The 72,089-nt window shown below is 32.9% G+C and overlaps 3 protein-coding genes and 1 pseudogene across 4 annotated transcripts; 1 reads left to right on the plus strand and 3 right to left on the minus strand.

The window, feature by feature from the left end:
* Positions 1–4,080: 4,080 nt before the first annotated feature.
* On the minus strand, positions 4,081–11,825 carry LOC141519059 (olfactory receptor 4C11-like). Of its 2 annotated transcripts, none has more exons than XM_074231531.1 (2): positions 11,490–11,825; positions 4,081–5,057 (listed from the first exon to the last, which is right to left on the minus strand). In XM_074231531.1, exon 2 carries the CDS (start codon positions 5,050–5,052, stop codon positions 4,132–4,134), a length of 921 nt encoding a protein of 306 aa, XP_074087632.1. In that variant the 5' UTR covers positions 5,053–5,057; positions 11,490–11,825; the 3' UTR covers positions 4,081–4,131. The 2 variants fall into 2 exon arrangements, with proteins under 2 accessions (XP_074087632.1, XP_074087631.1); XM_074231530.1 differs by having other exon boundaries at positions 11,273–11,825.
* A 9,591-nt stretch (positions 11,826–21,416) lies between these two features.
* Positions 21,417–26,430, plus strand: LOC141519060 (pleckstrin homology domain-containing family A member 3 pseudogene; annotated as a pseudogene).
* Positions 26,431–35,382: 8,952 nt separating this feature from the next.
* Positions 35,383–36,330, minus strand: LOC141519655 (olfactory receptor 4C15-like). Its single transcript, XM_074231832.1, has one exon. It carries the CDS (start codon positions 36,325–36,327, stop codon positions 35,383–35,385), a length of 945 nt encoding a protein of 314 aa, XP_074087933.1. The 5' UTR covers positions 36,328–36,330.
* A 21,249-nt stretch (positions 36,331–57,579) lies between these two features.
* LOC141519656 (olfactory receptor 4C15-like) lies at positions 57,580–58,527 on the minus strand. Its single transcript, XM_074231833.1, has one exon. The coding sequence runs from the start codon at positions 58,525–58,527 to the stop codon at positions 57,580–57,582; it is 948 nt and encodes a 315-aa protein (XP_074087934.1).
* Between the last annotated feature and the right edge of the window lie 13,562 nt (positions 58,528–72,089).

A 72,089-nucleotide genomic window follows, 5' to 3' on the forward strand; every position in this document is an offset into this window, starting at 1 on the left:
GTGATGTTCAGCCTTGAAGGACTTGCTCATTCCAAAGTGCAACAATTGGGAACAATTTTGAGCTGTCTGCAAAGGAGAGTACCACCTGTATCCAGACAAGGAGCTGTGGAGTTTGAACAAAGTGCAATGACTATTCCCTTTAATTTAGAAAAAAAAACAGATATTTTATTGTCTGATCTTGTTACCTCTTAGACTTCTCTTCTCTTATTTAAGGATATGATTTCTCTCTCATCACACCCAATTTGGATCAAGGTACAACATGGAAACACAGTAAAGACTGACAGAGTGCTTTCTGTGGGGGGGAGGTAAGCAAGATTGGGGGGGGAATTGTAAAACTCAAATAATATCTTTAATAAGAATAAATTTAAAGCCTTAAAAAGATATTTTTTCTCCTTAAACTCATTAACTGACATTACATTGTCTTGTGTTTCATCTGATTAATTTTATTTCATTCTTTTATTTCTGATGATGTCTTTTTTTCCGTACTCAGATTCAGTAATGTGACATTCAAAAGAGACTTTTATAGAACTGACCTACTTTGGCACAGTGGATAAAGTCTGGGACTTGTTGTAAGGAAGGACCTGATTCTGAATCTTGTCTCAGATTGCTAACTAGTTACGAGACTGGAGTAAAATTTAAAACAGAAGAAAGAAACTGAACTTTCTGCCTTAGTTTCATCAGCAGTAAAATGAGAATAATAGTGATTATTATGATAGCCCTTTCTTGAATCAAGTGTATTAACATATAAAATAATTTATAAATCTTATAATTTCTAGCTGTTAATATTATCTAAATAATATTATTATTACTATTATTAGTCACTAAAACAGGTATTCAAGTGGAGTCTAATTATGAGAATATAAAGTACAGACCTATGTGCCAATCTGATGATCTCATGTCTACAATTGAATTTTGCTTCATTTCAATTGGATTTCAAATCAGAAGATGTCTTCTCCCTTCCAGGAAATTAGTAAGATCAGTAGCAAAATTAACCTGAACAATACTTGAATTTTATGGCTTTTTATGGTCTGGACTGATTGAAACCTTTCTGGAAAATGAAGATCTTTTAACATCAGTCATGGTTTTGAGAATGAACTACGTAAGAAAGTTGTACAGAAAAACTAACCGTATCCCTTGTCTCATCAAATGCCATTCTTCAAAAACTTTCCTTCTGGGAAATAGATAGGTTATCCCAAAGCTTTTTTAGCTTGGGAATTTTTATAAAACTTTTGGAACTGGGACTTAAGGTGGTTAATAAAGTTATTATTAATTATCAGAATTCCAATTTCATGGACTTGAATGGGGCAGCAGTGTGCTGATAAATAATTAACTAGCTCTCTGCGAGAAAAGATACTTATACACAACAGATTTTTACGTTTAATTTGCAGTAGTAATATTTCTTCCATGGCTTTCTTAAGTCCAGATAATCTTAAAAAAAGAATGAATTGAGATGTGATTTATAGCATTTGGAAATTTATGCAGTTTAATTGCTCATGCAGAAAATTTAATAATATATTATTGTTCGCTTGAGCTAAATTCATTATATAACTGATGGAAATAGGATAGACACGAAGCCACAGTCTTCCCAAAACATGAGACTTTAAGACAATACTTTTGACTGTAGAGAATTTTAGATTTCAGTGTTAAAGTGGTCTTAAAGATCAGCTGATGGCAGTAACCGCATTCAATTCCTCCTAATAATCAAATGACACCATGAAACAATATGTGCAATTTTAAATAGAAATGTTTATTGAATTTCAGATTTTTGATATGTACTGTGATTGCATATCACCACATTGCTCCCTATATTCCCAACCCCATAACTGGCAAAAACATGAAGAAACATCACCAAGCATACCTGGCATCACATCAACATCCAAATATAATGCACTTAATTGGTTATTTCATCAATGGGGTGGCTTAGCTAGACCTAGGATGACTCTTCATTCTTCCAAGGCAAGCAAGGGCTATAATTCCATCTGCAGGTGCATTTTAGGTGACTTGAAAAGGCCTGAAAAGTGAGTTCCTTACTGAGTCGAGCCTAAATTCCACAAAATCAAACCTTCTTACCAAGACAGAGACTTAGAGGATAAACAATGAAGAATTTTCAATCAAATTTGGGAGGATTGACAGGCAAAGCTTGGCAGTATCAGAGTAGGAAAAACAAAAGGTTTAAGTTGTTCTTCCAACATATACTGACCTTGCGACTCTCCCTCTTTTCTCATGTAGAATTTAGGAAATTTTGATTTGATATTCGTGAAGTTCCCATCCAAGTCTAAAATATTGATGGCACTTTTATTATCCCCTCTAGTTCTTGTAACGACATTCTCCTCTGTATATGGAATGGTTTTTAGAATTATCACAATATCAAATGCTAGTTGGTCAGTTCATAAGTAACATATACACCAAACCTTATCCTCCACTCTTATACAACAAACATTTTAAATTTTGTGCTTATGCTATTTTTATTTATTTTATAGTTTGTTTTAGTAGGCAATATGGGGAAGAGAAAGGAATGACGTTTCATTGTTTTTTTTAAATGATATCACGTAAACTTTTGTTCTCCCAGAAGTACATTTTATTACATGGTACACAAACCATTTTTTCCTTAAATCTTCACATTGACGTAAATTCACATTGTATGTGGTATCATCCCTTTGGCTAATCTCATCATCTGACTGACAACTAGAATCAATTTTCCAGGTCCAATGTTGCATTTTCAAAGTTAGACAGAAGCAAATTAGAGATTAAACCAATGAAGCCAACGAGATACCAAACCAGTACAACAGCAGCTCACGAATGCAAAATAAAATAATTACATTGCATTCTAAGAATGGACATCCTACCATCTGTCCATGGAGAAAGCATTAATGCCTTCTCTGACCCACTCCCCAGGGCAAGCCCTTGCAGAACATCATTTTGCTTTCTAGATCCAAGAAATAGTTTGCTATCGCCTTTATCCAACTTAGCTGCTTTTGGCAAGACTTTGCCACCTGCCAGTAATAGCTACAACCAAAGGTATCAGAGAATGGGGCAACCAGAGCTTAGCCCCAAATAGCCATCCCAGTCTTATATTCTTTCAACACTCTAGAAATAATCAAACCTGGCAATTTGTTAGCAGCACCAACAAGGTTCTTATTGCCACTGTGCTATCTTTCATAGAAGAAATTAGAAAAAAGAAAAGAAAAATCAGTTCAACAAAATGAACCCTAATCTCAAACATGGTTGCCATTACATACACTATTCCTCACCCCCAAACCCCAACTGGGGAGGTGAGAATCCACAGATAGGAAAAGATCAGAGATTTAGGACTGGAAAGACAGGGAGATGCCAAGTAACCCAATCTCTCATTTTGGACCAGCAGAGAAGTTAAGTCACTTGCCCAAGGTCACACAGGCAACAACAACATAATGGGGGAAACCACCTTTCTTGAGAAGAGAGGTTAAACTCTATTTACATTATAAATAATAATTCTTAAAAGAGAAAAATGTTCTATCAGTAATCAGGCAACTCAAGGAATACCCAGAGACAGTGAGAAGAAAAGAGCATCACCCAACCCCACTGTAACAGAAAACTGATATGTTCCACCTTAACTTTCAAAAACAGTTAGAGAGAGAGAGAGAGGAGAGAGAGAGAGAGAGAGAGAGAGAATCAAAGACAGACAGACTTGATTTAACAAATTTTGTCCCTGAGTAAAATCATCTCATATAGCTTTTCCGTCTCTCCCTCATCTGTTCCTTGTTCAGACTCTAATATTACATTGCTGAGAGGAGAGAGAGAGAGAGAGAGAAGAGAGAGGAGGAGAGAGAGAGAGAGAGAGAGAGAGAGGACATAAACAGAGAAAGAGACAAAGAAAGAGGGAAATCCATGGTGGACTTCAATTTCCAACCATACCACATGGTGTCTCATATCCCTGTTAAACTGACACTGGCATTAGGACTATCAAGGTCAATCTCCTAGCTTTTAAGTAGATCTGGATACAAAGTCAGTGACATAAAGTTGTGAATATTGCTATTTGATTTTCAAAATTGTTCTCAGGTATGCCTCCCTCATGGTCGAAAACAAATCCCTTTATCTTCATATGGAGCTGAATTAGGTTTTTCATATACTGTTTGCTAGGTGGTCACTCATCTAAGATCCTATGAATCTCCTCCATAACTTCTTCATGGCATCTTGTACATCCTTGTTCCTCAGAGTATATATTAAAGGGTTGAGTAAGGGGGTGCCAATTGTGTAAAATACAGACACCAACTTGTCCACAGGGAATGTGGTTGGGGGTCGAGTGTATATGAATATGCAGGGTACAAAAAAGATAATGACCACAATGATATGGGAACAACAGGTAGATAAGGCTTTACGCTTCCCTTCTGAGCTGTGATTTCTCAGGGAGTACAGGATAACAATGTAGGATATGATCAGTAATGCAAAGCTCACCATACATATAACTCCACTATTAGAGATAATGAGGAGATTTACCACATATGTGTCTGTGCAGGCTAGTCTCAACAGCGGTTGCAAGTCACAGAAATAATGGTCAATCCAATTGGGACCAAAAAAGGGCAAACTTAAGGCAAGAAAGATTTGGGCAGTGGAGTGGATACATGAACCCACCCAGGCCAAGCATACCAATATGCCACAGACCCTGCGACTTATAATAGTAGAATAGCGCAGTGGTTTACAGATGGCCACATAACGGTCATAGGCCATGAGGATGAGGAGGAAAATCTCCATGCAGCCAAAAAAATGGGCTGCAAATACTTGAGTCATACAATCATTGAAAGAGATGGTCTGATTCCTGGAAACACTGTCTCTGATGAGTCTGGGGGCGGTCGTAGTAGAAAAGCAGGCATCTGCAAAGGACAAATAGGAAAGGAAGTAGTACATAGGGGATCCAAGCGCAGGACTGGTCTTGATGGTCACAGCAATAAGTATGTTTCCCAAAATAGTTGCAAGGTAGAAAACAAAGAAAATAGCAAATACTATTTTCCGCATTTTTGGATCCTGCGTCAGTCCAAGGAGAACAAATTCGGTCACATTGGTCTGTATTTTCATGATTTCTGTGAATAGAGGAAGGATCCAAATGAGAATTACCGATAGGAAAAAGTTCAAAGGGAAGCATCATGAAAACAAATTCAATTGAACAAATACTTTAAGATATTCCTAATTACCAGCTTAGAACCAGGGTTTCGTTGTGGGAAGAATAAAGGCTTTGGGCTAAGAAAGAAACATGTTCACATCATCTGAGTAAAACACTGAAGCTCTTAATTCATTAAGCAATTCTCCAAATGACATGGTATTAGAAAAAAATACTACATTGGGAGTCAGAGGGACTGGGCTTAAGTACTACCTATATCAGTAATTGCTTTTACACGATTAGACCAATCAATTAATTTTCTGTTTCCTAGTTTACTCATATATAAAAAGAGGGGATTTTCTTTGATTCCTTCCTTAAATTCATAAATGTATAATACTATTCTTATGACCTTATTAGCAATTGATAATATGCATTGTTTAAATTAGGTTATATGCTGGTGTTTCACTGCACTGTTGAAAATAACAGGTATTGATTAAAAGAAATGTATGAAAAGGGGCAGCTAGTTGGCATATTGGATAAAGCACTGGCCCTGTGGTCAGTAGTACCTGGGTTCAAATCCAGTTTCAGACACTTAATAATTACCTAGCTGTGTGGCCTTGGGCAAGCCACTTAACCTCATTTGCCTTGTAAAATAAAAAAAAAAAAAACAACTAAAAAATGAAACATTTGAAGACCTTGTGAAAAGCCATCCCTGTCCTCCCAGAGTTTCTAGATAGGAAATGTAACACATTCACAATGTACTAAATACAACACATACACAACATAATACAAATCATTTTAAAAGTCAAACATACTAATAACTGACAGATATTTACTAGAAGTTACATAGGAATTCTTTGTGACAGAAAAGAGGATGGAATGTATTCCAAATGTAAGAATGAACTATGGAAATGCAGGGATAATGGGAGAATATGGAAAGTCAAACAGAAGGAAATAAATCTCAGCATTGATATTAATATAATTAATTGTACTCTTCAAACACAGTTGACTTGGGTTCAGAGAGAAGAAGACAGCCAGAATCTATCACTTTCTATATTGTAAATTCCAGATATTGGTGGTCAAAGTTTTAAGATTGTTCTAACAATCAATGTCATCATATGTTTATGTGAATTTATGTTAACCTTTCACACACACACACATGCGTGGACATGCTACCCAAGTCATAGAGCTAGAATGTGTCAGAAACAAGAATTGAACTCAAGTTTTTCATAACATGAAGTTCAATAGAAGGTCAAGTCTCAGAGTCAGCTAGATCAGGGTTCTAATATTTTTGATATATTTAAACTGTGTAATCAAGGGCAAATCATTAACCTCTCAGTACCCCCAGCAACTCTCTAAAGTGATTTACCAAATACAAAAAATATAAAGTGCTTCTACATAGAAAAGACTTGTTACTGCTGAAATCACAAGTCTGCTTATAAAATAAAACCAACTTGATACGTATAAATATATACATATATTATATATATAACATAAATTCTGCAGTACACCTTTCTTTTCTCAAGGAAAGTTTCTCTCTGAAGTAAGTCTGAAGTTCTGAGTTCTGATCTATCATTTACTATGCATTTGATATTAGTCAAGGTTTTAATCTCTATGTGCTTCAGTTTCATCAAAATTTCAAAGGCACCATTCAATACTCCAAATCTATAATCCCACTTAATTATATTAATCTAAGGCCAGTTAAAATAATTATCTTTAATCATTACTCACTTCATTTCTCTTTTTAAAAGAGTGAATCCAAATTTTCCTAAAAACCGAAAAAAACAGATTGAGTGAAAGGTTTCTTATGGATTAATATTCCAAGGAGGAATGTTAAATTCAAGAGAGGAAGGGAAAAAAGGAAGGAAGGAAGTAACGAAATGATGAAGGGAGGAAGAAGAGAGAGAGAGAGAGAGGAGAGAGAAGAGAGAGAGAGAGAGAGAGAGAGAGAGAGAGAGAGAGAGAGAAAGGGAGAGAGAGAATGAGAGAAAGAGAGAGAGAAAGAAAGGGAGAGAACGAAAGAAAGATGGAAGTTGGTATGGAAGGAAGCAAGGAAGTGAGAAAGAGAAAGCGAGAAAAATGAAGGTAAGTAAAGAAGCAGGGAGAAGGAAGGAAAGAATGGGGGGAGGAAGGGAGGGAGGGAAAAAGAAGAAATGAAGGAAAGAATGGAGAAAAGGAGGCAAGAAAGAAAGAAAGAAAGGAAAAATGGAAAGAAAAAGGCTAGAACAGAAAGGAATAGTAATAGAGAAGAAGGGAGGGAGAAGAGATTCGTTCCAAATAGAAGAATGTGGTTGGGCAGCGAGGTGGCATATGGGGTGGCTAGGTGGCCTAGTGTATAAAGCACCGGCCTTGGAGTCAGGAGTACCTGGGTTCAAATCCGGCCTCAGACCACTTAATATAATTAATTAATATAATTACCTTGACCCCCCTTTGCCTTTGTAAAAAAAAGAGGAATGTGGGTAAAAGGAAAAACAGATTTGGAAGATAGAAGCAGAGAGATCAAATTGTAAAAATAAATGGGGAAAAAAGGATAATAGGTATACTCTGCAAGTGAAAATTTTGTTCAAGTATCTTTTCTTTTAATTTGTACCTTGTTTGTTATCATTGCATGTTTATTTTACACAGTGTTATAAAGATTAAGCAACTACTTCAGGCTCACATGCTTAGTCCTCTCTCCTGACCAAGTTGGAGTTACTTAAGGTTAGGTACCGCTGTATTAGCAGTGAAGGAAACAGAAAATCTATGGATAAAGGGACAGACACTTTGCCTATTCATTTTTCCTACCTTCAAATATCCCAGTCATCATCTCCCACATAATTGTTCAGCTGCTAGAAGGTGTTATATTTATTGTTTGCTATTATCTCTTGATTTTTTGTTAATCAGCAAGAATACAGACTCAAAAGTGGTGGAGGGCCAATTAGGGGACATGACTTTTTAAAGTAAGTCACCCATGTGACCTAAGATGGATCTCTCAATCTCTCTGAGTCCCAGTTTCCCCATTTGCAAATGAGAAAGCTTCACCAGATGATTTCAAACATCTCTTCTAGCTTCAAATTTGTGATCCTATGAATGTAGCTGGGGAACTGTTCTTAGTTACTGCAACAATCAAGTTGCTGGACTATTTGATTTTCCTTTTCCCTTTTCTTTCATTATCTTCTCATTTTTTACCTTTCTCTCTTTCTTCTCCTCACCCATTTTCAGAGTTCCTCTTATACCTTTCTTTGTTCATATATGTACACACATATGCATGCATACATACACACACACACACACACACACATATATATATATATATATATATATATATATATAGAGAGAGAGAGAGAGAGAGAGAGAGAGAGAGAGGAGGGAGAGCAATATATAGACAAGGGTAGAGAGAAAGAAAGAAACAAGAGAAAGACAGAGACAGAGCTAGAAACAAAGAGACAGAGACAGAGACAGATCCTTAGAGATATAGGTTTTCAGAGTTGCATACATACATACAGATAAATTTTTTCTATTCTCCACTTTAGTCCCCTCAATCCTTTCAGTAAATTAAGAATTTATACAGTGTTAAATATTCATTAGGTAAAATATGATGTACCTTGTTCTCTATCTGAAAGGAAAATGAAAATGCTTGTAAACATGTAAATATATATGTGTCTTTTACATGTATGTGTTATATATGTATATGTATTGCATACAGAATTTATATGCATTGGAGTGATTTAATTAGAGAAGGTATGCTCACTTTTATTGCATATACATTTTGGAGGAATTGAGGCATAATTAGACTAAGTAACTTAAATTGTTCCTCAATTGAGTTAGCAGGTTCAAGAATCCCTGAGTATTCTCCCAGATTCATAGTATTTCCTCTATATCACAGCATTTCAGAAAAAAGAGCATTTGTCATTCTCCAATTTCGTTTCAGAGAAAGGCATCATTAGCAAAGGCAGAGGTACTTAGCAAATGCAATATCTGCCCCCCATTAATATTCCCAAAACAAGTTTATTTCTGTTTTAAAGATTCTGTGTTTTTAGTAGATTTTCAATAAATATTTTATGCTTCCCAAACTAATTCAGGAAGGAAAGATTTTATCTATTTGATATCACAGATACCCAGAAAATTAAATGAAATAAAAGACATAAGGGAAAAAAATACACTTACATTTCTCATTTTTAGTTTACTTGTAAGAACAAGAATATTTCTACTCATTTTTCCTTTAAATTGGAAAATAGGAAACCCCCAATACTATAAACAGAACCATATTTTGCTGAAAGGAGGGAGAGGATGAAAAATGTTTACATATATACACATGTGTGTTCATATGTATAGATTTACATGAATATACATATGCATATTGTGTGCATACATCACCCTATCTCATATATATGTATATGTGTATGCATGCCTGTGTGCTTGAACAAAGGAAGATAGACAGAGGAACCACCCTGAAAACAGATAAAAAGAAGAAAGAGAGAAACGGGAAAACATAGGTAAGCCCTGAAAGATAAGGTAAAAGGAAAATCAAATAATCCAGGAGTTTGATTGTTGAAGTAACTAAGTACAATTCTGTAGCTAAGTTGACAAATTTAGGATCACAAATTGAAAGCTGAAAGGAATATTTTGAAACATCTAGTGTATCTTTCTCATTTGCAGATAGGGAAAATAAAGATTAGAGATTAAGGAATCCGTACTATATCAAAAATATTTTATAAAGACTTTTAAAAGTCCATTAGTCCTCCAACCCTCTTTTGAGACTGTAGGCTTGCTGACCAAAAAAGTCATCTCTAAGTAGAATGTGCTTTGATATTTCCTGGATTTAAAAAGAATTAATAAGTGAAACATCTTCCGTCAGCTGGGCAATTGCCTAGAGGAGATGGTGACAGGTATGTTTGGAGGTAGTAAAATAAGAATAGGAAAATTATCCATTTCTTTATATGTATGAATTCACACATGTGCACACATGTATAATATACTTCACAAAATCCATATGTTGTCAAATGTGTGTGCATTTTGCAAGCATGAAGAAGAAAAAAGCAAAGAAGAAGGAAAGTATACATATACAAAGACAGATAAAAACAGCAAAGTTATAGAGTCAGAGGCAGGCAAAGGAAGATTGAGAGAAGCAGAGGAATTCAATCTCTATTCAGGAACATTAAATTATTTGATGTCAGCAAATTGCAGTAATTCAGAAAACTAGTAAAATACGTTCTTTCTTTGATAAGATAATTTTTTCTAAATCATTGCTTCCGCCGTTCTCTCCCTTTTCCAATCTTGCAATGATTTGTCGTTATCTGTGAAATACAGATTCTGGTTTTGCATTCTCGATTTTTATTTTCCTTTACATCCTATGTTCTACTTCTACCTTTATATAGATAAATAAATGCAGGCAGGCAAGGTTTCCCAGTGTGACATTAACCTATGAAATGACAAAATTAGGAAGAAATAGAGAATAAGTGGTATTTAAGCCAAAGATAGAATTTTAAATAGGAAAATGGTGAATACTATAGAAAGGGGGGGAAAGTCTCTAATTAGAGGGCAGAGGAAAAAGAAACTGATGAGGAAAAGTGATTTTAAATATGCTATTAAGGAATATTTTGAGCTTTCTGTATCTCCTTTTTATAATTAGGTACTCTAAGACTGAAGCACAGTAAAACAGAATTGCCCCTAGATAGTTATTTGGAGATTACAACTTTGAACTACGTTTCTGTCTCAAAAGCATCACCAAAGGGTCAAAGGTGACAAGAAAGGGCAACAAAAGGAGAATAATCAATCCATGAAAACACATACATCTCCCTCTAACTCCTTTAGTTTCTGAAGCAAATATAGGGATCTGGGGAAATGATCTTGACTGTGGAGATTGATACACTAAATAATTACTCCACAAAGCCAAAATTTACATTTCTGTGTCAACTATATCTATAAGTCATCTCTTCATCATCATCATATTTTTCTATGGATTCAACAATATAGATGATATGCTTATAAGACATAAGGCAATATAAATGTTACTAACAGCATACTAAGAATTTAACTTTATGTTACCTTTTACTCAATTAAAATCAACAAGATTTTTTTTATCTATTTCTGCATTGGTTGGTAAAATACTGAACAAAGAGAATGAGAGCTCGATAGCATTTAATCCCAGCATTATTTTTCTGCACACCTGCCAGAAATATGATTAAAAAGATAATAAGAATAATGATGATAACTCACACTTTCCTCTTAGTCCTCTTTGTTAGCAGTAAACGTTCGGTGATTTAGGGTCACAGATGGAATTGTGAACCAGATCTGTGAATTCTGGAAGTGTTTGCATAGACTTCTGTTGTCCCAAAAGACAAATGTGCACATATTTATGCTCTCAGGGACAGTATTGACACTACTGCAGTAAGAGTAAGGAGTAGAAAAATATAAAAAAAAATTCAAAACTCACACAGTCACTTTTGCAAAATAAATCATTTCGAGTCTTCCATTTGCCAGGTCTAAGCTGCTTAGTGGAAATATCCCAAGTTCTTCAGAAGTTGCAACTTCTGTCTATTCCAAAAATAGAAACCAAAAAGTTTTCTACAATCTGGGATCACTGCCCAGTCCTTGTCCTCAGGCTCCTTTCCAAAAGAGATGCTAAAATAGATTCTTATTCTTGCTAGGATAGGAACTGAGACTATTTTTCTGATCACATCTTAAAATTTCTACAAGAACCAAAGGTTTTTTGGAACTCAGGTAGTAACAACTCTGGGGCCCCATCCCCCTCTCACCCCAAGCTCCTTATCCACTCCTATCCTTAGAGCTAACTGTCTCTTCCGGTCATTCAAGTATTTATAGTAATTGCATCAAAGTTTATGAACTTGGGGAATGAACTTTCAACCTCCAAGGGACTGAGGGACATCACTTACAGCAAGAAATAATTAATTCAACTTTTGCAACTTCAGATTGTGCCAGAGCTGCCTTTACCTGGGAAAAAAATCATAAAGGAAAGAAATTGGGTCTTCAATGACTCTCTCATCTCTGGTAAGAAGCATTCCCCTTATAAATGTCATTACTAGAAGGACATATACTGAATTCTGAAAGGTTTGCTTTTCAGTAGCCTCAGAGTTTCTTCAGGTGAAGTTAAAAAATTATATGGGCTACTGTGTGTTAGAAAATGAACTAAGGAGTGGTTATGAAAATTAAAAAAAAACTTTCTTCGCAAAACACTTAGGGAGAGAAAAATCTGTCTATTTCCTGTTTTGAAAACTTATTTCCAAATATTTCATATGTAATAAAATATTGATAATTGTGTTTTTCCCCCTCATATTTTCCCCTTACATATTTTAAGGCAAAGGTGACAAATAAATCTCTGAGAAGTGAAGGCAAGTCTTTGCATTGGTTCATTCATAAGGAATGATGTTTTACCTACCTCTAATATTTCTACTTTTGTCCATTTTGGCTAAACCACAAATAGTATGGCAATCAAATATTTGAACATATGAGGGACTAAGATTTTAACCCTTCTGAGGTAACATTTTTTCCAAAATGAAATCATGTATCATGCATTCATAAATTGCCAGTGAAAGAGGAGAGAACTTTAATGTAATGGGAAGAGGACTGTATTTGGAGTCAGAGGACATAGGTTCAAATCCACACTCCACTTTCTAGAGGACCTTGGGCAAGGGGTTTATACAATCAGGTCCTCAGTCTCCTCCCTTGTCACATAAGTGAGAAGACTTTCCCAATCCTTAGGTGCTCCTCAGTTTAAAATCAATTATGCTTTTAAAAATATACATAGTGACTAGAGGCTGTCATTGAAGCTAAGAAGACTTGGTTTCAAGGTTCCCTTCTATCACACTAACAATTTGACCTTGGATAAAGCAATAGTCTTTTTTTTTTTTTTTTTTTTTTGTTTTTAGATGTTTCAAGGCAATGGGGTTAAGTGACTTGCCCAAGAACACACAGGTAGGTATTTTTTTTAAGTGTCTAAGGTCAGATTTGAAACCAGGTACTCTTGACTCCAAGACCACTGCTCTATTCACTGCACCACCTAGCCGCCCCCAATAAAGCAATAGACTTTTTAAAAGCCCTATGACTGGATCACAATTAGTTTTTGATATCCATTCACACTAAGGGTAATAAATGTTTGTTGATTAATGATTAGGAATTTTTACACCAAATTTTGTATTGTTTACATCCATGAAATCATAAATATACATGAAAGCTAAGTAATCCAGTTTTCTTAATAACAATCTCAGTGTATATGTATAATAATCCCTCCAGCTCTTACCCATATATCATGTAAGATCAGATATATACACAAATATACACATGCATATGAAACACATTCTTATTTAATTTCCTTTTTTAGCATATCTCTGAATTTGCCTCAATGATATAGGAATTATTTGATTGTAAAATAGCAATAAAAGTAGAATAGACAGCTACAGGAAACCCTACTTCCTACTGTCAGCTCCACTGCTTGCCTCCATCATTACAAGGCAGAAAATTTTCATTTCTTCAAATAAACTTCTCTTGTCCAGATCCATACTCCATTTCCTGATATTCCTAATGTAACCCAAAGATCCATTCCACCCTGACCATTAGAGGCATGCCTCTTTACTTAAAAATCACCATTCTGTGGCTATTGACATTGCCAGATTTTCCTGCATTCCTCAGTGACTATCCTTGCTGCTTATTTGTGTTCCAGCCCCTAAGTACAAGATGAACTTCTGAATCTCCCATGAAATCAGTCACTTTAATTCATTGAATGTCCTATTTAAAATCTGGACCTCCTGAAAGCAGGAACTTTACTGTTTTCTTATGGAATTTCTACGTCCTTTCCTATCTTGTTCACAAATTAGCAACTAACAAGAAGCAAAGGCTTCTGACTTTGTTTTACGTTTGGAAAGATTGCTTCAAACAAGGGAGCAATGGTTATTTAAATAAATTAGTTTATTATTATTTTTAATAACATTCAATAAAACCATTTAACATTCCTTTTTTAGTTTGAGTTCAAATTCTCTCCCTCGCTCTTCCTTGAATAGACAAGCAATATCAGATGTGCAATCATGCAAAACATTTCTAAGTTAGCCATTTTGAGAAAGAAAAACAGAAAGGAAAGAAAGAGAAACAAAGAAAGAGAGAGAGAGAGAGAGAGAGAGAGAGAGAGAGAGAGAGAGAGAGGAAGGAAGGAAGGAAGGAAGGAAGGAAGGAAGGAAGGAAGGAAGGAAGGAAGGCAGGCAGAAAGAGAAAGAGAGAGAGGGAAAAAGAAAGAAAGAAAGAAAGAACAAAAGGAAGGAAGGAAGGAAGGAAGGAAGGAAGGAAGGAAGGAAGGAAGGAAGGAAGGAAGAAAAAATGTAATCAAGGTCTTCTTGGGCATCAGAAGTGAACTGCATATAGAGACAGACTAACAGATATAAAGAAAGAGACAGAGGGACAGAGACCTAGAGATACAAGGAAGAGAAATTGAGAGAAAGAAAAGCAGAAAGACAGAAACAGAGAGGAGAGAGGGAGAGAGAGAGAGAGAGAGAGAGAGAGAGAGAGAAAGAGAGAAGAAGATTTGAGAAGAGACAGAGAGAGGAGTGGTACACAAATAGTCACTCAACTATACCAAGAAATGAGCAATAATTTGTTTCTTCTCCAAGTTTAAACTTGGGCATTTAAATTATAAAATATATATGCAGAGACAATTCAAGATGGCTGTTTTAGAGAAGGGGAAGAGGGAAATATGGCAATACAGATTAATGTACAGTTAACCACCACTGTGATATCACTTGTATGAGCATTGAAATAGACTAGCATCAAAATAAAAGTACAAAGTTTCACATGAAAATTAGTAATTCCACAAAAAAGATAAAAGAGACACAATGAATATCTTAACTGTGGAATGCAGAAATGCCTCTGACAAGTCCATATTTGGCTACTACAAACATAGACAACGACATTAGGATGAAAATCTCAGCACCATCAAGGCAAAGACCTACAAAGACCTTATAAGCACCATAGTCTCTATGTTCTTTTGGGGTGGGGGTGCAAATTGAAAAATATGCATTCACCAAGAATATAGATTCATGGGACATATTTACACAATTGACCAACCCAGAACTTTTGTGGCAACTATTTCCGTTGTATTTCATTTACTTGCACATTTATAGATTCTGTTTTACATAACATTCACTGCTTTTCCATTCACAGGGGCATATCTTTATTTGAAAATTTGGATTAAGTGCATGTGTCAAGAAAATCTTCAGAAAAAAGGAAAATCCCTCATTTTGGACTTTGGAGCATGATTTCTCTTTATATTCAAATTTATTCAAATTCTGAATTAACACATTTATAGGATGTCATGAAAGTGTGACTTTCCTAGGAGGTCAGAAAGGTTGCAGGATCATACCTACCTACTTTTGGATTGTTCTCAGTGACCCAAATTTATTTCTTCTCTCTTTATTTGTGCTTAATAACTGTTTAGTCCCACTTAGTAACTTCATGTGTTAACAATTAATTGATATTGTGAGTGTTCTATTATTAATACTTTGGTATGTTTTTGATTCAGTCTTTGACATCCTTAAAGTAAATCTCTTAGCAATCAAATTTCTGCATCAAAAAGCTGAAAATTTTATTATTTCTTGTCATAAACAAACATTGCTTTGCAGAATAATTGGACAAGTTCATAACTCCACTAATAGAGAATTAATGCTTATCTTTTTTTTTAGGGTTTTTGTCTTTGATGTTGTTTTGTCTTTTTGCAAGGCAATGGGGTTAAGTGACTTGTCCAAGGCCACACAGCTAAGGAAATTATGAATTGCCTGAGGCCAGATTTGAACTCAAGTATTCCTGACTCCAGGGCCAGTGCTCTATCCATTGCACCATCTAGCCACCCCAATACTTATGTTTTCTGATGTACCTCCAAAATTGATTTTATAGCTTTTATCATAATCTCTAAATTCCTAGATATCTATATGTTTATGTACATATCAATATATGCACTTTTATATGTACATATTGTACATGTATCATAATAGCAATATTTGGACTGTATGTAGAGGTTAGTCATTATTGTCATTATACTACCATTTGATATAAGATGAAAATATGATAGATACAATAACTTTAAAGATTGCAAAGTGTTCTACAAATAGAGTCTAATTTTATTTTCTCAGCAATCCTGTGATATTCATGTTATTGTCTCAATTTTAAAGAGAAAGAAACTGAGGCAGGCATGTCAATTGACATAAAATATTTACATTGCTAAGAAGTGACTAACCACATGATAGTAAAGAAATTATTTAACTTCTATTTCTTTCTTTTTCTTAATCAATAAAGTTTTTAAGGCAACCAAATTCCCAGGGTTGCTGTGAAGATCAAATTAGATAATTGTAATGTTATTTCTAAACAAAGTACCCCCCCCAAGTACTATGGAGTTCTAGCTATCCACCAGTCTAATCTCTCACCCAAAATAGAAGTGTAAATATGTCACCACTACTCAGTTTCCTTTTATATTATTAATAATTATCAAAAAATGTTATTATCATTAAAAACACCAATACTAAGAAGATGTCTTGAAGGTTTTTAAAGGACTGTCTATAGATCTGTTATTCTAACTACTGAACATCTTTTTACTTGTTCTTGTGCTTCATTAAATGAGATATGATTAGAAGGAGGAGAAAAGTGGTAGCTCAGACAAACTGTCACTATCAGACTACATCTGACTCATTGTACTCTGTTCTGCAGAACATAGTTAAGAATGAACACTGTAATTTACCAATGGGAAATAATTTCTAGAACCTACTTTGTGCAAAGTGCACTTACTGAGCTCCTTGCAATAACTGTGAGTCCATATTTAGTTTTCCTTGGCTCCTAGTAAAGACATTACTTGACTGCTACTAAGACAATCATGTGAAGATAAAACTTTGGACTCAATGTCTTTGTCTGATCAAAAGTAGTGGAAAAAGTAAGCCAAAAGAAAAATCATGAGTTCTCTTTCCCTGTACCCCATTTGGTTTCTTCATTCTAATTTCTAGAATTATGATTCTTCTAGCTAGTTTGATTTCATACAGATATAGATGGTATAGTTATAGATATAGAATAGCTATAGATATGAGCCATGACCAAATTTCTTTGAATACAACCTTTGTTCAAATTATCACTATTTAAGGAAATGTTCTCAATTTAAAGCTTATTACTGATTACCCATTCTTTATCAACATTACCATCATCATCGCTTCCCCTTCTTGTCCTCCTCTTTCTTTCCTTCCTTGTCCCCCTTTCCCCTCTCTTCCTAATTTTCCTCCTTCTGCCCTCAAGAAATTCACAATATATTATTACTTGATATTTAATTTACAAATAAACTTTACTGTGGTTAAATACACACATTTTCATGCAAAGGAGAATTCAATTACTTGGTCCTAAATTAGGAGTCAGCTTTGGAGGGATTCTATAAACTGGAAATTCAATATTGTTTTCTCATAGAAATTTATAGCATTGTTTTGAAAATCTGTATTATAATGGATTTACTGTTATTAATTGAACAATATATACAATGCTGATTATTTTCCTACTATTGAATCATCCCTGCAAACCTGGATTAAATCCAACCTGATAAGGGTGTATTAACTTAGTAATAATTTGCTGTAATCTCCTTGATAAAATTTCATTGAACATTTTCGCATCTATATTTATTAAGGTGATTGATGCATAATTTTCTTTTTCTAATTTTGACTCATCCTGGTTTAGGTGTCAGCCGCATATTGGTGTCATAGAAGGAATTGAAAAAACTTCTTCAGCTATATTTTTCAGATAGTCTATATATAATTTCATTTAACTTTGCATAAAATATTTGGAAGAATTAAACTCTTAATCGATAATGCCCTGGAATTTTTTCTTAGGTACATTATTGATTGTTCTTCAGTTTTGTCATATGAAATGATATTATTAAAGAATGCTAATTTGGGTAGTTTATTTTTTTCTAAATATTTATCCATTTTAAATTAGATTGTCAAATTAATTGCCAAATAGTTGAGTAAAAGAGCTGCAAAATTATTTCTTTATTTTCCTCCTTATTAGTGGAGAATTTGCTGTTTTCATTTTTGATACAGTAATTTGGTTTTCTTCTTTCTTTTATTTTAAATCAGATTAATCAAAAGTTTAACTATTTTATTGAATTTTATGTAGCAAATACTTAAGTTTCTTAGTTCAATAGTTTTCTAATTCTCTAATTTATTATTTCCTCTTTTCATTTTCAGAACTTCTAATTTGTCATTTAATAGGAAATTTTTAATTTGTTCTTTTGTATAGAATTTTATTTGCATGTCTAATTCATTGATCTTATCTTTCTCAAATTTATTATTATAAGCATTTTGGAATTTGAAACAAACCCTCATAATTGATTTGGCTTCATTCTACCAAGTTTTATATGATTATTATTGTCTCATTATTGTCCTTGTTCTGTGGATTATTTCAATGATTTATTTTTGATCCACTTATTAATTAATATTGTTATTAAGATTTAAATTATTTTTAGTTGGGGGAGCTATGTGGCACAGTGGATAACACTAGCCCTGGAGTCAGGAGGACCTGAGTTCAAATCTGGCCTCAGACACTTAATAATTACCTAGCTGTGTGGCCTTGGGCAAGCCACTTAACCCCATTGCCTTGCAAAATCCTAAAAATTAAAAGATAATAATTTTAGTTCATCTTTCCATGGTCCCTTATTACATGTACCTTTTCATTGTATCATGATCTGAAAAGGATGAAATTACTATTCAGGCATTTCTTCATTTGATTTATGCCTAATATATGGTCAGTTTTTGTGAAGGTTCCATATACTGAAGAGAAGAAAGTATATTCTTTTTATTCTCATTCAATTCTCTCCTGTGGTCTACTATTATCTAAGTTTTACAAAATTTTCTTTATCTTCTTTATTTCTTTCTTGTGCATTTTATGATCTGATTCATATAATTCTGAGACATGGAAACCAAGGTACCCCATATTTAAAGTTTTGCTGTTTATGTCTTCTTGCAATTCATTTGGACTCTCCCTAAGAATTTGAATGTCATAGCACTTGGTGTATAGAAGTTTAATTTTGATACTAATTTCTTACCTATAGTATCTTTTAGTATCAAATAATTTACTTCCTGATATCTTTTAATTATTTATATTTTTGTTTTTGCTTTGTCTGAGATCAGAATTGCCATTCCTTCTTTTTTACTTCAGCTGAAGTTTAATGTATTTTGCTAAGGTCTTTTATCTTTACATTCGTTCTATCTTTCTGCTTTAAAAGTACTTCTAAAAAGAACATATTGTGGGATTTTGGATTTTAATCCAATCTGCTATCCACTTCCATTTATGGGAGAATTCATTCCATTTAAATTTACAGTTATAATTACTAACACTGTATTTCCCTCCATCTTATCATCCCTCTATTTGTTCTTTTCTCTCTCCTTTCCACTAATTTCTTCCCACAAATGTTTTGCTTATGGCTACTGTCTCTCTCAATCAGTCCTTCAATCTAATAGCCTTCTTCCCTTTCCTCCTCCCTTTCTCCTTTTACTTATTTTTAACTTTTACTATAACATTAACTTTACTTTTTACTTCCCCCTTTCTTTTGTAAGCTCCTTCTTTCCCCTTCCTTTACATCTCTCCACACCATTTCCCTCAAAAGAAGGATAAATTTTCAAACTCAATTGGCATGTTTTCCTTCTTTGGGTCAAATATGTTAAGAGCGGGGCAGCTAGGTGGCGTAGTGGATAAAGCACCAGCTTTGGAGTCAGGAGTACCTGGGTTCAAATCTGGTCTCAGACACTTACTAATTACCTAGCTGTGTGGCCTTGGGCAAGCTACTTAACCCCATTTGCCTTGCAAAAACCTAAAAGATAAAAATAAAAAAAAAAACATGTCAAGAGCAAGATTTATTTAGTTTTCAAATCCTATTTTCTTCTCCTATTTAATTCTTTTAATAATGTATTATATTAATGAACACCTGTAATAATCACTTTGTTAATATTTTATTTAAAATTCAGGCATCTATATTCATTAGGGAATTTAATCTATATTTTCTTTCTACTTTTCCTCTTTCTGATTTAGGCATCAGCATAATATGGGCATTACGAAAGCACTTTGTAGAACACCTCTTTTTTAATATTTATATGATATTGGAATTAATTTTTATTTAAACATTTGGCAAAATTCACTTATGAATTCATCAGATGTTGGAGATATTTTCTTAGGCAGTTCATAGATGGGTTGCTCAATTTTTTTTTCTGAAATTTGGTTAATTATTTTATTTACTTTTCTGTTAATTTGGACAATTTATATTATTTGTAAATGTTCATCCAATTCAAAAAGATTATCAGATTTTTTGTCATACAGTTAGGTAACAAGTCTATAATCATTACTTGAATGTACCTCATCACTGATGTTGAATTTACCCATTTCATTTTTGACACTGGTAATTTGGTTTTATTTATTCTTTTCCAATCCAATTAATCATTGTGTTATGTTTTGTCAGCATTTTATTCATAAAACTAATTCTTAGTCTTATTAGTCCAAAAGTTTCCTAACTTTCAATTTTATTTATCTCTCCTTTATTTTTCATAATTTCTAATTGTGCATTTAATTAGAGATTTTAATACCTTTTTTAAGTGTTTTTAGTTGCTTGCCAGTTCATTGATCTCCTCTTTCTCTATTTTATTCATATAAGGAATTTAGAAATATAAAATATCCCTTAAGAATGGCTTTGGTTGCGTCCAACAAGCTTTAATATGTTGTTTAATTGTTCTCATTTTTTGGGAAGAAAATATGGATTTTTCCAATGATTTGCTTTCTGATCTAAAGAATAATTTATTTAGATTCCAACTAATTTTCTAATTAATTTCCATGGCCCTTTATTGTATATGATTTTTATTTTATATTGATCTGAAAATAATGCATTAAATATTTCTACATTTGTTTGTGAGGTATTTATGTCATGATAAATATCTATTTTTGCGTAGGTGTCATGCACTTCTGGGGATAAAAGGTATATTTCTTTCTACTCCTCATTCCTTTTTCTCTAGATTTTTGTCACATTTAACTTTTCTAAAATTCTATTCACCTTCTAACTTCCTCTTGTTTATTTTGTGTTTAGATTTATCTTATTCTGAGAGAGGAAGGCTGAGGCCCTAATCAATGTTTCTGTCTTTCTACAACTCATTTAACTTAACTTCTAAGAATTTTGATGCTTTACCACTAAAGGTGTATCATGATTTATTATTGAAATTTCTTCATTGCCTATACTTTTTTTTGGAATATGTGGTTCCCTTATTTATATTTTTTTATTTTTCTTTAGAAAGATTTTATTTATTTTGAGTTTTACAATTTCTCCCTTAATCTTGCTTCCCTCCCCCCACCCCACCCCAGCAGGCAGTCTGTTAGTCTTTACATTGTTTCAGTGGTATACATTGATCTAAGTTGAATGTGATAAGAGAGAAATCATATGCTTAAGGAAGAAAAAAAAGTATAAGAGATAGCAAAATTACATAAGATAACTTTTTTAAAATTAAAGTTAATAGCATTTGGTCCTTGTTCAAAGTTCACAATTCTTTGTCTGGATACAGATGGTATTCTCCATCACAGCCCAAAATTTTCTCTGATTGTTGCAGTGATGGAATGAGCAAGTCCATCAAGGTTGATCATCATCCTTATATTGCTGTTAGGGTGTGCATTGTTTTTCTGATTCTCTTCATCTCACTCAGCATCAGTTCATGCAAATCCATCCAGGCTTCCCTGAATTCCCATCCCTCTTGCTTTCTAATAGAACATTAGTGTTCCATTACAAACATATACCACATTCTGTTAAGCCCTTCACCAATTGAAGGACATTTACTTAATAGGGCTGCTATTAATATTTTTGTACAGGTGATGTTTTTATAGTTTTTCATAATCTCATCAGGATATACATCCAGTAGTGTTATTGCTGGATCAAAGGATATGCACATTTTTGTTCCCCTTTGGGCATAATCCCAAAAACTCTCCAGAAAGATTGGATGAGTTCACAGCTCCACCAACAATGTATCAGTGCCCCAGATTTCCTACATCCCTTCCAACAATGATCATTGTCCTTTCTGATCATATTGGCCAGCGTTAGAGGTATGAGGTGGCACCTCAAAGATATATTTTAATTTGCCTTTCTCTAATAAGTAATAATTTAGAGCAATTTTTCATATAACTATGGATCACTTTGATTTCCTCATCTGGAAATTTCCTTTGCATATCTTTTGATCATTTGTCAATAGGAGAATGGCTTGGTTTTTTTTTTTTTTTTTGAAATTTTGACTCAGTTTTCTGTATATTTTAGAAATGAGTCCTTTGTCATAAATATTAGTTGTAAAAACTGTTTCTCGATTTAGTCCATTTCTTTTGATCTTGGTTACAGTGGTTTTCTCTGTGCAAAAGCTTTTTAATTTAGTGTAATGAAAATTATCTATTTTGTTTCAATGATGGTCTCCATTTGTTCTTTGGTCACAAACTGCTTCCCTTTCCATAGATCTGACAGGTAAATTACTCCTTATTCTTCTAGTTTGCTGATAATTATTTTTTTGTGTCTAAATCCTGTATCCATTTGGATCTTATCTGGGTATAGTATGTGAGGTGTTGGTCTAATCTAAGTTTCTTCCATACTAACTTCCATTTTTCCCAACAGTATTTTTTTCAAAGGAGATTTTATCCCAATAGTTGGGCTTTTTAGTTTTATCAACCACCCCATTACTATAATCATTCCTTCTATTACACCTAGTCTATGCCACTGGTCCTCCACTCTATTTCTTAGCCAATACCAGACAGTTTTGATGACTAATGCTTTCTAATATAATTTAGGTCTGGTAAGGCCAAGCCAACTTCTTTTGCACTTTTTTTTACAAGGCAACTGGGGTTAAGTGGCTAGCCCAAGGCCACACCACTAGGTAATTATTAAGTGTCTGACACAGGATTTGAACCCAGGTACTCCTGACTCCAAGGCCGGTGCGTTATCCACTGTACCACCTAGCCGCCCCTATCTTTTGCCCTTTTTTTTTTTTTATTGAATTCCTGGAAATTCTAGACATTGTATTTCACCATATGAATTTACTTACAACTTTTTCTAAGTCATTAAAGTAATTTTTTGGAATTTTTATTGGTAGGGCACTAAATATGTAGTTTAGTTTTGGTAGAATTGTCATTTTATTAGCTCGACCTATCAATGAGCAGTTGATGTTTGCCAGTTATTTAAATCCGATTTTACATGTGTCAGAAGTGTTTTGTAATTGCTTTCAAAAAGTTTTTGAGTCTCCCTTGGCAGTTAGACTCCCAGGTATGTTATATTGTCTGAGGTTCCTTTTTTTAGTGTTTTTGCTAGGCAATAAGGTTGAGTGGCTTGCCCAAGGCCACACAGCTTGTTAATTCTTAAGTGTCTGAGGTCGGATTTGAACTCAGTTACTCCTGAATCCAGGGCTGGTGCTCTATCCGCTGGGCCAGCAAGCTGTCACTCTGAGGTTACTTTGAATTGGATTTCTCTTTCTAGCACTTTTTCTTGTATCTTGGTAGTCATTTATAGAAATGTTGAGGATTTATGAAAGTTTGCTAAAGTTCAAAATTATTTCTAGTAGATTTTTAGATTATTTTTTGGGAGGATTCTCAAGGTAGACCATCATGTCGCCTGCAAGAGTGAGAGTTTTGTGTCTTCCTTCCCAATTCTATTTCCTTTGATTTCTTTTTGCTCTCTTATTGCTGAAGCTAACTTTTCTACTACCATATTGAATAGTAGTGATGATAATGGGCATCCTTGTTTCGCCCCTGATCTTATTGGGAATGCCTCTAGCCTATCCCCATTGCATATAATGCTTTTTGATGGTTTCAGATAGATACTGCTTATTGTTCTAAGGAACAATCCATTTATTCCTACACTCTCTAGTTCTTTTAGTAGGAGTGCATGCTATTTTTTGGCAAAAGCTTTTTCAGAGGCGCTAGGTGGTGCAGTGGATAGAGCATCAGCCCTGAAGTCAGGAGTACCTGCGTTCAAATCCGACCTCAGACACTTAATAATCCCTTAGCTGTCTGGCCTTGGGCAAACCACTTAGCCCCATTGCCTTGCAAAAAATAAAAAAATAAAAAAAGCTTTTGCAGCATCTATTGATATAATCATATGATTTCGTTTTTTTTTTTTTAACATTTCATTTCCTGACCGCCCGTGCCCCGGGTGCCCTGACGAGGATGCGAGGCATGCGGGCCTGAAGGATGCAGGGGGTTCTGTACAGGTGGACCAATTACCTCACAGGTTGGCAGCCTCGCTGGCTTGTTTTAGACAATGGGATTTTATCCTATTATAACTCACAGGATGATGTGTGCAAAGGGAGCAAAGGAAGCATAATGATGGACGTCTATGAAATTAAAGTCCACCCGGCTGACCATACACGCATGGGATTATTCATTCCAGGGGAGCAGCACTTCTACTTGGAACCTGTGAATGCCGCTGAGAGGAAGAGGTGGCTAGTTGCTCTGGGCAGTGCGAAAGCTTGTTTGAAGGACACTCGCGCAAAAAAGGATAAAGAAATAAGTGAAACCAATGAATCTCTGAAAACCAAAATGACTGAACTTCGCCTCTACTGTGACCTCTTAAAGCAGCAAGTTCATACCATACAAGAATTCGTCCATCATGATGATATTCATCCCCCAGTATAGAGAATATGAACGAAGCTTCATCTCTGCTTAGTGCCACATGTAACGCATTCATCAGAATGTGTGAAGATAGAAAATGCCAAGTTTAAACCAGAGATGTTTCAATTGTCTCATCCAGATACTTTAGTGTCTCCTGTATCACCTTCACCTGTTCAAGTGATGAACCGTTCCATCAGTCACCTTGGTTCTTACAGCTCAGATAGGAGTAGTCACACTGTGAAAGAACCAGGACCATCACTTCACAGAATCTCCCAACGGGGCAGAAGAACCTACTCAGATACAGATAACAACGATATTCCCCCTGAAGACCCAGATAGACCTGTTCACTGTTCTAGAAATATTCTCAATAAGGATTTGGCATCAGCAACTATTTCTGAAGAAAGCAGAACTGTGTCCAAAAAAACGATCTGAATTGGAAGACGTTCTTCCATCCTTCTCTTTCTGAGGAACCTGAAGTGTACAACTTTCTAAGTATTGCTATGCAAAAGCTGCTGTGATTATATTGTTCTTATAGGGAGCAGTTTTTTCCCTTTACTTAGAAGGATTTCTCTGCACTTTATAGAATAATGCTTTAAAAAACTCAACAACAACAAAAAACCTTTGAAGTGTATTTTATCTTTATATAGTTTATTTGCAAGAGTATTTTCCTAACAACTTCACAATATGAATGTGCATCTCTTTCTTTGAACAAATGATGGTTTAACATTTAGGCATTTATGAGGATAAATGTAGATATTTTTTTAAAAAGTGTGAAGGTTTGACAGCATTGTCAGTTTGTATTGTTGTTTATAAACATGGAATCTTTTGCACAGGTGTCTTTCTGACAGAGGTGTGAAATATAAGATTGTGCCCTGGACCAATTGGTCACTTACCCCTGTTAGAAATGGGTTACCACACCAGTGGACAGTGATCACATTGTCTGCCTTGACAAAAAGGAATACCTGATAATTTCTTAACATATCTTTAGCCTAAAAGACGTGACATATCAAGTATTTTTTTAAAAAAATCAGACTGTGTTGTCCTTCAGATGTGGGGATGGCGCTGCTCAATTGCTAATACCAAACTGTTGATATGAAATATTTAATTTTCATTTATTTATTACTTTCTACTGCATCAAAAAGAGAATAGCATTCGGATTTGTGACCAACCAAATTTAAGATGTGCATTTGTTGCTATTTGCATTGAGCCACAAAAAGAAGTTAATGGTGCAGTGAATTTGTTTATTTTAAAACAGAAATAAAATTCTTTATTGAGAAATAAAAAAAAGATTTCATTTATTTTGAGTTTTACAATTTTGCCCCTAATCTTACTTCCCTCCCCCCACCGCCATAGAATGTAATTTGCCAGTCTTTACATTGTTTCCATGGTATACATTGATCCAAATTGAGTGTGATGAGAGAGAAATCATATCCTTAAGGAAGACACAAATAGGAAAAGAGATGGCAAGATCAGACAATAAGATATCATTTATTATTCTAAATTAAAGGTAATAGTCCTTGGTCTTTATTCAAACTTCCAAGTTCTTTCTCTGGATACAGATGGTGTTCTCTATCACAGAAAGCCCCAAACTGTCCCTGATTGTTGCACTGATGAAATGAGCAAGTCCATCAAGGTTGATCATCACCTCCATGTTCCTGTTAGAGTGTGCAATGTTTTTTTGGTTCTGTTCATTTCGTTCAGCATCAGTTCATGCAAATCCCGCTAGGCTTCCCTGAACTCCTGCCCTTCCTGGTTTCTAATACAACAATAGTATGCCATGACATATATATATATATATATATATATATATATATATATATATATATATATATATATATATATATGTATGTATATATACCACAGTTTGCTAAGCCATTCCCCAATTAAAAGATAATTACTTGATTTCCAATTCTTTGCCAACACAAACAGGGCTGCTATAAATATTTTTGTACAAGTGATGTTTTTACCCTTTTTCGTAATCTCTTCAGGGCATAGACCCAGTAGTAGTGTTGCTGGATCAAAGGGTATGCACATTTTCGTTGCCCTTTGGCATAATGCTAAAATCCTCTCCAGAAAAGTTGGAGGCGTTCACAGCTCCACCAACAATGCATGTGTCCCAGAGATCCCACAACCCTTCCAAAACTGATCATTGTCCTTTCTGTTCATATTGTCCAGTCTGAGAGGTTTGAGGTGGTACCTCAGAGAAGGTTTGATATGCATTTTTCTAATAAGTAATTATTTAGAGCAATTTCTCATATGACAATTATATGATTTCTGATAAGTTTGTTATTGATATAATTAATTATTTACTGTTTTACTAATATTGAACCACCTCTACATTGCTGGGATAAACTTCCTCATCTCTTTTTAAAGATTTTTTTTGCTTTTGCTTTGTCTGAGAACAGAATTGCTAGGCCTGTTTTTTAACTTCATCTTCAGCTTTTCATTTTTATTGTGTGTATCTCTCTGCTTCAATTATGCTACTAAAGAACATATAGTAGGATTCTGTTTTTTTTAATCCATTCTCTTATCCATTTTTATTTTATGGGAGAGTTCATTCCATTCACATTTACAATTATAATTATTATTCTGTATTGCTCTCTAATCTTTTTTCTCAGTTTGTACTTTTGGTTCTCTTTTCATCCTATTCCTACTCCTCAGACTTTTATTTCTGACCTTCCTCAATCTGCCCTTCCTTCTATTGGTTCATCATTTTTTTTCATTCCTTTCACTTTTGCTGTCATTTTTATTTTTTCCTTTGCAATATGATTCTTAATATATTGATGTTTTATTTCATACAATGAAAATCAGTGTATGCCCATACCCTATTTTTTAAGTATATCACCTCTAATAGAGATACATTTCTTAATTTTCATATTTGAAGATCTAATTTTGCAATCAGTTTATGATCATTTCATTAGAAAATTTGATAATTCCTTATTTCAATGAACATTCATATTTTCCCACATAAAACTATGCTTAATGTTGCTGCTTAGATGACCCTTGGTTGTATTCAAGATCTTGTGCCCTCTGGAATATCATATCCCAGACTCTTCATTGCATTAAAGTTTATACTGTGCAGTCCTAAATAATCCTGACTGAAGCTTCTTCATTTTTGAATTCTTCCTATTTGAATTTGTGCAATATTTTATCCTTTATCCGTTAATTTTGTAATGACTTTCTGGAGATGATCTGAATTCTCTGAATGATTATTGTTTTTAAACCCACTGGTATTCAGATATCAGGGCAGTTTTCTTTTTTTTTCCTTGAGAATAATAAGCAAGATCATTTTTCAGTCATGGCTTCCCGGTATTTCAATAATTATTAAATTCTCTCCTCTGCATCTAATTTCCATGCCATTTGTTTTTCCAATGGAGGATTTTTATACTCTTTTATTTTTTCCCCTTCTGAGTGATTCCTGATGTCTCAGAGAGTCGTTACCTTCAACTTTCCCAATTTTCTTTTTCCAGTTATTATTTTCTTCATTTATTTCATCCATTTCCTCTTCCACTTGGTCAATTATGTTTTTAACGGAGAGGAGTTCTTTGCTTTTTCCATCTGCCTAATTATACTTGTGTAGCAGTTTTTTTTTTCACAATTGCACAACTATATTTTTAAAGAGATGCTTTTTTGGTATAATTGTCTAATTTTATTTTTAAAAGAATTGTTTTCTTTAGTCAATTATTGTGCTTTCTTTTGCAAGATGTTGAATTTCTTTTCCATTTCTTTTGCTAAATTTTCTACTGCATTTTTCAAATCCTTTTTTGAAAGGCGCAGCTAGGTGGCGTAGTGGATAAAGCACTGGCCCTGGAGTCAGGAGAAGCTGAGTTCAAATCCAGCCTCAGATACTTAATAATTGCCTAGCTTTGTGGCCTTGGGCAAGCCACTTAACCCCATTAGCCTTGCAAAAAAAAAAAACCCTAAAAATATCCTTTTTGAGTTCTTCCGAGATATCTTTTTTGGGTTGGAGACAAATTCATATTCCCCTCTGAAGTTTCAATCATATATTATTTTTTCTGCTGTCCTTTTCTAAGATGGCATTGTAGGGGCAGCTAGGTGGCACCGCGAAAAGAGCTGTGGCCCTGGAGTCAGGAGAACCTGAGTTCAAATCCAGCCTCAGATACTTCATAATTGCCTAGCTGTGGGACCTTGGGAAAGTCACTTAAACTCATTGCCATGAGTGAATGAATGAATGAATGAATGAATTATCAAACAAATAATCTAAGATGATTGTGATCTCTTTGTGATATAGACCTAGTAGTGGTATTGCTGAATTAAAGGATAAGTACAGTTTGGTTGACTTTTGGAAATAATTCCAAATTACCCTCCAGAAAGTTTGGATCCGTTCACAACTTCATCAACAATGGATCAGTGTCCCAGTTTTCCCACACCCCCTCAACATTGATCATTTTCCATTTTAATCATATCATCAAATCTGATAGCTATGAGATGATACCTCAGAATTATTTTTTTCCATTTCCCTAATCAATAAGGAAAGAATAGTTTTTTTTCAAATCACTAGAAATAACTTTAATTTCTTCAGCTGAGAAATTCTTTTCAGTATTTTTTGATCATTTATCAATTGGCGGAATGACTTTTTTCTTATAAATTTAACTCAATTCTCTATATATTTTAGAAATGTCAGAAACACTAGCTGAAAAAATTGTTTCTCAATTTACTGAATTCCTTTAAATCTTTGTTACATTGGTTTTATTTACGCAAGAACTTTTCAATTTAATGCTATCAAAATTATCCATTTGGTCTTTTATATGTTCTCTATCTCTTTGGTGATAAACTTCTTCCCTTTCCATTGATCTGGTAGATAAATTATTCCTTATTCTCCTAATTGGCTTATGATATCACCTTTTTATATATTTAAATCCAATACCCATTTCAAACTCAGTTTAGTATGGGGTATGAGATTTGCTCTATTTCTGTTTTCTGCCCTACTATCTTTCAAGTTTTCCAGCAGTTTTTATAGAAGAGTGAGGTCTTATTCCAGAAACTGGAATCTTTTGAGTTTATCAAGGAGTAGATTACTTTAACCATTTATTACTGCTTAGTTTGCACCTCATCTATTCCATCGATCCACTACTCTATTTCTTAGCTAGTACAAAACAGTTTTGATGACTGCTGCTTTTTAATAAAATTTTAGATGTGGTGTGGCCAGGCCTCTTCCCTTTGGATTTATTTTTTCATTAATTCCCTTGATATTCTTGATCTTTTGTTCCTCTATATGAATATGAATTTATATACTCTTTTAAATGTCTCAATAAAATAAATTTTTGGAAAATTTATTTGGTATGGCACTGAATAAGTAAGTTAAGTTAATTAGAATTGTCATTTTATTATGTTACTTTGGTCTACCCATGAGGAATTGAGACTTACCCAGGTATTTAGATCTCATTGTATTTATGTGATTCATGTTTTATAATTGTTTTAATATAGTTTCTGAGTTTGCCTACACTCCCAGGTATCTTATGTTGTCTACCATTACCTTGAGTAGAATTTCTCCTTCTATCTCATGCCACTATTTCTCCTTAGTCATATTTAAAAATGCTGAAGATTTATGGGGGTTTATTTTATATTCTACAGCTTGGCTAAAATTCCAAATTGTAACAAGTAGTTTTTTTCATGATTTTCTAGGATTCTCTAAGTATACCATCATACCATCTGCAAAGAGTGATAGTTTTGCTTCCTCATTGCCAATTCCATTGCCTTCAATTTCTTTTTTTCTCTTCTTAATGCTGAGGCTAAAATTTCTAATACAATTTTGATTAGTAGTGGTGATAATACTCACCTTTGCTTCACCCCTGATCTTATTGGGAATGCTTCTAGCTTGACCCCATTATATATAGATGTTGTTGATGACTTTCGATAGATACTGTTTATTGTTTTATGGAATATTCCCACTATTCTTAAACTTCTCATGTTTTTAATAGCAGTGGTTGCTGCATATTATCAAAAGCTTTAAAATATATTATAATTTAAAATTTTAAATCAATATACTTTATAAGCACCTCTACTATAAACTGGATATCATTACAAATATGTGAAGTTCTAATACACACCCCATTCATGAACAGTGATAGAATTTCAAGAGCTACAGATATAAATATTGCATTATCATTCTCTAACAGCTTTCTTTCTTCTATATGTAAAATGCTTCTTGATAGATGAGAATGGAGAAGAACAGAACAGAACAAAAATAACAGATTTTATGTGTTTGACTTTTGACTTAAACAAACGTTAGTATTTGGCCAATTCATTGAGTAAGAATATGTTTTTAAATAAAATATTAGCCAAGTGATTACAGCAATTTATCACTATGATAATATATTATGATCAAATAGGATTTATAGTGTAATGCATGGTTGGTTCAATATTAGGGAAATTATCAACATAATTGACTATAGCAATAGTAAACATAAATCATATGATTATTTGAATAGATGTTTAAATGTGAATTGTATAACATTTTATAAATATTCATTCATTTCATTTACATTGCCAGATTTATTAACATACAGTTGGACTGTTCAGTAACTTTCTGTTTTTGTTTGTTTGTTTGTTTGGGTTTTTGCAAGGCAAATGGGGTTAAGTGCCTTCCCCAAGGCCACACAGTTAGGTAATTATTAAGTGTCTGAGACCGGATTTGAACCCAGGTACTCCTGACTCCAAGGCCATTGCTTTATCCACTACAACACCTATCCGTCCGTATGTTCAGTAACTTTCATCAGTGTTCTGGAGTTCTTATCTTCTTCCTTCATGCTGGAAAATTAGATGAATCTCTTCAAAGTAAGAAAACAACAGAGTGCTATAACAACAGGACTCCTTATATTCATATATTCAGTGATAGTAGATAAAGAATAGAGGTGAATTTTACATGTTCACAGGACTAAAACTATAAGCTACGAACACATTAGTCATTTAAAAAATTGATCATTTAATATCAAATTCAGTCTTTCAGTTCAACAAATATGTATTGCAAGGTACTTCAACTTTCTTGAAGTTGAGAATGCAGAAAGAAAAGTCTTTTAAAGGTCACATCTCTGCTATTTGCTTAATAAGTACTGTAAAGGTCTTTTACTCAAACTGCTAAAAAAATCTCAAAACTTAAAAACACATTAAAAATGAGTGTAACAAAACTTCAAATAAAAGACAATACAAACTTTGATTCTCACCTGTGCCTTCATTATTTAATGTATCTCCTTCATAGAAGACTGAAGATTAAACGTTCAATGGTAAAAAATATGAGTATTGCATTCAATTTTAGTGACAAGTTCTGCCATAGCTATTTACAACATAATAATGCTTTGAGAACTATAAACATGTGCATTTGAAAAAGGAATAAATCAAAGGCTTTAATTATTAAAAATTTATTGAGACCATCATTTGAAAATGTTAATTTCATATTATATCATTATGTAAAGCTTATTGTAATATATTTAGCTTATTCAAAAGCAATTTCAATTTCAACTAAATCAAAAAAAAAGATAATGAAATTACTGCAGTGAAATGTGATTCCAACAGGTCCTGGGAAGGATTTATCATTTCTAAATATTTCTAATTAAAATAATCATTGGCACAAATCTTTGACAGAATAACTGAAAGGTATAAAAACATGCATGAATTTGAAGTCATAATAATCTTTTTAAGTATAAAGATTATTATTAATAACATAAAATTTAATGTAGTTATACTAAGAATTATATAAAACAATTCATTTAATATGTCTAGGTAAATACAGAAAGTAACTATAATTAAGATAATTTATTTATCTTTCTTCTATATGGAGGATGTTTCTGAATAAAACCACAATGACTTTTTTGAAATGTTGCTTTTAGAGTCACTAGTAAAAGGAAACTATTCAATAAGAAACTGACTAATTAAATTATGTTTGAATTAACAGGTTTATTATTCTATAGCAAAAGATGTTAGAACTAGGCTTCACAGGTATAACATTTTTATAATTAAATCATAGAATATTATTTTCATAAGAGAATATTATGCCTGACCAGTGATCAGAATTCATTGCCATTACTTTTGTACTTACAATAAGATATTTCTAATAATGAAAGATAGCTTATTTTTATTTTTTTATTAGAGAAAGAAATTATCATTTAATGTAATATATATGTATATAAATACATATATATATATACTTAACATGTAGAATTTTCTTTAAATTCAAGGATGTCAAGGTTGAATTGTCTTGATTTCTAACTCTGATTTGAGTTACAGATTCAGCAAATGTATAAATGATCTAATTTAAATTTCCTATATAAGAAGAAAAACTAACAGTAGCTATAAATGATGACCATGTAAGGTGTCTAATATTCTTAGTCAGTTGAGGTGCTCCATATTTGGAGAATACTCTTTTATTTCATCTTCTTTTTTGTAATCTATCCACAAGGAACCTTGCTGAGGTGGATAGAGTATGCAAATTAGAATCACAAAGAAGTGCGCCCCTACCCTTCTTCAGAGACTTATTAGCTAGTTTACCCTGGGGAAGTCACTAGTTTTCCTTTAGCCTTGGTTGCATCATTAAAAAAAAAGATTCTCACATGTTTGTTAGGAAGAATGAATGAAATAATTTATTTTAATCATCTTCAAAATTTAAATTAAATTTAAATAATTGATGCTGCTGCTGATGGTGATTCCAAAAGATCTTTTGTTTAGCAAAGAGAGAAGGAAATAGCATGCATATATTAAAAGTGCAAGGGTAAAGATAATCTATGGATATATACATATACTGAATAAAGGGACGAATATCTGGACAAACTAAAAAACAATTGGGAAGAAAGGAATCTGGAGGAAATTCTCCATATGAAGAAATACTTTTATCATTTCATAAAGGAACATATTACTTCTATCATTCCTTCCCCCTATGAAATAAGGCCATATTTTCAAGAATAATGATAAACAAAGAAAAACACTGGATCTTATTCAACAAACATTTAATGGAGTCTCACAGATATTCTCCTTTTCTTTTCCATGATTCATCCCCAAGGATCTTTCAGAATCTTAGAAATTGGCCATGCAGAGAAAAACTTGCATAAATTTATCATGTTCTAAGGACTATAAGGTTTTATGTCAAATTCTGTCTCAATGACATCTTGTAAAATACTGATTTCTCTAATATTTAAATTATATTGAGTCTAAAGAAGTTTCCATTTAGAAAACATTTAAATTCTGCTTTCATACTGAAGATAAAGGAAGATTCTCCACAATCAAAATTAAATAAGGACAATAAACACTGAGATCATAGTCATATTATTTGAAATGAAAGTTGAGATATATTAGAAAAGAAAAAAAATGACATTTTACATATTAAACAGGAATGATCATTTCTACCATATCACACATATGTCATTTTTCCTCCCCTATTTAAGTAAAGCAGTTCTCTAAGTTTAAGAACATATTATATGAAGTATTTATTTATATGAGCTTAACATGTTTAAAATAGGAAATAATAAGAATTACTTTGAGGTAGTCTTTAAAAGTTCTCTTCTTAGAAGGATCAGAATGAACTCTCCAAATTGTTACCTCCGTTGTCTAATTATGAAATGAAATATACACTTTCATCTTTTTAAAGTTTCTTAAGAAAAAGTGATGCATTCCTTTTGTGCTGTGGCAATAAGTGCGGATTCATCAATCTGTTTTCAAAATGTACTTCTGCAATGGGTATAAATAAAAAGTAAAAAGAGCATTTTTAAGTCTAACAAAGAGTGGATGGAGTTCTTATCAATGTCCAGGAATTCAAGGAATGGCCTCTCCTTCTCCAAGACTTAGGCACTGAATAAATTATCTATACAATCAAATTCCAATCAGATCCAAGGTGCATCATCAATTAAGCCTGATCTGTTTTCAAGTCAGTCCTTGGCTGAAGTTTGATGCAATAAATGTTTCGTTGTTGTTGTTGTAGGTGAATTTTTTCTCTTTTCCTTTAGTTAGAAATTACTTCACATATTTGATTGGCCCTGAGGTAACTCAAATATTTCTGCGGATCAAAGAAAATGATTTTGGAATGTCCAAGTTCTTTATTCATGTTTCCTCTATCAAAACATTCATTTCCAAATATTCTCATTCCAAAATACATAAAAATGTTGTAAGCAAAGTAAAGGGTTTGAAATAGTTGAATGTAAGGTAAAAAAGTAATTAAAAGAGGGAAAGACCTAGAATAGAGAAAGTTTGGGAAATGTTTCCTGTAGAAGATAGGATTTCAGTTAGGACTTAAATGAAGCCAGGAAAGCCAGTAGGCAGAGATGAGGTGGAGAACATTCTAAATATGTGGAAAACCAGAGAAAGTGACTGAAATCAGAAGATGGGGCAGCTTGTAGATGGAATATCCAAGCTAGTGTGACTTGATCAAAGACAAGATGAAGGCAAATGAGGAATAAGAGAACTAGAAAAGTAGGAAGAGACTTCATATATATGCCTATACATCATAAATTTGATGTAAAACTATAAAATTGAAAATTCCTTGTCAATATTTGTGCTTGTTGAAAAAGAAAAGTTTTATTTAAAAGAATTTAATGTGTTTTAGTTTTTTTTTTTATTTTTGCAAGGCAAATGGGGTTAAGTGGCTTGCCCAAGGCCACACAGCTAGGTAATTATTAAGCGTCTAAGACTGGATTTGAACTCAAGTACTCCTGACTCCAGGGCCAGTGCTCTATCCACTGCACCACCTAGCTGCCTAATTTTTTTTTAAATACAAATACTTTGCTATGACAAAACTGTCTCATGGCATTTTTTACTTCCATATTTCTAAAGGTATAAATGAAGGGATTCAGAAGAGGTGGCAAAACAGTATAAAGTATTTCTACCATCTTATCAAAGGAGAAAGTGGTAGGAGGCCTTACGTACTCAAATATGCATGGCACAAATACCAGAAACACAACTGTGATATGGGAACTACAAGTGGAGAGGGCTTTACGTCGTCCTTCTGTGCTATATGTCTTCAAGGTATACAGGATCACTCCATAAGATACAAGTAAGAGGGAAAAAATTAAAATACAAATGAATCCACTATTGGCTAATACCATAAATCCAATGCCATAAGTATCAGTACAGACCAGTTTCAGTAGAGGGTACAAGTCACACATGAAGTGATTGATTACATTGGGGCCACAGAATGGCAATGGTAATATAAAGAACATTTGGATGATAGCATGAAGGAATCCTCCAACCCAGGCCATCCCTGCAAGGAATAAACATGTACGCCTATTCATGATGGTCACATAGTGCAAGGGTTTGCAGATGGCTACATATCGATCATAGGCCATGGCTGTGAGGACAATCACCTCAGCACCACCCAAAAAATGTGATGCAAAAACCTGAGTCATGCAGCCTTCAAAGGAAATGGTTTTCTTCTTATAAAAAGAATCAACTATGACCTTCGGAACAATGGCTGATGAGAAACATGCATCTAAGAAAGACAGAAATGCCAAGAAAAAGTACATCGGGGAGGCAAAGAGTGAGGGGCTGTTAGTAATAGTCAATACAATAAATAGGTTTCCACCAAGAGTTACAAGGTAGAACAACAAAAACAGAATGAATATGATTTTCTGAACTCCTTGATTTTGTGTAAGTCCCAGGAGAATAAACTCAGTCACTTGGCTTTGATTTTCCATGATTTTGACATGGAAGCTGAGTCTTATTGAATATAGAGAATCTGTAAAGAAGAAATAACAAGTGATTATTTTATTGTAGATTGTAATACCATGAAATTAAAATGTTATTTTAAATCAGTTATAATCCAAGATCATTCTCAATGCTTCTTTAATTTTGGTGTCTATATATGTAATTGGACACAAATGTTAACAAAAAGTTTTGGTGAATATGGTGTAGGAAAAATGAGCTATTACCTCAGGAAAAGCAATTGTTCAAATGAATGACAATTTTTTTTCCAGTCATCACATATATTCACACATTTAAGTTTCAGGTATTTGGGTACATGCTAAGGAAACTGGCACCTGTATTCACTACAAGCAGAAAATTTAATCTTTACAATATGCTTTTAGAGCAAAAGGGAACGGTGACATCTAAATATGTGTATATTTATCTTTATGATATATAATTATATATGTACATTTTATAACACTGCCTGCTAATCTACCACTAAAATAGGTAAGATATGTAGGATTATACTCACTTCTAATAAATAAATTTCACGACGTTTATTAAAAACTGGAGAATAAATGCATAAAGGTCATCAAAAAGTCACCTCAAGTTGAGTAAATAATGGGATTAATTGAAGGATCTTGGAATACTTTGACTGAAGGGCACAAGAAACATTGTCCTTTATGACTTTCAGTACTTGAGTATTCATAGGCATGAGACAGATTAGTTATTATTTTTGTTAACCTTACAGAATAGAAACATGAACAAAGATCCCAGTTTCAATGAAAGAATCCTGTTTGAATAACCAAAATCTTTCTAATAATGAAAGCTTTTCAAAATTGGAGTGTGATATTTTGATAGAGTTGTGCTAACATGAGAGAACTGAAAAGAAAGGCAATCTCTTTGGGTGAGGGAATTTAGTCAAGATTCATTTTCATTTATGGATTGTAATGGGAAGCATCTGAGGTCTCTTTGTGCACTTAGATTATATGATCCTTTGATTGCTGTAATAAGCCCTTTCTTTGCTTTGAATTAATACAAAATAAGGATAGAGATAGTAAAAATTATTCAGTTATTATAGGGCATGAAGTTATTCATTATTTCATAAGATAACAGAATTATAAAGGTAAAAGAGAGGTTAAACAAAGAAAATGTGGTAACAAGAAAAAAAAGTCTATTTGGATCGAAAGAAGGAAGAGTTTTGGGGCATAATAAAAAACAACAAAAAAATCATTATACCAAAATTCACAATATAGAAGAAACTTTTCTTCCATATATACACTTAAATGCAGAACTAGTTCTTGTGAGATAGATGGATGGAAAAAAATAGCTACCTAAATGATTGATAGATTAGAAAATACAAAGATGATAAATGCAAATAATAAAATCAGAGACAGCCCAAGTACTTTTAAAATTCTAGATGTTTTTGTATTTTTATGAACTGCTTTATATTTCCTAATATTTAACCATAACTGAACAAAATGAAAGTTTGGATAGATTATTAAATATAAAGGACATAGGTGAGAAAAGCTAGAATCAAGAGAAAGGATTTCAACAGCCCATGAGATATTCACTTTATTCCTGGAATTCTTTACATACTTATAAAATATTTAGCTAAGCAAGATGGATATTGGATGTCCTTGGCCAGCAAACATTTGTTTAGAGGGCACAACAGTATCTCTCCTTTCCTTTTAATATGCCGTAATTCTTAACATTTGCAAGAAAGAAACTGAAATGAGTGTTGACTTACCAAAGTGTAGCCCTGAACAATGTTTCCTTCTGTGTCAGAGCCTTATTCTGAAAACCTGAAAACTATCTTTATGCTAAGACTGCCAAAAATCACAGAAGACTTTGTTAAAAAAAATAACCTTCCTGTTTTGACCTCTTCTTCTACCTGCAGATGAAGGAAGTGTCCACAATGGGAGTCATCCAATAGAGTCTACCCACACTGAAATCAAAGACAGTTTATATTTTAACAAGACTCTTAAATATAATAGGAACATGGTAAAACTTGTTGGAGCCATGACATTTGGGAGCTTTTACCTTCAATATCTCCCACATCAATATCTTCTCATATTCTTCTGTTTAGTAGGGGAGCTTCTTGAACATTTCTGGGCATTTAGTGTCTAAATTAAACTTCTGTGGTGACATTCTCTATGCTACTCAATTTATTCAAATGTACCCCATGGCACTCCATAAAGTGTTTTTCCAGGCAAATCTAAGATATACAATAAAATTCCTCTCATTTTTTAGATAGAGAAATGGAATATTCTCCATTTCAATTTTCAAAGCTCCATATAAAAAATAAGTTCAATACTGTAGTAGAGAGTCTGTGGTTCCATTCCTTTGTTCTCAGGAGGATTGGTTTTTCAATAAACGCAGAAAACTGGTTGAGTATCCAATTATTTAAAAAATTATTGGCAAGGTTTGGGGAATGGCCTCTCCCCCTCCAGGGAACTAAGGAATATCCCTCACAAGAGAATTACCAACACAGAACAATTGTTGCCTCTAGGCAAGGACAAATCTACATAACCAATTTATCTTTGTCTGAAATGAGGCCACTTTTAACAAAAATGAGGAGAAAGCAATCTTTGTCTTTAATAATTTGTCTCTCCCAAGGGAGGCCAAACTTACTCTCTGCATGTTATTGTTTCTAATGGAACTTAAATGTGAATTGACACTTTCAGAATAGAGATTATTTTTTATTATTATATTGTTATATTTTTCCATTTATATGCAAAGATAGTCTTCAGCATTCAGTTTTTTGGAAGATCTTGAGGTCCATATTTTCTGTTTTCCCCCCATCCCATTTATGTTAGTGAATAATCTGATATAGTTTACAGATGTACAATCATGTTTAACATATTTTTCTGTATTAGTAATGTTGTGAAAAAAGAATGAGAAATAAAGGGAAACAATAAGAGAGGAAAAGAAATATAAAACATTGTTTAAAAGAAAAAATAGCACACTTTGATCTGCACTCAGAATCCATAATTGTTTTGTTTTGTTTTTTTCCTGTGGAAGTGGACTGCAATGTCCAACCTTGAAGACTGAAAGGCTGAGAGTAGTTAAGGTCATCCATGTGCATTATGAGACATTACTGATCTTAATATAAACAATGTTCTCCTGGTTCTGCTCACTTTATTCTGCATCAGTTCAAGCAAATCTTCCCAGGATTTTCTGCAATCCACACATTCATGATTACATACAGAGCAATAGTACTACACCACATTCATATATCACAATTTGAATAGTCACTTCCCAAACTGATGGGCATTGATAATTTCAGCCAAGATGGGGGAGGTCAGAAATTATATTTTTTTAAAATATTTTTATTCATTTATTTCCTAACATTCAATATAGTTTTCACCAGTCATTTTTCACAAGGCTTTGAATTTTACATTTTTCTCCCTCCCTCCCATGCCTCCTCTCTCCCCATGATAGAAAACAATCTAATATAGGTTCTTCATGTGCAATTATGCTAAAAAAATTTGTATTAACCATATTGTGAAAGAAAAAGACAAATAGAAGAGGAAAAACATGAGAAAAAATAATAGATTAAAACAACTTTTAAAAATTGCCGATAATATGCTTTAGTGTGCATTCAAAGTGTGTGCATTCATTTAATGTGCATTCCACAGTTTCTACCCTTATTATGGATGATATTTTCCTTCACAAAACTTTTAAAATGTTCTATGATTAATGTTTGGCTGAAACGAATAAGTCCATCTTAGATGCTAATCACTCAGTGTGGGTGTTAGTGTACATAACATTCTTCAGTGTCTGCTCATTTCACTTAGTAACAATTCATGTAGGCCTTTCAAGGCTTTTCTGAAGTCACATCTCTCATGATTTCTTATAGACCAATAGTGTCCTTTCACATTCCTCAATTGATTGGTATCCCCTCAATTTCCAAATCTTTGAAAAGAAAAAAAAAAGCGTTGTTACGAATATTTGTGTGATGTGGAATTTTCATCCTTTTTTGTGATCACTTTATGATACAGGTCTAGTAGTTGCATTGATGAAACAAAGAGTATGCACATTTTTATTGCCCTTTGCGCATAATTCCAAATTGCTCTCCAGAAAACTTGGATCAGTTCACAACTCCAAAAAAAAACTGTATTATTATTCCATGTTTCCTACATCCCCTCAAATATTGATCATTATTCATTCAAGTGATATTGGCCTATCTGAGAAGCATGAGTTGGTACCTCAGAGATGCTTTAATTTGCATTTCTTTAATCAATAATTTTTAGAGAAATTTTTCATATGATTAGAGATGCCTTTGATTTCTTTGAGTGACCTGTTTACTCATAACTTTGACTCAGTTCTCTATATACAATAGTAATGAGAAAAGAAAGATTAGGCCATTCCCCAAACACTTGAACCTTGCCAATAATTTTTCTTTTTGTTAGAAAATGTTTCCTTTGTTAGGAACACTAGTTATAAAAAAAATTTTCTGTTAATGCTTCCTTATAAACTTAGTTGCACTAGCTTTGTTTGTGCAAAAGCTTTCCAACTAAACGTAATCAAAGTTATTAACTTTGTCTTCTATAATGTTCTCTGTATTTCCTTTGGTCATAAACTGCTTCCCTTGTGATAGATCTGACCAATAAGCTTTCCCTTGTTCTCCTAATTGACTTATAAGAACCCTTTTATGTTTAAATCCTGTACATATTCTGGTACAGGCCGTTAGATATGGTCTATGCCTACTTTCTACTTTATAGTCTTCTATTTTTCCCAGAAGTTTTTATCAAAGAGTGAGTTCTTATCCCAGAAGTTGTAATCTTTACGTAAATCAAAGAGCAGATTACTACAGTTATTTTATTACTTTCTTTTCCTCTGATCTGCCACTCTATTTCTTAATACAAAACTGTTTTGATGACTGAGTTTAAAAATATAATTTTAGATCCGGAATGTCTAAGACTCCTTCTTTTGATGTTTTTCATTATTTCCCTTGATATTTTTGACCATTTTTTCCTTCATATGAATTTTTTTACTATTTTTTCTAGATCAAAAAAGTAGGTTTTTTTGGAAGTTTGATTAGTATAGCATTGAATAAGTAATTCAATATAGGTAGAATTGTTATTTTGATCATCTTAACTCAGTAAACCCAGGAGGAATTGATATTTGCCCAGCTATTTCCATCTAATTTTATTTGCATGAATTGTGTTTTACAGTTGTTTCCATAAAGTTTCTCAAAGTGCTTTGGAAAGTAGAATTCAAAGTATTTTGTGTTGTCTACCTTTATTTGAATGAAATTTCCCTCTCTATCTCTTGCTGTTGTATCTTGCTAGTAATACATTGAAATGCTAATGATTTTATGGGGTTTTTTTACATCTTACAACTTTACTAAAATTGCTAATTGTCACAAGCATATTTTTATATGATTTTTTCCCCTGGAATTGTCTAAATATTCCACCATATCATCTTCAAAGACTGAGAGTTTTGTTTTTTTCATTACCTATTCAAATTCTTTCAATGTATTTTCTTCTCTCACTGCTAATGCAAACATTTCTAAAACAATATTGAATAATTGGCTTTAGATAGATACTTATTGTTTCAAGGGACACTCTGTTTATTCCTATTCTTTGTAGTGTTTTCAAAAGAATTGAATGCTGTGCTTTTCAAAAGTTTTTTTCTTTATCAATTGAACTAATCATAGGTATGTTAATAATTTGGTAAATTATGCTGATAGTTTTCCCAATAATGAACCAATCTTTTATTCCTGGTATAAATCCTACTAGTTCATAGTATATTACCTTAGTGAAAATTTGCTGTAATCACTTTGTTAATATTTAAAATTTTTGTATCCATTATTCATTAGGGAAATTGGTCTATAATTTTATTTCTCTGTTTTGACTCTTCCTGGTTTGGTATCTGCACTATATTGGTGAGATAAAAGGAATTTGGCAGAAGTCCTATTTTTTTTCAAATAGTTTAAAGAATTGAAATTAATTGTTTCTTGAAAGTTTAGTAGAATTCAATTTTGAATCCATCTGAACATGGAGATTTATTCTTAAGGAGTTTATTGATGAATTCTTCAGTTTCTTTTTCTGGGATGGGATAATTAAAGTACTTAATTTCCTATTCTTTTAACCTGGGTATTATATTTTTGTAAATATTCACCCATTTCACCTAGATTATCGAAGTCATTGGCATACAGTTGGACAAAATATTTTTTAATTATCATTTTATTTTCCTCCTTATTGATGTGAATTTTCATCATTTATTTTGGATCCTGGAAATTGAGCTTGCTTCTTTCTTTTTTTTTTAATCGAATTGACAAAAGTTTATCTATTTTGTTGTATTTTTTTAAAAAAACTAATTCTTAGTTTTATTTATTTTTTACAATTGTTTTCTTATTTTCACTTTAATTAATTTCTCTTTTGATTTTGAGAATTTCTAATTTGGTCTTTAATTTGAGATTTTTATTTTTTTCTCTCTCTAAATTTTTAGTTGCATGCCCAATTCACTGGTCTTGTCTATATTTTATTTATGCATGCATTTAGTGATATACTATTTCCATTACATACTGTTTTGGTCATATCCCACAAGTTTTGGTATGCTATCTTCTTATTGATATTGTCTTGGACAAAGTATTAATATTTTTCTATGATTTATTGTTGATCCACTAATTCCTTAAAATTAGTTTATTTAATTCCCAATTAATTTTAGATCTATGTCTTCATCATCCTTTATTGCATGTTATTTTTATTGCATCATGATTTATAAAACATGCATTTAATATTACTGCATTACTGCACTTGATAATGAGATTTTCATTCCCTAATAAAAGATCATTTTTGCAAAGATGACATATACCACTGAGAAAACAAAAGGTATGTCTTCCTTTCTATTCCCATTATTTTTCTCCAGAGGTCTACAATATCCCATTTCTTTTTATTACTCTATTCACCTACTTAATTTCCATCTTGTTTATTTAATGGTTTGGTTAATATAGTTCTGAGGGAGGAAGGTTGAAATCTTCCCCGAGCACAGTTCTGCTATGTCTTCCTATAACTCATTTAACTTCTCTTCTAAGAGACTATACATTTACTATTTAATGTATTAATTTTTGGTGTTTAAATTTCTTCATTGTCTTTTGTATCTTTTAGGAGGATATAGTTTCCTCATTATTCCTTTAAATGAGATTTGTTTGTCCAATTGTTTTGTCTGAGATAAAGATTGCAATCCTTGCTTTTTTTCACTTCAACTGAACTATAATATATTCTGGTCAGCTTCAAGTGTATTTTTTTGTAAAAGCATGTTGTAGGATTCTGGTTTTTTAATTCACTTTGTGTGTACTTTTATCCATTTCTCACCCTCCCTTTGTCCAATCCCTCTTCACCAATGTTTTGCTTTTTAATACTTCCTGCCTCAATCTGTCAATCCTTCTATCAGCCCCCTCATTTTTGACTCTTTCCATTTTCCCCTTCTATCTTTACTTGTATTAATTCTTCTTTTCCAACCCTTCCTCTTTTGCCTCCTAATGATTTCAGGGTAAGATAAATTTCTAAACACAGCTTTCTTCATCTCTCCTGGTTTTCCCTCAGAAATCAAGTTAATGAAGTCTCTTAACAGATTTTGGAGCAACCCAGAAAAGAAGAGAGAGGAACATATTCCATGAAGATCAATCATGATAGTGTGATGGAACCCAGAACAGAGAACAGAAATGTAGTGCACTGACAGTGGGATAAGATGGGGTCTAACCCGAGATAATAAACTGTGGGGGATATCTCACAGTTAGGACTAGGTGGGTCAGCTGCGCAGCAGTCAAGATCAGAGTGCTCTAGCATGGATGTCCAGGGCCAACATTCAATTAACTTGACTGGATCAGATGGTCTGAACTAATTGATGAACTCCTGGTGTTCTCAACCAGGAGGGCTTGGCATTGTTGCACAGACAGCCCAGAAACAATCTCACTTGTTCCCACCTTTCCCAGTGACCCAGGGATTAAGCAGATGATCTCCCTAATACTGACAGTCTGGAGAAAAAGAACCTTTGACATTTCAAGAGCAACCCCCTGGATTCCTCACATTGACAGTCCCAGGTCAGTAAGCAAGCCTCTAGGCTTCTCAACACTGAAAGTCTGATGGTGATAATTCAAAAAGAAAAAAAAAACTTAATATAGAGCCAGTGACAAATCCTAAAATGACTAAGAAAGGTTAGATAAAAAGCAAGGTCTCTAGAATGTTGCCTTGGAAATAAGGATGGCCTTCATAGAAATATAAGAAGACTACTTAAAAGTGCTAAAAAAGAATTTTAAAAATTAAAGTGAAAAGTTGAGAAATGAAATACAACAGTAAATTAATATCTTACAACAAAAATGAAAGTAGAAAACAAATATTTTAAAACTACAATTGGGCAAATGCAAAACTAAAATTATTTCATCAAAAATGACAATTGAGTAAATAGTAAAATAAATCAGCTCTTTAAAAACTGAAGTGAACAAATGGAAAAGGAGATGAAAAAACTAATTAAAAGTAATAAGTCCTAGAAGAATATGCTGGGAATAATGGAAGCTAAAGACTCCATCAGACACTAAGTTTTTAATCAAAATTTTAAAAAAGTGAAATATGTAGATAATGCAAAAAACTTTTTTTGTAAAATAAAAACTGACCTGGAAAATAAATCCAGGAGAAATGATTTAAAAATTATTTAAATTCTTGAAAGCCCAGATGAAATGAAGAGCCTGGATAATATTCTTTAGGAAATTGCCAAAGAAAGCAGGCCTAATGTCCTGGAAAGAGAGGACAAAATAAAGAATTCAGAAAGGGATCCCAAACTGAAAATGTCAAGGAGCACTTTGAACAAATGCCAGAATCATCAGATCAAGGAGAAAATTCTGCAAGGTATTAAAAAGAAGAAATTCTATCAGAAAGGAGACACGTTCATTATTACATAGGACCTGGTTCCATCAACATTAAAGGAACATCAGACTTGGAATATGATATTCTGGAAGGCAAGGGAGCTTGGATTACAACCAAGAATCAATCATCCAGCAAAACAGAGCAGACTCTTTCAGGGGAAAAGGTGGATATTTAAGGAAATCGGTGACTTTAAAACTTTGTTGTACAGAACTGAACAGAAAATTTTATCTTCAAATAGAAGACAAAAGAGGTACATAAAAAGATAAATGGAAGGAAAGACAAAGATTGCTATTCAGTAAGTTTAAACTGGTTACATCCCTATATGGGAGGAAGATTCTCATAAATCTTTAGAATTATAATATTATGGGGAGTACACTTGGGCTGAAGGTACAGTCCTAACTTGATCTTGATGAAATGGCTGAAAAAAGACATGAATATAGTAGGGGTTATAATAAGACAGAAAGAAGTGGGAGACAGTATGTGATAAATTATATCACATGAAGAGGCACAAAATATCTATCATAATCATAGTAAAGAAAGGTAGGGATGAGAACTGATGAACTCATACTCTCATCAGATTTGGTTCAAAAGTGGAATAACAGATCCACTCAGTCACATTTAGAAATGTATCTTCCATTTCAGTTATTAGAAGAGTGGAGGGTGAGGGTAAAGGGAAAGAAGGACTGGTAGAAGAGAGGGAAGGAAAAATGATGAAAGGTAAATGATGAAAATAAGGGAGGATGGCTAAAAGAAGGGGGATAGGTTGAGGGAGGTGGATAAAAGGAGGAAAATAGTATAAACAGAGGGAAGAAAACATGAAGAGTAATGAATAGTTAAAAATTATAACTATGAATATAAATGGGATGAACTATCTCATAAAATGGAAATGGATAGAAGAATGCATTAAAAATTATAATTCTATAAAATGTAGTTTATAAGAAAGACATTTGAAGCAGACAGTTACACACAGAGTAAAAGTAAAAGGCTGGACTGATTATATTATGCTTCAGTTGAAGCAAAAAAACAAAACAAAACAAACAAAACAAAAAAAAAAACAGAAATAGCAATATTTAGCTCAGACTAAGTAATTGCCAAAGTACATCTCATTCAAAGGGTTAAGGTAAGAAAATATATCTGTCTAAATAGTAGCAAAGATAATGAAATAATTTCAACACTAATCATATATACTCCAAGAATAATGGTATTCAAATTCTTAGAAGAGAGAAACTAAATGAGTTATAGAAAGACAGAGATGACAAAACTATTCTGGTGGGGGACCTAAATCTACCTCTTTCAGAATTTTTTAATTAATTTATTTATTTTCATCCATTTGGATATGCATATGTCCAAGTTACAAAATTTCCCTCCATCTTCCCTTCCTACCCCACTCCCCTCAGCAGGAAACAGGTTAGCATTGTATAAACATATTTTGGTAAACATGCTTACAGATTTTATAAACTGATCAGTAGCTTCTGAAAGGTTGTTTTTTTGTATATGGTTTGTTTTGTTTTATTTTTCTTCTTCTGGAAGGGGATAATATAGTCCATCACCAATCTAATACAGTTGTCTTAGCTCTCTGGACTGCTGAGAGGAGCTGCTTCCTTCAAGGCTGTTCCATCTCACAATGTTATTATTTATTTGGACATTGTTCGCTCGGTTCTCCTCCCTTAGGGTCAGCATCAGATCCTACAAGTCATTCCATGCTTCTCTAGAGTCCTACAATTTATGGTTTCTTATAGAACAATAGTATTCCATAGTATTCATGTACCATAACGTGTTTAGCCATTCCCCAATTAATGGATATCCCCTCAATTTTTAATTCTTTGCCACTACAAAAAGAGCTGCTGTGAATATTTTGGAACATGTGGGACTTTTCCCACTTTTTACAATTTCTTCTCAATATATTCCTAGAATTGGAATTGTTGGATCAAAGGGAATGAACAGTTTTATTGCTCTTTGGGAATAGTTCCATATTGCTCTCCAGAAAGGTCATATCCATTCACAACTCCACCAGCAATGCATCAATGTCCCAATCCGCCCACAACCTCTTCAATATTGATCATCTTCCCTTTTTCTCATCTGGACTAATCTAATAGGTGTGAGATGATATCTCATTGTTGTTTTAATTTGAATTTCTCTAATCAATAATGATTTGGAGCATTTTATTTCATATGATTGTAAATAGCTTTAATTTCTTCATTTGAAAATTGTGTTCATATCCTTTGACTATTTATCAACTGGGGAATGAGTGATGACTTATAAATGTAAATATAAATTCTCTTTATATTTTAGAAATGAGACTTTTATCAGAACTCCTGGTTGTGAAGATTGTTTCAAAACTTTCTGCTTTTCTTCTAGTTTTGGAAGCCTTGATTTTATTCGTGCAAAATCTTTTTAAATTGAATATAGTCAAAATAAATCATTTTTTCAGTTTATAATTTGCTCTAAATCTTATTTGGTCATAAATTTATCCTTTTTTTTCACAGATCAGATAGAGCACTTTGGACTATTAATTTATCTATTGTATCGCACTTTATTTCTACATCCTGTACCCGTTTTGGTCTTATTTTTGTATAGAGTGTCAGATGTGAATCTACGCCTATTTTTTGCCACACTATTTTCTAGTTTTCCCAAGAATTTTTATCAAACAGAGACTTCTTATCCCAGAAGTTGATGTCTTTGGATGTCTCAAATAGTAGATTGCTGTATGCATTTATGGCAGTTTCTTTTGAACCTATCCTAATGCATTAATTCATTACTCTATTTCTCAACCAGTACCAGTCAATTTTGATGAATGCTGCTTTATTGTATTGGATGAGATTTGGAAGAACTAAACCAACTTCCATTACATTTTTTTCATCAGTTCCCTTTTTATTCTTGCCCTTTTGTTGCTCCAAATGAATTTTCTTTCTATTTGTTTTAGCTCAGTAAAGTAGTTATTTGGTAGTTTGATTGGTATGGCACTGAATAAGTAATTCAATTTGGGTATAATTGTCATCTTTATTATATAAGTTCAACGTAACCATGAACATTTGACATTTTCCTTTTACTTAGATCTGACTTTATTTGAGAGAGGAGAGGGTTGTAATTGTGTTCATACAGTTTCCAGCTTTGTCTTGAGATTCCCAAATATTTAATGTTGTCTACAGTTATTTCAAATGGAATGTGTCTTTCTATGTTTTGTTCTTAGGCTTTGTTGCTCATATATAGAAATGCTGATGATGTATGTGGGTTTATTTTGTATCCTGTTACTTTGCTGAGTTGGTTAATTGTTTCAAGTAGTTTTTTTGATGATTTTCTTAGATTCTGTAGGTATACCATCATTTAATCTGCCAAGAGTAAAAGTTTTGCTTCCTCATTGCCAACTCTGATTCTTTTAATTTCTTCTTCCTCTCTTATTGCTACTGCTTAGCATTTCTAATACTATATTGAATAGTAAGGGTGATAATGAGTATCCTTATTTCACAACTAAATTTGTTGGAAATTCTCTCAGTTTATTCCTATTAAATATAATATTTGTTGATGTTTTAGATAGATACTCTTTATTATGTTTAAGGAAAACTCCATTTATTTCTAAAATTTCTATTGTTTTTAATAGGAATGTATGTTGTATTTTATTACAGACTTTTAAAGCCTCTATTGAGATAATCATATGATTTCTGGTGGTTTTACTATTGAAATGTTTAAAAATGTTGAATGATTTCCTAATGTTGAACCATCCCTGGCTACCTGTTAGAAATCCAAGCTGATCATGGTGTATTATCCTGGTAATAAACTTGCAATAGTCTCATTGCCAAAATTTTATTTAAGATTTTTGTATCAATATTCATTAGGGAGATTGGTCTATAATTTTCTTTGTCTGTTTTGGTTCTTCCCAATTTAGGTAACAGCACCATTTTGGTGTCATGAAAGGATTTTGGCAGAACTACTTACTCTTCTATTTTTTAAAATAGTTTATATAGAATAGCAATTAATTGCTCTTTAAATGTTGGGTAAAATTCACTTGCAAATTCATCTGGATCTGGAGACTTTTTCCTTATGGAATTAATTGATGGTTTTGTCAATTACTTTTTATCTGAAATGGGGTTATTAGAGTAATTTATTTCCTCTTCTGTTAATCTGGGCAGTTTGTATTTTTGTAAATCTTCATCCATTTAACTCAGTTGTCCAATTTATTGGCACATAGTTTGACAAAGTTGCTCCTAATTATCTCTTTAATTTTGTCCTCATTGGTGGTTAGTTCAGCCTTTTCATTTTTGATAGTAGTAATTTGCTTATTTTCTTTCTTTTTTAATCAGATTAACAAGAGGTTTGTCATATTAATGACATTTTCATAAAACCAACTCAGTTTTGTTTATGAGATCGATGGTTTTCCAGATTTCCATTTTATTAATCCCTCACTTGATTTTCAGAATTTCTAATTTAGTATTTAATTTGTACTTTTTCTAGCTTTAATATACCCAATTCATTGATCTCCTCTTTCTTTATTTTATTCATGTAAGTATTTAGAGATATAAAGTTTCTCCTCCAAATTGCCTTGGTTGCATCCCATAAATTTTGATATGATGTCATTATTATCATTTTCTTGGATATGATTATTGATTGTTTCCTGTTATTTGCTGTTTGCACCCATTATATAAGATAAAGTTATTTAATTTCCAATTTGTTCTTGCTTTATATTTCCCTGACCCTTTATTACAAGTAATTTTTATTGCATCATGATATGAGAAGTGTTTATTTAATTTCTGTATTTGATTTTAATGTTTTTGTCACCTAGTAAATGGACAATATTGGTGGAGGTGCCATATACTGCTGAGAAAAAGGTATATTCATTCCTAACTCCATTAAGGTGTCTCCAGAGGTTTATCATATCTAAGTTTTCTAACATTTCATTCGCTTTCTTAAGTCCCTTTTCATTTATTTTGTTGCTAGATTTATCTAGTTCTGAGACAGGGAGATTGAAGTTAAAGTTTTGCTCCTCTTTATAATTCACTCAGCTTATCCTCTAGGAATCTGGATGCTATAAGACTAGGTGCATATAGGTTTAGTAATGATATAACTTCATTATCTAGAGTCCCTTTTAAGAAGATGTAGTTTCCTTCCTTGTCCCTTTTCATGAGATTGATTTATGCTTTTACTTTGTCTCAAATTAGGATCGCTACCCCAGATTTTTTACTTCTTTTGAGGAATAATATATTTTGCTCCACCTTTTTACTTTTACCCTGTGTGTAAGTCTTGGCTGCAAATGTGTTTCTTGAAAACAACATATTGTAAGACTTTGGTTTCTAATTCATTCTCCTAATCACTTCCATTTATGGGACAGTTCATCCTATTGACATTTATGATTCGATTAATATTTCTGTATTTCCCTCTGTGCTATCTTTCTCTAGTTATATTTATTTCTTTCATTTCCTCTTATTCCTCTTCACCAAAACTTTTCTACCTTTCCTCATTGACTTTTCTTTTAACAATCTAACTTTCTACTTATTTTCACTTATACCTTCCCTTCCTTTTTATCAGTCCCCTCTTCCTTCATCTTTCCCTTTCCCAGTAACTCCCTTCCCTGTAGATCAAGTTAGATTTTTAAACCCAAATGGGAATATAACTTATTCCCTCACTGGGCTAAATCTATTGAATAGAAATTACTCAGCATTCACATTCTTCCTTTCCAAATAAAATTATAAATCTTTGTGCCTCTTCCCTTGTTGTTATTTATTGCTCTAATATTATTAATTAGGTATCATCAATCACAGTTACATTATTTGATTTTTTTTTAATTTTTGCAAGGCAAATGGGGTTAATTGGCTTGACCAAGGCCACATAGCTAGGTAATTATTAAGTGTCTGAGGTCAAATTTGATCTCAGGTACTCCTGATTCCAGGGCCATTGTTCTATCCACTGTGCCACCTAGCCACCCCAGAATTCTACCAAACATTTAAGGAAAAATTAATTGCTTTTCTACACAAACTATTTAAAAAATATTAGATTAAGGAATTCTGCCAAATACCTTTTATGATACCAACATGGTGCTGATACCTAAACCAGGAAGAACCAAAACAGACAAAGCAAATTATAGACTAATCTCCCTTGTGAATATTGGTGTAAATTTCTTAAATAAAAATTTGGCAAAGAGACTAATTTAATTGTTGGGAAAACTGGAAAATAATATGGCAAAAACCAGGCATAGACCCATATTACAATTCCTATACCCAAATAAGTTATTAAAATAGGTACAGGATTTAGACATAAGGGGTGATACCATAGAATAATTAATGGACTGAGAAATGTTCTATCTTTCAGATCTATGGAAAGGAGAAAAATTTATGACCAAGAAAGAAATAGGCTTGACTATATTAAATTAAACCATCTTTGCACTAATAAAATCAATGCAATCAAAATTAGAAGAAAAACAGAAAATGGGGAAATAATTATCATAGCTAGGGGTTCTGATAAAATTCTCATTTCTGAAATATATAGACAATTGCATCAAATTTATACAATTACAAGCCTTTCTCCAATTGATAAATGGTCAAAGGATATGAATAGATAGATTTCAAATGAAGAAATTAAAGCTATACATATATATATATATAATCATATTTAAAATACTCCAAATCATTATTAAAATAACAATGAGGTATCCCCTCATACCTATCAAATTGGTTAAGATGATGAAAAACTAAAATAATCAATGTTGGAGAGGCTGCAGGAGGATTGGGATATTAATGCATTGCTGGTGGAGTTGTGAACTGGTCCAACCATTCTGGGGAGCAATATGGAATTTGGTCTATAGGGAATTTATTGCCCAAAGAGCAATAAAATTGATCATACTCTTTGACCCAGCAATTTCAAAACTAGACCTCTATCCAAAAGAAATCATAAAAAATGGGAAAAGTCCCACATTTTCCAATATGTTCACAGCAACTCTATATGTATTGGCAAAGAATTGGAAATTGAGGGGTTGCTCATCATTTGAGGAATGGTTGAACACTTCATGGTGAATACTATGGAATACTATTGTTCTATAAGAAGCCATTGATGGTTGGACTCTAGAAAACAATTAAATGAATTACAAGATCTGATGCTGATGAAGGGAGCAGAACAAGAGAACATTTACACATTAACCACAATATGGTGAGTTGATCAACCATGATGGATGCAGCTCCTCTCAGCAGTTCAGAGAACTGGGACAACCTTATTAGACTAGCTTTGTACAATGTTATCCCCATCCATAGGAAGAAAAACAAAACAAAAAACCCCTCAGAATCTAATGAACACTATATTCATTTTCTTTAAAAAAGTATCTTATATATTTCTTCCCCTTCATCCTAAATCCTCATACACAAAAATGACTATTTTTTAAATATATTTAACACAAATTTCTATGTACAATATTCCCCTGACTGTTCACATTGAGGGGAGGGGAAGGGAAAGGAGGGTGGAAGAAATTATGCAACTTAAAATTATGTATAGGTGTATGGATGAATGTTGACAAACAAAAAAAAAGAAAAAAGAAAAGGAAAATAAAAAGTCAATTTCATTTGAAAAATAGTTTTAATAAACTTGACAATAATTCCATTGTCTTTTTTTCAATTACATGCAAAAGTAATTTTCAACATTCATCCATTTTCAAGTTTATGAGTTCCGCATTTTTCTGTCACTCTTCCTCACATACCTTCCCCATGGCAATGAAAAGTCTGGCCAAGTTTAACATATTTCTATTTTAGTCATGTTGTGAAAGAGGAATTAGAACAAAGGGAGAAAAAACAAGAGAAAGAAAAACATAAAAGAATATTTAAAATGTCAATATAGTAGGCATTGTACTACATTCAGAATCCATAATTTGGTTTTCTGGATTTGGATATCATTTTCCATAACAGGTTTCTCTGAATTGTCTTTGATCACTAAGCAGCTAAGAGGAGCTGATTTTATTATAGTTAATTCATCTCACCATGTTAATGTTAATGTGAAAACTGTTCTCCTAGTTTTGTTCAATTCAGTCAGCATCAGCTCATCCAAGTCTTTCCATGCTTTTCTAAAGTCCAATCACTCATGTTTCTTTATAGAACTATAGTACTGGAGTAGAGCCAAGATGGAGAAGAAAAGGCAGGAAATTTCACAAGCTCTCTCCCAGACCACTCCAAATACCTTTAAATAGTGAATCTAGCCAAATTCTAGAGTAGCAGAACCCACAATAAAGACTGAGTGAAACAATTTTTCAGCCCAAGACAACTTGGAGAATCCACAGGAAGGATCTGTTACATTGGATTAAAAGGGACTGCAGTGCAGCCCAGGTCATACTGAAGTGAACCCGCTCATCAGCCTGGAACAACCTGGGAAACTCGTATCCATGGAGCTAGTGTAGTTTCCAGACCTCACAATCCAGGGATTTTCAGGTTTATTTAGGGAAGGTCAATGGGAAAACTCTGCAGCACCAGAGTGGGCATGGAGCCCAGTTCAGTGCAGGATTCAATGCAGACCAGCCCCAGGGGTCCAAGAACAGGTCAAGAGAATCACCAAGCAGGGAGTCACCTGGAAGCTGCATTCAAAATGGTCAGCCCAGGGACAATAAGAGGACTTGCATGAACTGATGCTGAGTGAAGTGAGCAGAACCAGAATAACATTGGGCACATTAACAGCCACATTGTATGATGATCAGGTATGGTCCAATTGTACATCTCAGCAGAACAATATTCAAAGACAATTCTAACTTGTGATAGAAAGTAACATTCATATCCAGAGAAGGAACTATGGAGTCTGACTATAGACCAAAGGTTACTATTTTTAAATTTTAAAATGTGATTTATGTTTTATATTTTTGCCTCCTATTTTTTGTTCTGATTCTTTTTTAACATGATTATATGAAAAAATGATTAAAATAATTTTACATGTACATCTCATAAGATATTTCTCTCAATCAGGGAGAGAAGTAAGGACGGCAGAGAAAAATGCAAAACCTAATAAAAATGATTACTGAAAGCAGTCATTGCATGGAGTATGAAAACCAAATAAGTAAATTAATACATAAATAAATGAGCAAATAAATAAATACAAAGTTGACCAATTGAATTATATATGGTTAGAGAGGTTAATTACTAAATAGGCATAGACTTCTGATCTATGTATCGATTTACAACATTCAATAATTAAATCAGAGAATGATATTTGACCTGAAAATAATACTCCTAATCAGTGATCAGAATACGTTGCCCTTTTGGGAAAAAAAAAATTGAGGTACTTGTTTACTCTAAGCAAAATACTTCTAAAGATGAAGGATAGTTTTTTTTTTTCCTAATAGAGACAGAAATTAGCAATTTTCTATTCATTTAAAATTCAGAGATTATTTTTTAAATCCAAGAAATCAAAATTGGACTGAATTGAGTGCAGAACCTGAATTGTTCTATAATTTCAAAAAAATTATAAAGCTTCTAGTCAAAATTTCCTTAAACAAATTAAAAGGTAACACTAATTGCCACCAATAACTATGTAGACTCTAATAGACTTACCAGGTCAATTGGGATGCTCCATATTTGGGCTGCAATATTCCAATTCACCTTTTATCTCATTACTCATCTACAAGATATCTTAATGTAGTAAGTAGAGTATACAACATGGAGTCAGAAATATTAATTTTTAAATAATTTCATTTCAAAACACATAAAAATGTTACCTAGTTGCATGGCCTTGGGCAAGCCACTTAACCCCATTTGCCTTGCAAAAAAACACAAAAATAAACACAAAAAATGCAAGGTAAAGGGATTCATATTTAAGCATACATGGATATTCTGTGTAATGTCAAGAAATAATCAGTAAGATTATCTGGGGAAAAAACCAAGGGACAATTGAGAGGAGAGAGAAGAAAATTCTCAAGGGGAAGGAAGATTTATCATTTCAAAAGTAATATCCTTGCTGCTATTATTCCTTTCCCTCTACCAGATGATTCAGGAGTCAATGTACAAGAATAGCTGACAAGGAAAGAAAACATGGGGACATAGTCAACAAACATTTGCTGGAGTTTCACAAATTCTCTCTTTTCTCTTTCAATGATGCATCCCCAAGGATTTTTCAAAATCTAAGAAAATAGTCATGTGGAGAGCAAGTTGAACAAATTTGCTATATTCTATCAATTATAAAATTTCACATCTTATACTGTCTCAATATTTGGTAAAACACTAATTTCCCTAATGTTTAAATTTAATTGATTCTGAAGAAATTTCCATTAAACATTAAACACTAAATGATACTTTACATGCTATAACTGAAGATCAAGGAAAGATTCTCCACAATCAAAACTAAATGACATAAACTTTGAGAGCACAGTCAGGTTATAAGATGAGAATTTTGATATATGTTAATAAGGAAGAAAATCATGACATTGAAAACTTAAATGGTATTGATCATGTATAACATACCACACAAAACTCATTTTCATCTCCCCAATTTCTACCTGCTTGTCAAAGGAGTTTTTTAAAATTAAGAGCACATTATGTCAAGTAATAAAGATAAATTCAAGATAATTCTTAAAAGATCCCTTCTTATAAATTATTTAAGGATAGTCTCTTCCAGGAGTTATTTCCATTGTCTAGATGTGAAATGGAATGCACACACTTTCATATTTTCAAAATTTCATATGGGGGGGGGGAGCTAGGTGGTGCAGTGGATAGAGCAGCGGTCCTGGAGTCAGGAGTACCTGAGTTCAAATCCAGCCTCAGACACTTAATTACCTGGCTGTATGCCCTTGGGCAAGCCACTTAACCCCATTTTTCTTTGCAAAAACCTAAAAATAAATCGTAAGGAAAAGAGATGAGTTCCTCTTGTGTTGTAACATTAATCTGAGGTTTCAAGTCAATTGTTCAAAAGTGGTACTTCTGTAATGAGTATTAAGGCAAAACGAGTGTCAAGTCAATTACTGAGATGGTTGTATTCTTATGAAGTTCAGGAATTAGAGGAATGACTGCTGAGTCTCCAAGAGAAGAAAACTGTCTATACAAACAAATCACTATTTTTTCCCCAACAAAAGACAAAGTCCCTGATAAGTGAAACTGCTCTGTTTTTAAGGCAGCCCTTGGATGAAATTTGAAGTAATCAGTGTTTTTATTGGATAAATATTTTTCTCTTCTCCTTCGAAGTGAGAACTTACTCAACATAATTTGATTGTCTCTCCAAAATTTCTGTAGAACATAAAAGACAATTGTTTCCTTTATAACATTAATTTCTAAATACTTTCAGTTCAAAATATATAAAAATGTGGTAATCTTTCTGATATTCTGTTAAGTGAAGGGGATATAATAAGAAGCAAAAACAGCCTTAGTAGAGAAAGAAGGGGTAGCTAGGTGGTACAGTAGATGGGTGACCATGCCTGGAGTCAGACTCAACTACAATGAGTTTGAATCTGACCTCAGATAATCAATATCTGTGTGATCTGAGGCAAGAAACTTAACTCCTTTAGCCTCAGTGTCTCATCGATAAAATGAGCTGAAGCAGAAAATGGTAAAACACAAGTATTTTTCCAAAGAAAAACCAACACAGGGTCACAAAATTGTGGAAAAACTGAAACACAACTGTCCTTAAGATCTAACAATCTATTGAGGGAAAAACAGGCAAAGAAAAATGCACAAAAAAGTTTCATGGAAAAAAAAAAACCTATGAAAAAGAGGAAAAGACCTATGATTGAGAAAGTTAGGAAAAGTTTTATGTAGCAGTTGGGATTTGATCTGGGACTTAAAGGAAGCAAAGAAAAAAGCAATAGGTATAAATGAGGAGGAGAACACTCACAGTATGGCTACAGTCAGGAAAAAAATGTCTGAAATCAGGAGATGGAACATTCCAACCAGTGTGACTTGGCCAAAGAGAGAAAAAGGCAAGTAAGCTGTCAGAAGACTAGAAAGGTAGGAATGGACTTGATATCTATCTATCTATCTATCTATCTATCTATCTATCTATCTATCTATCTATACATATATATGTACACATATGTGTGTAAATATATGTATATTATGCATATACATGTATGCATATATACATATATTTACAGGTATGCAATAATACTTGGATATAGAGGTCTTCAATGACATGATTCCATATACTTTAACCACCCTTACTCATTTCCACAGAGCTATTTCCAGATATATATATATATATATATATATATATATATATATATATATATATATATAATATATCTATTATCAACTTTCTATATAGATAGATACATGTATGTATAAAGAATTTATATATATATATACTATATATATATATATATATATATATATATTTCATACCACTATATTATTTGTATAGTTATATGGCTGTCTTCATCAAGAATGTGGTAGGAAACTTTTTAATGTAATAACAATCATCATCATTTATGCTTATTGAAAAGTAAGAATTTTATTTCAAAGCATTTATTTTTTTAAATAAAAATATTTTACTATTACAAAACTGCCTCATGGCATTTTTTACTTCTGTATTTCTAAAAGTATAAATGAAAGGGTTCAAAAAAGGTGTCAGAACAGTGTAAATTATTTCTACCATCTTATCAAAGGAGAAAGTGGTGGGAGGCCTTGCATACTCAAATATGCATGGAACAAATACCAGAAACACAACTGTGATATGGGAACTACAAGTGGAGAGGGCTTTGCGTCTTCCTTCTCTGCTGTATGTCCTCAGGTTATATAGGATCACCCCATAAGACACAAGTAAGAGGGAGAAAATTAAAATACAAATGAAGCCACTATTGGCTAAGACCATAAATCGAATGTTATGTGTATCAGTACAGGCCAGTTCCAGTAGAGGATAAAAGTCACAGACAAAGTGATTGATTACATTGGGGCCACAGAATGGTAATGGTAAAACAAAAGCCATTTGGATGATAGCGTGCAAGAATCCCCCTACCCAGGCCACTCCTAGAAATAATAAGCATACTTGCTTGCTCATGATGTTTACATAATGCAGAGGTTTGCAGATGGCTACATAGCGGTCATATGCCATGGCTGTGAGGACAATCACTTCAACACAACCAAAAAAATGTCCTGCAAAGACCTGAATCATGCATCCCTCAAAGGAGATGGTTTTCTTCTTAGACAAAGAGTCTACTATGATTTTGGGAACAATGGCTGATGAGAAACATGCATCTAAGAAAGAAAGAAATGTCAAGAAGAAGTACATAGGGGAAGCAAAGAGTGAGGGGGTGCTAGTGATGGTCAATACAATAAACAGGTTTCCCCCAAGAGTTACTAGGTAAAACAATAAAGACATGATGAATATGACTTTCTGAATACTTTGATTTTGTGTCAGTCCCAGGAGAATGAACTCAGTCACATGGCTTTGATTTTTCATGATTTTGACATGGAGGTCTGTGTCTTATTGAATATGAAGGATCTGAAAACAAGACATTAAATGGGATCTTTTCAGTGTAGATTATAATACTAAGAAAATAAACTGACATTAAAATCTATTATGCTACAAGATCATTCTCAATGTTCCTTTGGTTTTGGTGCCATACATGAGCAATTGTACAAGGTGAATATTGTTAGTTATTACCAGAGGAATAGGAATTATTCAAATGTCTAGCAAACTCTTTCAGATATCACATATATTCAAAGCACTAGTTTCACATTTTTAGTTGGATGGACAGTAAAGTAGGATCTAGATTCACCACAAGCAGAGAAGCTTATCTACATAAGAGGTTTTAAGAGAACGTGGAAATGGTGATGTGCAAATATATGTATATTTATCTTTATGCGTATTGTTATATATATTATAAGTCTACTTGAAATATAACATTATAGAATGATATATAAAATATATAGACAAAATATATAGAATTCTGATTACTTCTGATAATTACATTTCAGAGAGTCCATTGGAAACAGGAGAATGAATTCATGAGGGTCACTAAAATCTCAAATTCAGTCACTAGGAGGAAAAATTGAAGGATCTGCGAATGTTTTCATAGGAGCACACAAAAATAGAGTCCTTTATGATTTTTGGTATCTGGAGTATTTTTATGTATAAGAAAGATTCATTTATTTTTTCTTTTACTTAGACTCAGGTTGGAACTTAGGTCGGAAATGTGAAAACCTGATAGTGTGATAGTCTGATAGAGTTGTGCTGATCTTAGAGAGCTGAAAAGAAAGAAAAGTGATCTCCTTAGGGACTAATGTAAACAGGATTCATCTTCCTCTATGGATTATAACAAGAGCCATCTGAGATCCCTTTGTGCACTTAAATTCTATGATTCTTAGATTACTTAATTAAATACATTCTTTGCAAAGAATAATACAAAATAAAGGTCTTGCTAACAAAAAATACTCAGTTATTCCAGAGCATAAAGCTATTCTTACCTTTATAGAATATTATAATTGCAAATTAAAATATAGGATAAATAAGCTGTTCAAAATAAGTGTAGATCCAAAGATGGAAGTGTTTTTATTTATATATAAAACAAACACAAACAAACAAAAACCTTAAAAGTAGCAATATAGAAAAAAACCCTTCTATTCCATATAGTCATTTAGATAAACAGTGGATTCTTGCCAGCTATACAAAAATATAAAAAAGTCATCTACATTAATGACTGATAGGTATGAAAATAGAAAGATGATAGAGAAAATATGAAAATTTGAGACTTTCTGAGTACTTTTGGAATTCTATATATTAGTCTACATTTTAATAATAAGCTTCATATTTCCTAAAATTAAAACAAAACTGAACAAAATAAAAGTTTGGATAGAATGCTAAATAGAAAGTGTATAGGTGAGAAACATTAGAGTCAAGAGGAAGGATTTCCTCAGCTTAATTGGAAGTTACATTATTCCTGGGATTCTTTACATATTTACATAATATTTAGCCCAACCAAAGGGTCATTGTATATTCTTGGCTAGAAAATATTGGTTTTGGAGGGGATAACAATTTATCTTATTATGTTTTTATATGCCCACAGGTCTTAATGTTTGCAAGAAAGAAATTGAAAGAAGAGAAATGAGTATTGACTCACCAATATGAAGTACTGTATAAACTCTGTTTCCTTCTGCCCCAGAGCCTTATTCTGAAAACTTTCTTTAGGTTAAAAACAGTCAGGGGAGGCTTTGATAAGGATGCCATTAATGGTTTGGCTTTATCTCTACCTGTAGATCATGAAGGAGTCTCCAGAAATGGAGTTATCCAATACCACAATCCAAGTACAGTTTGTACCCTACCAGGATTGTTAAATATAATAAAACCATCATATATCTTACCTGAGCCATCCCAGCTGGGAGTTTTAACATCTAATATATAACACATATCAAATTCTTTTCTCCATATTCTTCTGTTTCGTAGAGGAATCTCTTGAACATTCTTGAGAATTTAGCATCTGGATAAGACTTTTGTGATGCATTCTCTATGTTATTCAGTTTTTCCAGATGTACCCCATACTCTTAACATAAAGCCCTTTCCCAGACAAATATGAGCCATCCAATGAGGTTTTCTTATTCTTCTCTTAGAGGGAAAAAATATTCTCTATTTCAGTTTGCAAAACTCCATATAAAAAAATGAGATGAATTCACTGCAGCAGAGAGCCTATGCTGCATTCTTCTGATCTCAGGAGGATTGATTCTTCAATAAACTCTTAGGACTAAATGTGTATCCAAATATTTATGAAATTATTGGCACAGTTCAAATGTTTTGGGAATGGCCTCTCCCCATCCAGGGAACTAAGGAACATCTTTCCCCAGAGGACTGCCAACATAGAACAATTCTTGTCTCTAGACGGTGAAAGAACAAACGTACCCAACCAATTAGTCTTTGTCTGAAATGAGGCCAACCGTTAGTAGAAATGGGAGAAATGTAATCTTTGACTTTAATAATTCATCTCTTCCTGCCGGGGGAGGCAGAACTTACTCTCTGCATGTTATTCCTTCTAGGAATGCTTAAAGAGTTCTGTTGACACTTTCAGAGTAGAGATCTTTTTTATTATTTTATTTTTTTCCTATCACATGCAAAGAGAATTTTCAACATTCATCTTTTTTAAAAGATTTTGAGTTCCATATTTTCTATTTTCCTCCCCATCCATATGACAGAGACATCTGATATATTTTACACATGCAAAATCAAGCTTACCATATTTCCATATATAGTAATGTTGGGAAAGAAAAATCAGAACTAAAGAGAAAATGAGAAAGAAAAAAGAAACATAAAACAAGTTTTAAAAAGTAAAAATGGTATCCTTTGATCTGCAATCAAACTGGATGGCATTTTCCATTACAAGTCATTTAGTATTGTCCATGATCATAGGACCACTGAGAGGAGCTAAGTTCATCAAAATTGATCATCACACAATGCTGCTCTTACTGAGAAAAATGTTCTCATGGTTCTGCTCAGTTCACTCATGGAAGTCTTCCCAAATTTTTTGGAAGTCCACCCACTTATGATTGCTTTTTTTTTCAGTTTTTGCAAGGCAATGGGGTTAAGTGGCTTGCCCAAGGCCACATGACTAGGTAATTAATAAGTGTCTGAGGCCGGATTTAAACTCAGGTACTCCTCTCTCCAAGGCCCGTGCTCTATCCACTACCACCTAGCCACCCCTACTTATGATTTCTTATAGAATAGTAACAGTACATTACCTTAATGAAGCACAGTTTGGTCAGTCATTTTCTAAATTGATGGGCATTCCCCCAAATTCTAATTCCAACTCAATTCAACTACAAAAAAGAACTGTTATGTAATTGTGGTTCTTTTCACCATTTTTATGATCTCTTTGGGATCTAGGAGTGGCATTGTTTGAAGAAGATGTGTACAGCTTTATAGCCCTGTGGACATAGGTTTGAATATTTGGATCAATTCATCATTATCCTAAGAATTAATGTTCCAATCTATTTACATCCCCTTCAACTTTGATGATTTTTTATTAGCAATCTATCCATTCTGATGTGTGAGGTGGTACCTCAGAGTTGTTTTAATTTGCATTTCTTTAATGAAAAATGATTTTGATCATTTTTTCTTATGACTATAAACAACTAAATTTCTTCATCAGTGGCCAGTTTATATCCTTTGACCATTTATTGACTGGAGAATGACATATATCCTACTAAGTTTGACTCAGTTTTTTAATATATTTTAGAAATTAGTTATCAGAAACACTAACACCAACTGTCTTCCTTGATGGAGCAAGAGAATAGAGAGAAACTAGGAACCAACCAGAACTTTCCCTAATCTCCCTTTGAAACTACTTGAAATGAAATTTCTAAACAGATCCTAAAGTGTCAAAACTCATGAAAAGAGTGAAAAGATTTTTAAGCTCCAGATATCTTTAAGGATCTCCAGGAAATTCTGTCTCACGTGGGGAAAGGGAGTGCAGGCCAGTTTAGTTAGGGGGACTGGGAATCAATCCAAAGCTAATCTCTTAGTCACAGCACAGTTTACTAACCAAGGACCCTGGTTCCCGGCTCAGCAAGCCAGCAGTGAAGGACTCAGTTGAAGTGGATATCATTAATTTTCTCACAGTATATGGCATTCTGTGAGTCCTGGAATATTAGTGTAGAAGGGTTTACCCTAAAACTTGAAGCAAGCTCTGAGCAAATGGGACACAAGTGCAGAAAGGCAGGGACAAAACCCTAATAACCATTAAAAAAAGTTTGGTACTACATCCTCTGTGTTTCAGAAGCAGAGTTCAACTTTCAAAAAGAGCAAAACAAAAAAGAACAAAACAAATCAAAAAGAATGTTACCCAAATAAAGTTATGGCAGGGAAGAACCAAACACCATTTTAGAAGAGAAAAACAGATACAAAATGCCTACATGTGAAGCTTCATAGGTCTCAAATCCAAAAAAAGTTCTCCTGGGAGAGATCAAAACAGATTTTTAAAACCCAAAGAAGAGAGAATGAAGAAAAAGTGAGAAAGGAAATGAGAATCAGGTAGATGAATAATAAAATATGGAAAAAGAAACAGAAAATTTGACTGAATAAAATAGCTTTTAAAATAAATTTGGTCAACTGGAAAAGGACACACAAAATCTAATTTAAAATAAGTAAAAATAAAAATTGGAGAAGTGTACATTAATATAACACCGTGACACATTAAGAAGTCATCAAACCAAACAAGAAGACTGGAAGAATAGAAGAAAATGTAAAGGACCACATTAGCAAATTGATCAAACAAGGAAAAAAAATTCTTGGAAAGATTATTTACAAATTTTTGATCTACTTGAGAGTTACAATCAAAAAAGAGTCTGAACCAAGTCTCTCAGGAACTTTTCAAGGGAAACTGCTCTAACATCCTAGAATAAGAAGATAAAAGAGTCCTTCTAAGAATCTACCAAATGGGGGCGGCTAGATGAGTACCTGGGTTCAAATCCGGTCTCAGACACTTAATAATTGCCTAGCTTTGTGGCCTTGGGCAAGCCACTTAACCCCATTGGCCTTGCCAAAAACCTAAAAAAAAAAAAAATAATCTACCAAACAGTCAGAAATAGATCTTAACATAAAAAATTCCAAAGAATATTGTACTCAAATTTCAGAATTATAAATTAAAGAAGAAAATATTTCAAGTAACCAAAAATGAAGCAATTTAAATGCCAAAAAGTCACAGTAAGGATTATACAGAATTTAGCTTCAATATTGAGGAATCAGAGGAATATGTTATTCTCGAGGTTAAAGAAGATTGGACTACATTCAAGAATAAACTACCCTGCACAATTCAACATATACTATCAAGAGATAAGAAGGACATTCAATGAAAGGATAAAAAATAATAAAAAGAACTGAAAAGGAAACTTGATTTTCAAGTACAAGCTTCAACTGATGCATAAAAAGGTAAGTGAAAAGAAAAAAAAAACAAGTCAAGAAGACTAAACTGTTTACATCCTGACATGGGAAGATAATATTGAAAACTCTTGAAAATGGCATTTCTGTTAGGACAGTTAAAGCAAACATATTTAGAGGATTAAAGAATAAACCAATTATGATGGGATATTTAAAATTTATTTTTGAATAAAATTCTATTTTTTTCAATTACATACAAAGATAATTTTCAACATTCTTGATTTTTTAAACATTCTGGAGAGCAATTTGGACCTAGGTCCACAGGGCTATAAAGCTATACGTATCCTTATTCCAACAATGCCACTACTAAATCCCAAAGAGATCATAAAAATGATGAAAAGATCCACATTTTTCTACCTCCCTCCCTTACCACCTCCCTCCCCATGACAAAACATCTGATCCAAGCTATGAATATACAATCATGTTTAACATATTTCCATATTAGTTATCTTATGAAAGAAAAGTTGGAATTAAAATGACAAAGAAACATGAGAAAAAGAAGCAAAGTAAATTAAAACAAGTTTTAAAAGTTGAAAAAGATATTCCTTGGTCTGCATTCAGAATCCACACTTTTCCTCTGGTTGTGCATGGCATTTTCCATCACAAGTCTTTTAGAATTGTCCTTGATCACTAAACTATTGAGAAGAAATAGATCCATTATAGTTGAGCATCACCAAATATTGCTGGGATTTTTGGTAAGTTAAAAAATAAAAAGAAAAGTATGTTTCAATCTATATTTTCAATTGACACCAGAATAGAGCTGTGATAAATAACCTTAAACAGATTTCCATTTCCTTCATGAATTTCATCTATTTGGGAATACTGTTAGTAACGGCATTGCTAAGTCTAAGGCAATGCAGGTTATTTTGTTATTGCTTTTATAACTCTTTGGGTTAGCTTCCACGTTGTGGTTGAATCTTATGATGTATGCTCCTCCTCTCAGCAGTTCAGTGATCAAAGATAAACCTGATCAACCTCTTAAAGAAAATGTCATCCAAATCTATAGGTAAATCTATGGATTCTGAATGCAGAGAAAATGCATATTTATGTTTACCTTTTAAAAAACTTTTACTATATTTTCCCTTTTTCCTCATGATTTTTCTGCCATATTTCTAATTCCTCATTCACAACATAATTAATATGGAATCATGTCAAATTTGATTTTTCATGTAAAGTTTTTACCAGTTTATTTACCTCCATGGGGGAAAATGTGGATCTTTTAAATTTGCAAATGGATAAATGTTGAAATCTACATGAAATTGGAAAAATTAAACACATTTTCAATAAAGGTAACTTTTTTAATTAAAAAAACAAAATTATAAAATCAACTCACTTCTCCTATGATAATGCATTAGTCTCCTTTCCCTTACACCCCTCAGTTACTAGTGTTAACTGCATACTTCTCCATCCTACTTCCCAGTTCCCATTTATTCTTTCCTCTCTATGCTATTACTCTGTCCATCCTCAAAAGTCTTTCTCTTCTGATGATTCCCTTCCACAATCTGTCATCCCTTCTGCCACACCCACCCCTTCTCTATCCCCTTCCCTTTCAACTTTTCTACAGATTAAGATAGATCTTGTGAATTCCAATGAGAATAAGGCTCGCTCACTCCTTCTAGAATCCCCCTTTTGCACTACAAAATCTTTTTCTTGTCTGCTTTGTAGGAAATAATTTCCCATTATACTCATCCTTTTTTTTACCCTAGTATATTCCTCTCTGATCCTTTAACTCAATATTTATTAATATATTATTACTTTGTATTCATCATCCACCTGTACCCTACCTATATAGATTCCTTCCAACTGCCCTACCAAATGAGAAATTTTATATGATTTATCAGTATGATCTCCCATGCAGGAATATAAACAGTTCCATACTATTAAGTCACTTAAGATTTCCCTTTCTTATTTTAAAAGTCAAATATTCTCTCCAGCTATGGTCTTTTAATTAGGAATATTTACCAAGTCCCCTAATGCATTGAATATACATCTTTTCCACAGAAAAAGTATGCTCAATTTTTCTAGGTAGTTGTTTATTTGTAATTAACATACTTTGACTTTCCAGAATATTGTCCCTTAATGTTGAAGTTGTTAACTCTTGTGTTATTTTCACTGTGTCTCCATAATAATGGAATTATTTCTTCCTGACTGCTTGCTATATTTTCTCCTTGATCTATGAGATCTGAAATTTGGCTATAATATTCCTGGGAGTTTTCCTCTCAGCATCCCTTTTGGGACATGATTGATGGATACTTTCCCTTTTTGTTTTACTCTCTGGTTCTAGAAAATCTCTACAATTTTCTTTAATCAGTTCTTATAAGATGATGTCTAGTATCCTTTTGGATCATGGTTTTTATGTAGTCCAATAATTTTAAAATTATGTATCCTGGATCTATTTGCCAAGTCAGTTTTTTGTTGGTTTGTTTTTCCAATGATATATTTCACATTGTCTTCCAGTTTTTCTTCTGGTTTTGTTAAATTGTGATATATCTTGATAGTTTGATAATATAGAAAGTCATCAGGTTCCAATTGATGAATTATCTATTTTAAGGAATTATTTTATTCATTGAGCTTTTGGGTATCCCTTTCTATTTGATCAATTCTCTATTTTAAGGCATTCTTCTCCTCACTGCCTTCTTGTATCTCTTTTTTCTATTTGGCCTGGTATTTAAGCTGTTATTTCTTCAGTATTATTTGGTTTAAATTTTTTCTCCACTGTTCTCATGCTTCCCAAAGGCTGGGATGTGGGCAGTGGACTTCCCCCGAGTTGACTATCCAGAGAAAACCTCTGGAATTTCCAGCCCTGACAGCCTAATCCAACAACTAGGTTGCAGTTAGGACAACCCAGATTAAGCCCCAGGTCTAGGAGTGAGAGACAGACAACCCCACAGAGACAATCCAGAGAAAGCTTCTGGCATTCCTTACAGCTTGGTCCTCTAAGCAACACCCTGGATTTCCTAAATCTAGTGAGAAAGGCCTCCAGGGTTCTCAACACCAAAGGTCTGAGAACCAGCCTGTCCCCCAACACAAGATCCTAGGAAAGACAACATTACTAAATGAAAAATGCCAACAAAAGCTTTGTCTATGGAATGCTACCTTGTATTTAAGAATATCAGCTCAGAAAAGGACAAAAGGCTCAGTATATGTGAAACTACGGAGGAGAATATGAATTGGTCTCTAACCCAGAAAGATATCTTAGATGAGAACAGAAGGGATTAAAAAAATCATATAAAAAGGGGAAAGAAATGTAAGAGAAAATTAACTGTGCAAGGGAAGATTAATATCTTAACACATAAAATGAAAGAAGAAAACAAATACTTTTATAAATCCAATATGATAAATGCAAAAAGAAAACAATTTCCTCAAAAATACAATTGGATAAATGGAAAATAATAATAACTTCTTCAAAAATAGAATTCACCAAAAGGAAAAGGAGATGTAAAAATTAAATGGAGAAAATACTTCCCTGAAAAAATAGATTCTAATTAGTGGAAGCTAATGATTTTATAAGACACCAACAATCTGTTATAGAAAAACAAAACCAAAAATAGAAGAAATTGAAAAATAACTCTGATAAAATAGTTGACCAGGAAAATAGATCGACGAGAGACAACTTAAGAATCCAAGGAATAACTGAAAATCTTGATTAAAAAAAATCTGGATACATTTTTCAGAATATAGTTAGGGAGAACTGCCCTGATATCTTGAAACTAGAGGGGAAAATAGACATTTAAAGAATCCATTAGGAGGTCTAAGTGGTCCAGTGGATAGAGCACTGGTCCTGGAGTAGAGAGGACTTGAATTCAATTTCGGTCAAAGAAACTTAATAATTACTTAGCTCTGGGACATTGGGCAAGTAACATAACCTAATTACCTTGCAAAAAGCAATTTAAACAAATATAAAAAGAAGAAAATACATATTGATTCCCTCCTGAGTTTCCATAATAATTAGAAAATGAACAAGGAATATTGTGGCCAAACTCTAAAATTATGAAATCAAGGAGAAAATCCCACTAGCAGTCATATAGAAGCAATTCAAATAACAAGGAGTCAGTTAGGATTCCATAGGACCTTGGCTGTATCAACTTTAAAGGGTCGAAAGACCTGGACTATGGTATTCCAGAGAGCAAGAGAACTTGGATTACAACCAAGAATGAACCTTCTAGCAAAACTGAGCCTTCACTTTCTGGGGAAAAGATGAACATTTAATGAATTAGGTGACTTTCACTATTTCCTGATGAAAAGAAATGAACAGAAAATTTCATCAGGAAAAAGGAGATTCAGGACTTATAAAAAAGGTATATAGGATTGAAGAAAAAAATTGCTATCCAATAAAATAAAACTTGTTACATTCCTTCCTGGGAAGAAGATTCTCATAACTCTTGAGAATTGTAACTTCAGTAGAGGAAATATACTTTGACTGAAGGTATGGATATTGATGGTATGTCCATGATCTTGATGGAATGATTATAATAAAGTTGTCATTAACATGGGGGGGTGAACATAGAGTTAGGAGGAAGGGAGAGGGAGAATGGGATAAATTATATCACATGAGATGCAATGGACTTGTTGTAATAGAGGGATAAAATGGAGGTGAGAAACACCTGAATCTTACTATTATCAAAATTGACTCGATGAGGGATTAGCATGCAATCTCAGGTGAGTTTATAAATTTATCTTACTTTTTAAGTATAAAGAGAGGAAAAGTCAGGGCTGTAGAAAGGAGGGACTGATAGAAAGTGGAGAAGGAAGGAGGGGGAAATGGAAAAGGGAAAGAAGGTTTTGGTTGATAGATAGAAGGGGGGAAAACTTTGTGGGAATTGTCATTTAGAAGCAAAACCTGGGAAGGAGGGATAATGGAAAGAAGTAAAAAATACAAACAAAGGGGAGATATCATGGAGGGCAGTAATAGTGATTATAACTGTGAATGAGATGAACTCTTCCATAAAATGGAAGTGGATAGCAGAGCAGATTGAAAGCCAGAATCCTCCAATATACTGCTTAGAGATATACATATAGAGTAAAAGGAAAAAAAATTGATGCAGAATATATTATGCTTCAGCTGAAGTGAACCAAGTAGGAATAGGAATTATTATCTAGACAAAGCAATTATTAAAATTGTTCATTAAAAATCTCATTAAAAGAAATAAGGAAGGAAACTAAAATCCTCATAAAAAGGTACCATAGAAAATGAAGTAATTTCAAAACTAAATATGTATGCATCAAGTGGTACAGCATTCAAATTCTTAGGGGAGAAGCTAAATAAATTGCAAGACAAGGACAATAAAACCATACTGATGGAGAACTTCAACCCCCTCTATCAGAATTAGATCAATCTAACCATAAAATAAACAAGAAAGAAGTTAAGGAGGTGAATAGTATGTTAGAAAACTGGGATATGATAATCTCTGCAGAAAAATGAATGGGGATAGAAAGGAATATACCCCTTTTCAGCAGTACATGACACCAACAAAAACTGGCCATGTATTAGGGCATAAAAACCTCATAATCAAATGAAAAAAGGTAAAAATATTGAATGCAGTCTTTTCAAATTTTGATGCAATGAAAGTCACATGCAATAAAGGGCCATGCAAAGATTGACTTAAAACTTATTGGTAGCTAAATGACCAAATTTTAAAGAATGAGAGGATGAAACAATAAATAACAGAAAGAATTAAATATTTGATCCAAGAATACAATACAATAATGACAAAGCATATCAAAACTTATGGGATACAGTCAAACCAATTATAGAGGAAATACTATATCTCTAATTACTTACATGAATAAAATAGAGAAAAATGAGATCAATGTATTGAGCATGCAACAGAAAAATAAAACTGGGGAAAGAACAAATTAAAAATCTCCAATTAAATACCAAATTAGAAATTGTGAAAATTAAAGGTATACTTAATAAAATTGAAATTAAGAAAACAATTGGAGTAATAAATACAATCAAGTTGACTTTATGAAAAAATATATAAAATCAATAAAACTATGGTTAATTTTACTAAAAAAGGATGAAAACCAAATTACTAATATCAAAAATGAAAAAAGTGAATTACCTACCATTGAGTAGAAAACTGAATTACTAACTCAGAACTATTTTGCTCAACTGTATGCCAATAAATTTGGTAATCGAAGTGAAATGTATGGATATTTATGAAAGTATAAACCACCTCAACTAAAAGAAGAAGAAATTAAATACTTAAATAATCTTCTTTTAGAAGAAGAAATTGAATAAATGAACTCTCTAAGGAAAAATCTCAGGGGCAAGACACATTCATAAGTGAATTTTACTAAACTTTGAATGAACAACTATTTCCAATTCTATATAAATTATTTGAAAAAAAATTGGTGAAGAATGAAGTCTGCCAAATTCCTTAGGTACTAGCAAGATGGTGCTGATACCTATAAATCAGGAACAGTTAAAACAGTAGTGTTCACAACTGTAGTGAAGTCACATGACAAAAAAGAAATTCACATAAAAAGTCCACTTGCCTACATATGACTAACAAGAAACAGCAAGAAATTTCATTTAAAATATCTTCAAACTATATGATATACTTGGGGAACTCAGAAACTTTATGAAAACAACTATAAAACACTTTTGACACAAATAAAATCAGAACTAAATAACTGGGAAAATGTCAATTGTTCATAGCTGAGCTAATATAATAAAAAATGATGATTCTACCTAAAATAAATTATTTGATACCATACTAATCAAAGTTCCAAAGAATTATCTTAGTGAGCAAGAAGAAATAATAGTAAATGAATTTATATTGAGCGATAAAAAATAGGCAAATTATATCTAAAATTATATTTTAAAGCATCAGTCGTGAAAACTGTTGTGGATCTTTGAAATAGATTAGGAGCAAAAGAGAATGAAATAAATGACTATAGTGATCTACTTTTGATAAACTCAAAGATTTCAACTTCTAGGATAAACATTTAATATTTGATAAAAAACCTTCTGGGAAAATTGGAAGACATTATGGCAGAAACTAGTCATAGACCAACATTTCAAACCCTATCCCAAGATAAGGTCAAAATGGGTGAAAAATTTAGGCACGAAAGATAATTTTATAAGGCAATTAGAGGAATAAGGAATAATTTGCTTGTCAGATCTATGGAAAGGGGAGCAGTTTATGACCAAAGAAGAGATAGATAATATTATTAAAAAGAAAATGGACAATTTGATTACATTAAATTAAAAACTTTTTGCACAAACAAAATAACTACAACCAAGACTAAAAGAAATGTAGCAATTGGGAAAAAATTTTACAACTTAAGTTTCTGAAAAAAAGCATCGTTTCTAAAATATACAGATAATTGAATTAGGGTTAAAAAATGGTCATTTCTCAATCAATAAATAGTCAATGGATATGTAATGGAACTTCTTAGTCAAAGAATTCATATAAAAAACTATTTTGATTAGAGAAATTTAAATTAAAACATCTCTGAGGCACCCACCTCACAACTCTCAGACTGGCCAATATGAGTATAAAGGAAAATTATCAGTGTTGGAATGGATGTGGGAAATGTGGAATATTAATGCATTTCTGGAGAGCAATTTGGAATGATGCTCAAAGGGCAATAAAATGTGCATAACAGAACTGGGTCTGTATTCTGAAAATATCATAAAAAGGGGTTAAAATCCCACATGTACAAAAATATTCATAGCAACTCTTTTTGTAGTGGCAAAGACTTAGAATTTGAGGGGATGTCCATGAACAAATTGTGGTAAATGTATGTGATGTAAGACTATTGTTCTTTAAAAAATCATGAGGGATGGGATTTCAAAAAAGCCTGGAAGAACCTGCATGAATTGTTGCTGAGTGAAATGAGTAGAATCAAAAGAAAATTGTACATACTTACAAGAATATAGAGTGATATTCAACCATCATGGACTTGTTCATTTTGGTACTACAATATTAAAGACAATTTTAAATGATTTGTGATGGAATCTATCATCAATATCCAAAGAAAGAGTTGTGGAGTTTAAATGAAGACCAAAGCTTATTAGCTTCAATTTTTAAAAGTTGTCTTAGGTAATATGCCAACTTTTTCTCTCTAATATTTTCTTTCTTCTGTTT

Source organism: Macrotis lagotis, chromosome 3 (assembly GCF_037893015.1).
Source record: "Macrotis lagotis isolate mMagLag1 chromosome 3, bilby.v1.9.chrom.fasta, whole genome shotgun sequence".
Classification (NCBI taxonomy): domain Eukaryota; kingdom Metazoa; phylum Chordata; class Mammalia; order Peramelemorphia; family Peramelidae; genus Macrotis; species Macrotis lagotis.

Excerpts from the sequence above, each read along its gene's own strand:
- LOC141519656 (XM_074231833.1), bottom strand. The coding sequence starts at position 58,527 with ATGAAAAATCAAAGCCATGTGACTGAGTTCATTCTCCTGGGACTGACA.
- LOC141519059 (XM_074231531.1), bottom strand. The coding sequence starts at position 5,052 with ATGAAAATACAGACCAATGTGACCGAATTTGTTCTCCTTGGACTGACG.
- LOC141519655 (XM_074231832.1), bottom strand. The coding sequence starts at position 36,327 with ATGGAAAATCAAAGCCAAGTGACTGAGTTTATTCTCCTGGGACTTACA.